The sequence below is a fragment of the Glycine soja genome, chromosome 13, assembly GCF_004193775.1.
Source record: "Glycine soja cultivar W05 chromosome 13, ASM419377v2, whole genome shotgun sequence".
Lineage (NCBI taxonomy): Eukaryota > Viridiplantae > Streptophyta > Magnoliopsida > Fabales > Fabaceae > Glycine > Glycine soja.
In genome coordinates, this window is record NC_041014.1 from 12546572 (window position 1) to 12618660 (window position 72089).

At 36.1% G+C, this 72089-nt stretch overlaps 1 protein-coding gene and 1 non-coding gene across 2 annotated transcripts; both read left to right on the forward strand.

Annotated features, from left to right (window-relative positions):
• The first annotated feature begins 34619 nt into the window (after positions 1-34619).
• Positions 34620-40222, forward strand: LOC114380886 (plastid division protein PDV1). The gene is made up of 2 exons (XM_028339999.1): positions 34620-35006; positions 39221-40222. Exons 1-2 carry the CDS (start codon positions 34665-34667, stop codon positions 39731-39733), a joined length of 855 nt encoding a protein of 284 aa, XP_028195800.1. The 5' UTR covers positions 34620-34664; the 3' UTR covers positions 39734-40222.
• Positions 40223-61102: 20880 nt separating this feature from the next.
• LOC114382864 lies at positions 61103-61209 on the forward strand. Its single transcript, XR_003660323.1, has one exon. It is a non-coding gene; the product is annotated as a small nucleolar RNA R71 (small nucleolar RNA).
• Positions 61210-72089: the final 10880 nt, after the last annotated feature.

Below are 72089 nucleotides of genomic sequence, written 5' to 3' on the forward strand. Positions count from 1 at the left end.
AAAGTTACTAGCATAGAACTAATAAAAATTACTGGATAAGTTCTAAATCCTAATAAATATAGAACGAATGTTAATTCAAAATTCAATAGTATATCATAACCGAGAAACTCTCATCCCAATATATATTGAAAATGTCACGATCTATTCTTGGACTATGACCGACACACAGACTATAATTTTCTTAGTCTAATTAGTCTAAAAATCCTCACTCAAAATCACAATTAAAAGATTAACCATAAAGGAATACCGAAAATTCAACAGAGTTCTCCCTAAAAACAGTACAAACCCCATATTGAATAAACTGTAAAAACATATCATATATCCAAACAAATCTATATATATAAATATATATCCAGATCCAACATTTAGATATCAAGGTCACAAATCACAACATAGGCCCTTGACATACTATCCAAAATATCAATTAATAGTGATGTTGGTCACACATACTAATCATCAAAGTGTCTCAAAACATCATAATTACACCATAAGCATATATATAAGATAAGATAATCTAAATTAAAAAAAATGATTTTCTATATATGTATTACTACCCTTATCCCTATATTTGCATTATACTGAAGTCACAAAGAATACTCTCCATCAAATGTATTGGAAGTCTACCAAAAAGATAAACAAATTTTTGGATAAGTCAACAAATCCTAGGAAATCAGCTACTTCACTTGATGTATCTCCATGTGGAGCTTGTAGACCTTGGATCTTCTTCATCAATGGAGTCTTTTTCTTCTTAAAGATGAATGACAGCGGAATGGAGAAAGTAGATGATTAGAGACGCCACTTCAAGGAGAAGATGAGTCAAGAAGAAGCTCACCACCATAGGAAGTCATGGATAAGAGCTTGAAGGTAGGAGAAGATGAGTGGAGGAAGAAGGAGAGAAGGGGCATGAAATTTTGTGCCTCAGAAGAGGTCTGAACTTTGAAGTATAATTCTCAAATGATCAAAGTTGAAAAAATGCACACACATGACCTCTATTTATAGTCTAAGTGTCACACAAAATTGGAGGGAAATTTGAATTTCTATTCAAATTTCACTTGAATTTGAAATTGAATTTGTGGAGCCAAAATTTCACTAATTATGATTAGTGAATTTTAGTTATGACTCAGCCCACTAATCCAAGATCAAGTCCAAGATTCTCCACTAAGTGTACTTAGGTGTCATGAGACATGTAAAGCATGAAGGACATGCACAAAGTGTGACTATATGATGCGGCAATTGGGTGTAACAAGCAAATGCTCACCTCCCCCTCTTAAATTTAATTGGATTGGGCTCTTCTAATTCAATTAAATTTATTTCCAACCACACACATCAAATATTCACTTAATGCATGTGAAATTACAAAACTACCCCTAATACAAAAAACTAGTCTAGGTGCCTTAAAATACAAGGGCTAAAAAATCCTACTTTTCTAGGATACCTTACCTATATTATGGAGCCCTAAATACAAGGCCCAAAAATAATGAAATCTTAATCTAATATGTACAAAGATAAGCGGGCTCATACTTAGTCCATGGGCCCGAAATCTACCCTAAGGCTCATGAGAACCCTAGGGCCTTCTCTTGCATCTCTGGCAAAATCTTTTTGGTGTCTTCTATCCAATGCCCTTACAGGGTAGGATTTCATCATTCCCTCCCCCTTGAAAAGGATTTGACTTCAAATCCCGAGGTTCTTGAAACTCTAGGTTTTTTTCCTCAACACCTATAAAAAGAACAAAATCATATGTATTAGTGGTGTTTGGTATGTTGAAGTAAGGTAAGGTCTGAAAACCCATTTCCTAGGCATCTTCGCATGAAGGAACATGGTTCCTCAACAACTCAATGAGTGGTGCTACAAGTATAAAAAAATATGGGATAAACCTTTTGTAAAAGTTTGTTAAGTCATGGAAGCCCCAAATTTTTCATATACTTGGTGGAGTGGGTCACTCAGGAATGACCTGTAGATGCAATTGCTTTTGATGTTTTGATGATGATCATGATGATATGATGCAATTGATGTAAATGGGCTTTTCAAGATTAAATTCAAGACAATACTTCAAGATTACAAGTCACAGCATCAAGATGATCACTAGTACATTAGGAAGGGAATTCCTAATTGAATTAGCAAAAGGTTTGGCCAAGTAATTTAAGTTAAAAAGTGTTTTACAAAGGTTTTACTCTCTGGTAATCGATTACCAGAGGATGTAATCGATTACCAGTGGCCAAATATATTTTATAACAGCTACTAAAATTTGAATTCAAAATTTTAGACTGTGTAATCGATTACACAATTTTGGTAATCGATTACCAGTAGTTAGTAAACGTTTTAATTCAAATTTTAAAAGTTGTAATCGATTACACAATTACTATAATCGATTACCAGACAGGATTTTCAGAAAAATAATTTTAAGAGTCACAACTTTTCAAAGGCTTTATTCATGACCACCAATGGTCTATATATATGTGACTTAAACACGAAATTGCTTAGAGTTTTTCAGAACAACAAGTGTTTATCCTCTCAAAGAGCAAAATCATTTTATCCTCTTAAGAATTCCTTGGCCAATTCAATTGCAATTCATTAAGGAATTATTTGAGTGTTCAATCTGTAAAATCCATCTCTTTCTAGAGAGATTCATTCTTCTTCTTCTCATTCTCTAAGGGATTAAGAGACCGTGGGTCTCTTGTTGTAAAGGAATTCTAAACACAAAGGAAGGATTGTCCTTGTGTGTTTAGAACTTGTAAAAGGAATTTAAAAGATAGTGGAACTCTCAAGCGGGTTGCTTGGGGACTGGACGTAGGCACAAGGGTGTGGCCGAACCAGTATAAATCTGAGTTTGCACTTTCTCTTCCCTTAATCTCCTTTATTTATTATTTCTTTATATTCATATTCAAATTGTTTTATTTGAATCAATATTTAAGAAGATTGTCATTAAGGGAATTCATAACTTGAATAAAAAGTGAAATAGTCTTTTTTAATTGGGGAAGTAGTTTGGAATATCTTAATTCAACCCCCCCTTCTTAAGATATCTGAGGCCACTTGTCTAACAAGTGGTATCAGAGCTTCATTCTTGTATAAAGTTTAGAAGCTTCAAGAAAAAGATGGCCTCAGCAAATTCCTTATTTCCAGAAGGGAATTCTATCAATAGACCTCCAATCTTTAATGGAGAGGGTTACCACTACTGGAAAACCCGAATGCAAATTTTTATTGAGGCAATAGATCTAAATATTTGGGAAGCCATAGAAATAGGGCCTTATATACCCACCACAGTAGAAAGAGTTTCAATAGATGGTAGTTCATCAAGTGAAAGCATAACCATAGAAAAACCTAGAGATAGATGGTCTGAAGAGGATAGAAAACGAGTACAATACAACTTAAAAGCCAAAAACATAATAACATCTGCCCTGGGAATGGATGAATATTTCAGGGTTTCAAATTGTAAGAGTGCTAAGGAAATGTGGGACACTCTTCGATTAACACATGAAGGAACTACAGATGTTAAAAGATCTAGAATAAATGCACTAACTCATGAGTATGAATTATTTAGAATGAATGCAAATGAAAATATTCAAAGCATGCAAAAGAGATTTACACATATAGTAAATCATCTAGCAGCCTTAGGCAAAGAATTTCAAAATGAGGATCTCATAAACAAGGTGTTAAGATGTTTAAGTAGAGAATGGCAACCCAAAGTAACGGCCATTTCTGAATCAAGAGATTTGTCTAATATGTCCCTTGCCACTTTATTTGGAAAGTTGCAGGAACACGAGATGGAGCTATTGAGATTACATCAACACGAAGAAAATGACAAGAAAAAGAAAGGAATTGTTCTTAAAGCATCATCCTCAATTCAAGAAGAAAGTGATCAGGATAATGATCCAGATGATGATGATGATCTAAGTTTGTTTGCAAGAAGATTCAACAAGTTTCTTAAAGTAAGAGGAAATCATAGGCGACCCAATTTTAAATCAAAGAGAAGGACTGAAAATTCATCATCTACTTTAAAATGCTTTGAATGCAATCAACCTGGACATCTGAGGGTTGATTGTCCCATCTTCAAGAAAAAGATGGAAAAATCTGAAAAGAAAAATCATAGTGAAAAGAAACTGAAGAAAGCATACATCACATGGGATGAAAATGATATGGAATCTTCTGAAGATTCTGAAAATGAAGAGATAAATCTCTGCCTTATGGCTAAAAGTTACGAAAGTGATGAAGAGGTAACATCTTCAAATAACTTATCTATTTCTTTTGATGAATTGCAAGATGCATTTGCTGATTTGCATAAAGAATCAATTAAACTTGCAAAATTAGTTTCATCATCAAAGAAAACAATTTCAAATTTAGAAAATGAAATTTCGAAATTAAACAAAGAATTAGATCTTCTTAGAAATGAAGTCTCAATTTCTAAAACAAATGAAAAAGTTAATATCTCCACTATTAATGACAAGAAAATAACAGATTCTTGTAGTTGTTGTGATAAATATGTAAAAGAAATTAAAGAGTTGAAAAATTCACTTGCAAAATTTTCATATAGTAAAAATAATTTAGATGTTATATTAAGTAAACAAAGATATGTGTCTAATAAAAATGGACTAGGGTATAAATCTGAAAAACAACAAAAGTTTCATAAAAACTTTTCCACTTCCACACAAAAATGTAATTCTAATTCTATCACTTGTTTTTACTGTGGAAGAAGAGGACATGGCATATCAACTTGCTACTTCAAGAAAAATTACAGTAACATTAAAATGATATGGGTCCCAAAAGGATCCTCAGTTTATACTAACATGCAAGGACCCAATAAAATTTGGGTACCTAAGTCAAAAACTTGATTATGCAGATATCTTTGAGAAAGAAGTGGTACATAGATAGCGGATGCTCAAAACATATGACTGGAGATGCATCAAATTTTACACATATCTCTCCAAAGAAAAGCGGGCATGTAACATATGGTGACAACAACAAAGGTAGAATCCTTGGAGTGGGTAAAATAGGTACAAATTCTTCAAACTCCATTGAAAATGTTCTACTTGTTGAAGGCCTTAAGCACAGCCTGCTTAGTGTTAGTCAATTATGCGACAAAGGCTATCTAGTATCATTTGATTCTTAGAAATGTCTTATAGAACATAAGCATGACATTAATATAAAGCATGTAGGACATAGAGTCAATAATGTTTACATGATAGACTTAAGCATAAAACAAGAAAACAATCATTGCTTTCTTAGTAAAGATGATGATCCATGGTTATGGCATAAAAGAATTGCTCACATAAACATGGATCACTTAAATAAATTAATTTCAAAAGATTTAGTAGTTGGTTTGCCTAAATTAAAATTTGAAAAAGATAAACTATGTGATGCATGTCAAAAGGGCAAACAAACAAGAGTCTCATTCAAACCTAAAAATGTTGTTTCAACCACTCAACCCTTACAGTTATTGCATATGGATCTATTTGGTCCATCTAGAACCATGAGTTTTGGAGGAAATTACTATGCTCTAGTTATAGTTGATGATTTCTCTAGATATATTTGGACATTATTTATTACACATAAAAGTGATTCATTCCAAGCATTTAGGAAACTTACTAAAGTCATACAAAACAAGAAAAATCTCAAGATTGCATCCATTAGAAGTGATCATGGGGGTGAATTTGAAAATAAAGATTTTGAATTATTTTGTGATGAACATGGTATTGAACATAATTTTTCTGCACCAAGAACCCCTCAACAAAATAGAGTTGTTGAGAGGAAAAATAGGTCATTGGAAGAAATTGCAAGAACTTTATTAAATGATACTTTTCTTCCAAAGTATTTTTGGGCTGAAGCGATCAATACTGCATGTTACATCATGAATAGGGCCTTAATAAGACCTATTTTAAAGAAAACCCCATATGAGTTATTTAATGGTAGAAAACCTAATATTTCTCATCTACATGTTTTTGGTTGCAAATGCTTTGTGCTCAATAATGGAAAAGATAATCTAGGAAAATTTGATGCAAAATCTGATGAAGGTATTTTTCTTGGATATTCATTACAAAGCAAAGCATATAGGATATATAATAAAAGAACTATGAATATCGAGGAATCCATTCATGTTACCTTTGATGAATCTAATGTTATCTTGTCAATAAAGAATATGCTAGATGACATTGCAGATTCTTTAGAACATATGAATATTGATGAACAAGATTCCAAAGGAAATGATAAAGGAAACAATGAAGATCCTCCAGAAGAAGTCAAATCCAATAATGAACTTCCAAGAGAATGGAAAGCTTCAAGAGATCATCCCCTCAACAACATTATTGGTGATATCTCAAAAGGGGTAACAACTAGACATTCTCTTAAAGATTTATGCAATAATATGGCTTTTGTATCTATGATTGAACCTAAAAATTTAAAAGAAGCCATAGTAGATGATAATTGGATCATTGCCATGCAAGAAGAACTAAACCAATTTGAAAGAAACAATGTGTGGAAATTAGTAGAAAAACCTGAAAATTATCCTGTCATAGGAACAAAATGGGTTTTTAGAAATAAATTAGATGAACATGGTATAATTATTAGAAATAAAGCCAGGTTAGTAGCAAAAGGGTATAATCAAGAAGAGGGAATAGACTATGAAGAAACATATGCTCCTGTTGCAAGATTGGAAGCCATTAGAATGCTTTTGGCATATGCATCCATAATGGATTTTAAACTTTATCAAATGGATGTTAAGAGTGCCTTTCTAAATGGTTTAATTCAAGAAGAGGTATATGTTGAACAACCCCCTGGTTTTGAAATTCCTGATAAACCAAACCATGTTTATAAATTACAAAAGGCTCTTTATGGTTTGAAACAAGCCCCTAGGGCATGGTATGAACGCTTAAGCAATTTTCTTCTAGAAAAAGAATTCTCTAGAGGTAAAGTGGATACCACATTGTTCATAAAGAGAAAGCATAATGATATTTTGTTGGTTCAAATATATGTTGATGATATAATTTTTGGATCCACTAATGATTCATTGTGCAAGGAGTTTTCCCTTGATATGCAAAGTGAATTTGAAATGTCAATGATGGGAGAACTAAAGTACTTTCTGGGATTACAAATCAAGCAAACTCAAGAAGGTATATTCATCAATCAATCCAAGTACTGCAAGGAATTGATCAAAAGATTTGGGATGGATAGTGCAAAACACATGTCTACACCGATGAGCACTAGTTATTACTTAGATAAAGATGAATCTGGTTAGTTTATAGACATAAAATAGTATCGAGGTATGATCGGATCTCTTCTTTATTTATCTGCTAGTAGACCTGATATTATGTTTAGTGTATGTATGTGTGCTAGGTTTCAATCCAATCCCAAACAATCACATTTAAGTGCAGTAAAGAGAATCATGAGATATCTATTAGGAACAATCAATTTAGGATTATGGTATCCTAAGAATTCAACATGTAACTTAATAGGATATTCTGATTCTGATTCTGCCGGATCTAAAACTGATAGAAAAAGTACAAGTGGAACTTGTCAATTCATTGGATCGGCTCTTGTCTCATGGCATAGTAAGAAACAAAACAGTGTTGCTTTATCTACTGCTGAAGCGGAGTATATCTCTGCCGGTAGTTGTTGTGCACAGATTTTATGGATGAAGCAACAATTATCTGACTATGGCATCATTCTTGATCGCATACCTATTAAGTGTGATAATACTAGTGCCATAAATCTATCCAAAAACCCAGTTCAACACTCTAGAACTAAACATATAGAGATTGGACACCACTTTCTTAGAGATCATGTCCTAAAGGGAGATTGTGTATTAGAATTTGTTGATACTAAGAATCAACTCGCTGATATTTTCACTAAACCTCTCCCCAAGGAAGTGTTCTTCTCTATTAGAAGAGAATTAGGTCTCTTAGATGTAAGAGATTTAGAAAAATAGGGATTGATTGGTTGATTGATTGGTTGATTTACTCTTACTTTTGATTGTAGATTATTTTGTTTGTTTGATCTTGTTTGAATTCTTGTTTTTATGATAGAATTTATGATTTCTTGTGTATATAATAATTGAATGATTGAATTTAGTGTATTAGTAGTGAAAATTAATCATATAGGATGTATTTGAGCATAAACATAGATATTCTCTTAAGAAACTAGCCTAGGATAGGCTCTGGTAATCGATTACCATCCAGTGTAATCGATTACACATGAGCAGGCAGCCTGTAATCGATTACAACATCCTGTAATCGATTACCAGTAGGCTTATTGGTCCTGTAATCGATTACAAATACCTGTAATCGATTACAATACGTCATCTTCTATAAATACTCACAAAATCAAAGCTGTTGTGCAGCCAAAGCCTCCTCCACTTTTTCCTCCATACCTAAAACTTCAAATCTTCGATTCTCACTCAATTCTTCACCAAATCACGTCCCGTAAAGCCCAATCTTCCTCTTTTTCACTCCTCTTTCACTTCCACCGATCAAAATCCACAAAAACTTCATCAAATGGCAGAGCCATCAAAGAAGAGAAAGGGATCATCCTCCACCGCTGCTGCTGCTGTCCATCGCAGCCACGGCCCATCCGGAGCACCCACAACACCTATTCCTCCTTCTTTGTCATCTCCAAGATCATCAACATTGTTTTCATCCGATGATCAACGTCTACGGTACCTTTCTCAGTTTTCTTCTAGAATAATCTTAGACCCTAAGTACCTAGACGTAGAATTCTTTAATGATGAAACGTTTGATTGCTATCAAGTGTTTCAAAATTCTGGTCTTGTTGATTTCATGTCATTAAAATTGTCATATTATCCTGAACTTGTAAAAGTCTTCTACTGCAATTTAAAACTTCAGGATGGTATTATTATGTCTGAGGTGCATGGTATTTCTATGGTCATTGATCAATCACTATTCTTTTCTTTGACTCATTTACCCAGTCAAGGTGCACCTTTTGAGGGCACCATTGTTGATGACTGGAAATTTGATTATTCAAGTCATGATGCTCGCTGTATGGTCTGCAATGATCAGGCTGAAATGACCGGTAGATTGCTGGCCGGGTCATTAACATTTGATAATCGCATCATGCATTATATCATTGTTAGAATTTTGCTTCCTCGGTCTTCAAATTTAGCACAAGCCTCTGAGGAGGATTTGATTCTTATGTGGGCTTTTCTTACCGGTCGTCAGATCGACTGGGCCCATTTGGTTCGGTACCAAATGCATAAGGCATTACGGGCTAATGCACCTCTTCCTTATCCACATTTGATTACTCTATTTTTGCGTCATTTTCAAAATCCGCTTGATAATGAACCCTTTGTTCAAGTCAAGCGTTCCTTTGCAATTGGTGCTGGTGCAGTGACCTCCTTTGGGTATCGTAAAGATCGGAATGGTCAATGGCTGAAGAAGGATGCACTCCCTCCTCAAGATGAACGTACTCCTTCACCTTCTCCTCAACGTGAAGATTCCGCACTCATAAATGAAGTCCTCTCCGAATTACGGGGTCTTCGTTCTTATGTTGGTGACCGCTTCGACTCGTTAGATACATGCTTTGCTGGTATGGACATTCGCCTCACACAGCTTGAAGAGGATGTCGGATACATTCGTCAAAGTTTCGATCTTCCACCACCACCTCCGTCTACTTAGTTTTTAGTTTTAATAAGCCGTGTATTTTGGTTGTTTAAGTTTCTTAGAGTTTCAATTATTGCGTTAAGTACTTTGCTTATTTATCTTGTGGTATTAAGATTTCAGACTTTTTCTGCTTTGACATTGTGTGTTTGTTGACATTTTAAGTTCTTTGGATTCTGATTTGATTATTTCTCGTTTGTGAGTTTGGATGGTTATGCTTTATACTCTGATCTTTATATCTTTCTACTCCTTTGTTCTATCTGTTAGTTCTTTGGTTTTTTGTTGTTGCCAAAGGGGGAGAAATGGTTGGTTGTAGAGAAAAGGTTGTTGGTTGTAGAGAAAAGGTTGGTTGTAGAAAAAGCTTAACAACCTTAGAAATCAAGTGATCATAAATTCCGAAATATAGGGGGAGTAAACGCACATTTTATCTATATACAATTGTTTGTTGCTTGCTTTAATCTTGATTTCAGGTATTGTATTGTCATCATCAAAAAGGGGGAGATTGTAGATGCAATTGCTTTTGATGTTTTGATGATGATCATGATGATATGATGCAATTGATGTAAATGGGCTTTTCAAGATTAAATTCAAGACAATACTTCAAGATTACAAGTCACAGCATCAAGATGATCACTAGTATATTAGGAAGGGAATTCCTAATTGAATTAGCAAAAGGTTTGGCCAAGTAATTTAAGTTAAAAAGTGTTTTACAAAGGTTTTACTCTCTGGTAATCGATTACCAGAGGATGTAATCGATTACCAGTGGCCAAATATATTTTATAACAGCTACTAAAATTTGAATTCGAAATTTTAGACTGTGTAATCGATTACACAATTTTGGTAATCGATTACCAGCAGTTAGTAAACGTTTTAATTCAAATTTTAAAAGCTGTAATTGATTACACAATTACTATAATCGATTACCAGACAGGATTTTCAGAAAAATAATTTTAAGAGTCACAACTTTTCAAAGGCTTTATTCATGACCACCAATGGTCTATATATATGTGACTTAAACACGAAATTGCTTAGAGTTTTTCAGAACAACAAGTGTTTATCCTCTCAAAGAGCAAAATCATTTTATCCTCTTAAGAATTCCTTGGCCAATTCAATTGCAATTCATTAAGGAATTATTTGAGTGTTCAATCTGTAAAATCCATCTCTTTCTAGAGAGATTCATTCTTCTTCTTCTCATTCTCTAAGGGAATAAGAGACCGTGGGTCTCTTGTTGTAAAGGAATTCTAAACACAAAGGAAGGATTGTCCTTGTGTGTTTAGAACTTGTAAAAGGAATTTAAAAGATAGTGGAACTCTCAAGCGGGTTGCTTGGGGACTGGACGTAGGCACAAGGGTGTGGCCGAACCAGTATAAATCTGAGTTTGCACTTTCTCTTCCCTTAATCTCCTTTATTTATTATTTCTTTATATTCATATTCAAATTGTTTTATTTGAATCAATATTTAAGAAGATTGTCATTAAGGGAATTCATAACTTGAATAAAAAGTGAAATAGTCTTTTTTAATTGGGGAAGTAGTTTGGAATATCTTAATTCAACCCCCCCTTCTTAAGATATCTGAGGCCACTTGTCTAACATGACCTTTATTCTCTTAGGGTTCATGGAAACCCCTTGATCACTATTTAAAAAATTAAGAAAAGTAATGCAATAAAACATACCTTTTTCTGTATTTTCATGTTGATTATTCCTACCAAAAAGTATGACAAACCTAAGGTATCCCATATGGGTACCTAAGTTTGTATTGAAACTAAAAATAAGAACAAACCTACCTAATGAGTCCCTATGTACATAAATCATGAAGATGTTGGGTGCACGAGTGATTTTACAAAAGAGTGTTGCACCACTCAAAACATTCAGCATACCACCTATTTTAGGGATTTGGTGCCTAACAATACCTATTTTGGGCACCAACAAAGCACAAGGATTTAAGCTCTTGTGAACCAAACCCTCATCCAACAATTCCTTGAGGAATAAACTCGAGCCTAAGAGGTGTGGCAATGCTAACAAGTGTCTTTTTACAAAGGAGAAAATGTGGAGGTTGTCTAAGAGGGGAAATTTCTTTAATATTTGTCTTTATTTCAAAATTCCTTTCCTTCTTAGTTAACCTCTTGGAGGAGACACTTACCTCCTTACATTACTCTTTAACCATTAAAGGTTGTCCTTCTTCTTGGGGGTAGATCTCTTCACTAGATTCTTCATCTTTTGCTTCTTCACTTTCACTAGAAGAAGGTGAAGTAGTAGCCTCATCTTGGCTACTATAAATGTCTTGACCCGTCATAATCATGGTTTTCTTAGTGGGGCATTGAGAAGTAGTGTGTCCTCTTCGAAGACATTTAAAGCACTTCATGGAGCTAGTCTTCTCTTGCATACTAGCCTTAAGGGGTTGTTTTTCTATTGTCTTCTTCTTATCATTTTTGGGCTTAGAAGGTGTCACCCCTAAGATGCCTGGACCTTGGTCTTTCTTTGGATAAGAGTGAGAGCCATAAGATTCTGAAGTAGACTTCCTTTTAAGTTGTTGCTCTACCCTTATTTCCCAATCTAAGTTAGCCTCTACATTGTCCTTCCCATGGAAGCATGGGAGGTTAATGTTAGCCTCTTGAGGCTTTCTTTCCTTTTCTCTCCTATAGGAGTGAGGTCTAAGATATGGCCTATGCCTTCCTTCATAATAGTCATGAAGTTCTTCACTTAGGCTCTTGCAAGAGTTATGACTACTATAGGAGACATGTTTTTCTTTTCTTAACTCTTTTAGTATTTTCCTTCTTTCTTCTTCCCTTATTCGTTCCCTCTCATCTTGATTTATTTTTACCCTCTCTTTTCCTTTTTCTTTTCTTTATAGTTTTTCTTTCCATAACTTGAGGGAACTCAACTCATCTAAGATTCTAGATAGAGAGTCCTTATGACTAGTACCCTCGCCATTAAGACTAGATGAATGATGACTCAGGTTGGTTCCTAAGTTGTGGTTCTTTCTTGTTGGAGGTTTGTAAAAAAGGTAAAAGCTAAGGTTCCAAAAGAACTCAAGATAAACGTGATAAAAAGAAGAAAATATTATGCAATAACAAGATAAACTAGGTGTGGTTAGTAAAGAAAATAAACTATGAAAGTAAGCAAGAAATTAAAGTGAAAGAAATGTAAACTAGGCGGATCCTAAGAGTGTTTGGATGACCTCATTTAAGGTTCCCAACAAAACACTCACTATCCTAAGGAAAAATTGCCTAAAATTATTACACACAAATGGAAGTAGGGTGACCTATTGGAGGCTCCCAACTTACATCCAATGAAAGGCCTCTTTGTTACAAAATTTGAAAGCAATGAAGATAAGTAAATTCTCAATTAAAAAAATTACAAAAAGGTCCTCAATTTTGGTGATTGTTCTCTCTTTGGTGATTCACTCAATTTTGAGTGCTTCTTAGTTCAATAGCTCTTAAGGTGGTTAGCCCCTTTCTTCTTGACTCAAATTCTTCAAGGGATGGCACCAATCCTCCTTTCCAATTCCCTATATGGCAAATTACAAATAAGGAAACAAAGAGACAAGCAATAACCAAAGACCAAAAAAATGAAATGAAAGTTAAACCAATAGAGTTTTAACAAGACAAATTTTCAAGGATTATTCAACAATTAAAGCAATGAAAAGCACACAAAAGCAAGCTAGGACTCAAAGAGAAACCTAGAATGGCTCTAGAGTAGAGTAGAAAAACTAAAAAAAAAAAAAAACTCAAGAAACCTCTAGTTTTGGCACTTGTTTTCACAATAATTTTCAATTAAAATTTCAGAACTAAGATTGGTATAAAATAGGCACCAATTATAGAACAAATTTCGAGCCAAAACAACAAGCACACTTCTCTTTCACTTTTTTTTTCCAGGACACTGATTTTTCTTCCAACTTGTGTGATTTTTATTATTTTTTACTTTTATCCAAATCACTTGGTTCTTTTTTTATAATTTTGGTACAGATGTCCAGAAAATTCAGTAAAAAGATTATGCTCAAACTTCGTAGTGACCAATTCCTACTAATTTATACAAGTTCGTAAGCTGCCAACACCAGCGATTTCAACCTAGAAATCAAGAGTAGTGTTTATGTTGCTTAAGGCTTGGATAGTTACAATTTGTGTTTGCTTATGCTCAATTATCTTGAATAACACAATTCAAGAAAGCTTAAGACTTATTTTGATTCACAAATCCAGCCACAACTCAGCACCACAACTCAACTTCATCATAGGCATCATGTATGAAACTTAGAAAACAAAAAAAAAGTTCAACAACAAGACTACTTCTAGGAATTGATTTAGAACATGTTATGAACTAAATAACATGAATGAATTAGACTCAAAATTCAAAAGATAAGCTAAGAATGACAAGAATACATGAACAAATATATCTAGAATTCAATCAACTAAATAAAAATTCAACACAAACATAGAACATAATGTGACAATTATTATGACTAAACATGACTCTAAGACAACATGGATTAAGTGATTTACACTTAGATTTTTGTGTTTTTTTTCTAATCAATATTTTGGAATAAAATTTAGATCTAAAGGTTCAGCACAAGAAGATTATGACTAAAAAATGATAGAACCTAAAATCAACACAAAAACATGATTCAAGAGTAGATCTATAAAATTTGAACCATAGAAATGCAAGAACAAGTGTAGATCTAAGATTTAATCGGTTTATTTTTTTGAATCTAGTCTAAATAGCACCAAACAACAAGACAATGGAGGATATACATGGAGAATAAGATGAAGAATAAGGAATTAAAGTTAATTGACTGAACAAAAAGATACCGGAAGCAAAAGAACATCACCTAGATGAAGATGCTCTTGATACCACGTGATGCAGTTCCATGTGGAGCTTGTAGGCCTTGGATCTTCTTCATCAATGAAGTCCTTTTCTTCTTGAAGATGAATGGTAGTGGAATGAAGAAAGAAGATGATTGGAGACGCCACTTCAAGGAGAAGATAAGTCAAGAAGAAGTTCACCACTATAGGAAGCCATGAATAAGAGCTTGAAGGTAGAAGAAGATGAGTGGAGGAAGAAGGAGAGAAGGGGCATGAAATTTTGTGCCTCAAAAGAGGTCTGAACTTTGAAGTGTAATTCTCAAATGATCAAAGTTGAAAAAATGCACACACATGACCTCTATTTATAGCCTAAGTGTCACACAAAATTAGAGGGAAATTTGAATTTCTATTCAAATTTCACTTGAATTTGAAATTGAATTTGTGGAGACAAAATTTCACTAATTATGATTAGTGAATTTTAGCAATGGTTCAGCCCACTAATCCAAGATCAAGTCCAAGATTCTCCACTAAGTATGCTTAGGTGTCATGAGGTAAGTAAAGCATGAAGGACATGCACAAAGTGTGACTATATGATGTGGCAATGGGGTGTAGCAAGCAAATGCTCACCTCCCCCTCTAAAATTTAATTGGATTGGGCTTCTCCCAATTCAATTAAATTTATTGCCAACCACACACATCAAATATTCACTTAATGCATGTGAAATTACAAAACTACCCCTAATACAAAAACTAGTCTAAGTGCCCTAAAATACAAGGGCTGAAAAATCCTACATTTCTAGGGTACCTTACCTATATTATGGAACCCTAAATACAAGGCCCAAAAATAATGAAACATTAATCTAATATGTACAAAGATAAGTCGGCTCATACTTAGTCCATGGGCCCAAAATCTACCATAAGGTTCATGAGAATCCTAGGGCCTTCTCTTGCATCTCTGACCCAATCTTCTTGGAGTCTTCTATCCAATGCCCTTACGGGGTAGGATTGCATCACCACTATTTGTGTATTTGAGAAAAAATAAAATAAAATAAAAGGGTAAGTCACGAAGACTTAGTGAGAGATAAAACACAAAGCAAACAAAAAGGAGAGAACAACATAGCACGAGTCTTTAAATCCAAAAAGAATTTAAATGACATTAAATAAAAGCGATATAAATACAAATTACTTTTAGAAACCATTGTATACTCCCTTCAAAACTTTTAGAACTACATATAAACTTGTACTCAAGAATAATAACTTTATAAACAAACTTTCATTCTACTATGTGCACATAGACTACATCATCTCTTCGTTGTGGTGAATGATAATTATATAACTACAACATTTAGCTCATAGGTTGCGCTATCTCTTCGATACAATGAACAGATCTTTAGAAACTATGGACATTCAACCCATAGGTCTCATTCTCTCTTCGTTGAAGCAAATGGAAAAAGAATATATATATATATATACTATGAGTGTTTGACTCAGGCTACATTATCTCTTCGTTGTAGCAAACAAAAAACATAAATACTATGAGTATTCGACTAATAGGCTACATTATCTCTTCGTTGTAGTAAACAACAAACATATATATACTATGAGTATTCAACTCATAAGCTACATTATATCTTTGTTGTAGCAAACGAAAGACATATATATACTATAAGTATTTGTCTCATGGGCTACATTATCTCTTTATTGTAACGAATGGAAATCAATCATAAATTCACAAAAAATAAAATAAAAATATAAACCAATATCCACTCTTAAATACGTTATCGAATATCTGAGAATAAAATCCAATCAAGTGAAAATAAACATTTTTACTTCATTTTCAAGTACTCCTGGAATTTCAAAGACCATATATATATATATATATATTGGAGTTTACTTGCTTCTCTTAAAAGAATTTGAAAATGTCGCTAAGTAGATTAGCTACTCACTCCAAGAAAAGACCACAATCAATGTCGTTGGGAGGATCAACCATCGTATTTTTCACAAGATCTAAGCATTTAAAATAAAAGAACAACAGATTAGGCAAAATTCCCGAATTTAGCATTTAAAATAATCCCTAATACTTAGTTTTCTAACCCTTCTCACACAATCCATAACTAAACTATGCTATAAAATACTCATCTAACACAATGGGTTATAAATTTACCTTAAAGAGATGAAATAAAAAATTTATGGAAATGAGTGGTGTTCCCTTTTACTCCAATCACCTTCCCATGGTTGAGGGTGACACAAGGATGCAATAAACTTGATGAATTTTGGAACAATGGAGGAAAATGAGTGGAAGGTTGAGAGATGAAAATGGGAAAGAAGATGAAGGGTTTGAGAGATGGGGGTGGGTTATTGAAAAAAAAAAGAATTAGGAAAGGGGGAGCGGGGGAGCGGGGGCTCTCGTGTTTAAAATTAAGGGGGGGGGGATAGTTCCTTTTTTTATAAAAGTGAAATGGTGCATTTTATTCTTCCCCTCTTTAAAAAAATTCCTCCTTGAATTTGATCTATGACTAACCTTGAGTCTCAAACAAGTGAGGGTACTTCTCATGCATAACGATTTCTGACTCCTAAGTCATCTCCTCTCCAGCTAGTCCTTTCCATGCCACTTTTACTAACACAACATCGTTAAAACATAAATGCTTCACATGTTTGTCCACTATAACCATTGGTTGTTATGTATAACTGAGATTCTCATCAAGTTGCTTTGACTGCAGTTGAATAATGTGAGAGGGATCATGAACATACTTTTGAAGCATCGACACATGGAAAACTAGGTGAACGCTCGATAGATCTGGTGGGAGGGCTAAACGATAAGCCACTTGCCCTACCTTTTCTAGAATCTCAAAAGGATCAATAAACTTGGGGCTAAGCTTACACTTCCGTCCAAAACGTAAGATACCTTTCATGGGAGACACACAAAAGTACATGTTCTCCTACATTGAACTCTAAAGGTTGACATCTATGATCTTAATAAGACTTTTTTCTACTTTGAGCCGTCAGCAAGTGATCTCGGATTATCTTGACCTTCTCAACAACCTCTTAAATTAGATTTGGGCCTACCAACCTAGGTTCTCCAACTTCAAACCACCCAATCAGTGATCTACAATGCCTCTCATACAAGGCCTCAAAAGTCATTTGAATACTAGACTAATAATTATTATTATAAGCAAACTCTGCCAAAGGCAAGTATTGATCCTAACTACCTCCAAAATCAAGCATGCAACATATCTTCTAGGATTTGAATTGTTCTTTCTGATTGACCATCAATATGAGGGTGAAAAGCACTACTCAAATCCAATCTAGTCCCTAAGGCCTACTGGAAAGATCTCCAAAATTGAGCTGTGAACTAAGGACCTCGATCTGATATTATAGACAATGGCACTCCATGCAAGGATACTATCCTCTCTAAATAAAGCTTGGCATATTGAGTTGTTGAGTAGGTAGTTTTCACTAGCAAAAAGTGTGCTAACTTAGTCAATCGATCTATAATCACCCAAACCGAGTCATAACTCTTTGGAGTTTTAGGTAACCCCATCACAAAACCCATAGTAATTCTCTCCTATTTCCATTCGGGAATATCAATTCTCTGAAATAAGCCTGCAGGATTTTGATGCTCTGCTTTAACTTGCTAACATACTAGACATTTAGATACAAATTCAGCTACATCCTTTTTCATCCCTTCCCACCAAAATAATTCCTTCAAGTCTTCATATATTTAAGTAGAACCCTGGATGAATAGTGTAAGAGGAATGATGAACTTCCTCCATAATCTTCTCCCTTAAGCCTCCTGAATTTGGAACACATAGGCAAGTGCCAAAGTGCAACACGCCTTCAGAATCAACTACAAAATCAGAAACTTTTCCTGCTTGTGTCTCCTCCACAATCTTCCTTAAATGAGGGTTTTCACCTTGAGTGACCTTAATGGTATCTGCAACACCTCATTTTTCGTAAAATAAATAAAAAGAGTTTTATTTAAATATTAATAGAGCTTTTAAAAATTAAATAAATGAGAGAAAATAGTTTTTGTTAATTAAAATAAGGGTTTCATAGTATTAGAAAATAAATAGAGTAAAGTGATGTTTTAGAAAATAAAGGGGTTTTTAATTGGTTATTTATTTAATGAAATAGAAAAATAGAGTTCATTTTTATAAAATAATAAAATAAAGAAAAATAGAGTAAATAATAGGCTTAGAGTACCCTAACTATAAATAGAGACATATTAAGTTAGCTTTTACATTTACGATATGTTTCTACGCTCTCTCTTTCTCCCAAATTCGTCCTCCATTCTTCCTCTCCCAAAACCCTCTCTTTTTCCCACATACACCCAAACCTATCCCAGTAAAACTACAATCCTGGACTTATTAACCATTGGATCGTCCTGAAATTTGGACACCCCCTTTAAAACTTATTTTTACACATTCCCACTGTTGGGATTTGCGAAATAATGCCAGTAAAGAGAGATAAATGCCCCTTGCAGGGACACAGTGAAATTAAGGCTTCAATTCCTTCTTCTTCTCTCTAACACTTGGAAACTCTAGCAGAGAACCCAAAGGAAAAGCTTGGGGGATCTTAGGGAACCTCTAGAGACGCTACTATCACTGCCAGACTACACATGTGAGCCCGCTTAGAGGTAAGGGATGAGTTTATCACAATTGGGGTTAGAGTGAACATGTGCAAGGATCCTTGGAGGATCAAATTAGGGTTAATTTTGGGGTGTTTTTATACATTTTAATTTTTTATGTACAATGATAATTGTTAATTTCTCATGTTTGATGGATCAATTGATGCCCTGATGCAAATTGGATGGTTTAATTGAGTGTTTGGCTTTGAATGTTAGAAACCTAGAAATTTGAGAATTCTTGATTCTTGCATGTTTTCTTGAAATTGATTGAGAGTTTTTGTTCCCCATGATGTGATCACATGATCTATGCTATTAACCGAATGAATAAGTGAATATTATATGCCTTAAATGTTGGAAGTGATAATGTGTTAGTGTGAAGGTGTGATGAGACATGTGTTGTGAACTAGTATGGGATTAATACGTTCCTCAATGTGATTATACATGTTATTGTGAAGTGTAAAGTGATGGCATTGAGTTATGAGCTAAGAATTGTACAATCACACAACTATAAAGTTGTGTGTATTATATAGTTCATAAGTAAAGTCTGTGTTTGTGCCATGTATATATTAGTACTGTGTGATGTGTATATGATTCATGAGATGTGATAACATATTGCTTTGGGATTATAACATTGTGATTGAGATTGAGTGTATGTGATAAGTTTAGTATGTGTTAAATTGTGAGATTTCACGTGTATTGAGATGTTGTGTGCATTGAGTTGTGAGCTATGAACCGTACAATCACATGATTGTAAGACCCTTTAAGGGTGATGAGTTAATGCGCGATGAGTATTGTGATGAGGTCCACTCTGGGAACCCAAAGAGTTGAATCACCTTGAGGCGCGACAAGTTAAAATTATTTTGAGAACAATTGAGGATTCATGTGTTTTGTATAGTTCATATATAAAGTCAATGGTTAAAATGTTTTCTAGGTTGGACCTGAATTCTAACCACCCATTTTCTTTGGTAAAAAAAATTAATTAAAAGGGGTTTTAATTAAAATAAATGAGTTTTTATTTAAATAAAAATAGAGGTTTGGAATAAATAATAAATACGAGTTTTTAGAAAATAAAAAAAGGTTTTAGAAAATAAGAGAGAGGTATATCTATCCATTTTTATTTATTTATTTAATAGAGAGAAAATGATATTTTTATAATTATAAAATAAACTAGAAAAATAGGAATAAGAATTAAGTCATCAGATTCCTTACTATATAAAAGACCTTTTAACCCCAGAGTAGTTTTATAAAACATTTTTTACATTTTCTATTCTTTTTTTCTCAAATGCTCCAAAACCCTAATAGAGTAACCGGAGGATGAGCTCTAGAGAGCACCGGAAACGCCATCGTTGCTAACGGAGAATTGTTGAGAGACTACATCCAGGTAAGGGATGAGTTTCTCACGCTTGGGGATTAGAATGAACATGTGTAGGGATCCCTAGAGGATCAATTTTGAGTTATTTTGGGTTGTTTTTTTCCCTTGAAATTCAATTATATTTTTCCTAAATCTTTTGCTTGTTATTTTGACTGATTTCACTCATGCAAATTTGATTACACAAGAGTGGAACAGAACCATGTAGATGTTGACGGAGTTGCAAGAAAGAAATACGTGTCTTGCGGTTTTACCTAAATTTGGGTCAAATAGTTTTAATTATGCATATATCGTGACTAAAGGGTTTAGTTAAAATCCTATTTCAATTAGCCAAATGGCTTTATGCATGCCTAGTTGCCTGTTGCTATTTCATCTGATATCCATATGTTCATTGAATTCCAATACATGCTTAAGGTTCCCTGATGCATATATGGTTTCGGTCTGATATACTTGTGCATATATAATCATCACATGAATTACTTACACATGTTTCAAGCTTTGATTTCAAATTAGTATTATCTTATAATGATCATATATGTAGCCAATCAAATTTCTTTTTTTTTTCAAGTACATACATATATGCCTACATATTAACGTGTATAGTTATCTTAATATATTATTATAGGATTAGTTATTATATACATACATATATATATATATATATATATATATATATATATATATATATATATATATATATATATATATATATATATATATACATATATATGTTTTTTATTATACATGTATATTGCATATTTATATTATAAATTGATATTTTGGACATCATATGTCATTATAGCATGATTTTGAAAATGCTTATTGTCATGGAATTGGAAACATTATGGTTTGATCGTTATATATGTGTATATGTATGTTGTGTCCTATGAACATTGTTATGAATGTTATGAAGATGTATAAATGAACATGAGGTGGATTAAGTGATAATTGAGATGTTGTATGCAATGAGTTGTGAGCTATGAACTGTGCAATCAACTCTGTAAGACCCTTTAAGGGCGATAAGTTAACGCATGACAAGTTTGTGATAGTGATGCAATCCTATCCCCCAAGGGCATTGGAAAGAAGACTCCAAGAAGATTGGACCAAAGATGCAAGAGAAGGCCCTAGGGTTCTCATGAGCCTTGGGGTAGATTTCAGGCCCATGGGCTAAGTATGAGCCTACTTATCTTTATACATATTAGATTAAGGTTTCATTATTTTTGGACCTTGTATTTTAGGGCTCCATAATGTAGGTAGGGTACCCTAGAAATGTAAGATTTTTCAGCCCTTGTATTTTAGGGCACCTAAACTAATTTTTATATTATGAGTAGTTTTGTAATTTCACATGCATTAAGTGAATATTTGATATGTGTTGGGAAATAAATTTAATTGAATTAGGAGAAACCCAATCCAATTAAATTTTAGAGTGGGAGGTGAGCATTTGCTTATTACATCCCATTGCCACATCATATAGTCACACTTTGTGCATGTCCTTCATGCTTTACATGTCTCATGACACCTAAGCACACTTAGTGGAGAATCTTGGACTTAATCTTGGATTAGTGGGCTGAACCATAACTGAAATTCACTAATCATAATTAGTGAAATTTTGCCTCCAAAATTTGGCTTCACAAATTCAATTTCAAATTCAAGTGAAATTTGAATAGAAATTCAAATTTCTCTCCAATTTTGTGTGACACTTAGGCTATAAATAGAGGTCATGTGTGTGCATTTTTTCAGCTTTGATCATTTGAGAATTACACTTCAAAGTTGAGACCTCTTTTGAGGCACAAAATTTCGTGCCCCTTCTCTCCCTCTCCCTCCACTCATCTTCTCCTACCTTCAAGCTCTTATCCATGACTTCCTATGGTGGTGAGCTTATTCTTGACTCATTTTCTCCTTGAAGTGGCATCTCCAATCATCTTTCTTCCTTCTTCATTCTGCTGTCATTAAACTTCAAGAAGCAAAGGATTTCATTGATGAAGAAGATCCAAGGCCTACAAGCTACATCAAAAGGAGTAAATTGTAACAGGTGTTACAAATTTTGAGTTAGAAGTTGTAACACTTGTTACGACTTCTTTTTTTTTTAACTGAAGTCATAAAATTATTTACGACTTCAGTTAAAACTTTTTTTTTGCGAATTTGATGTCGTAAAGAATTTTTTTTTTTTTTTTTGGTTTTACGACTTTAAAGTAGTAAAATCTTTTTTATTTTTTTTTAAGGTTTACGACTTTGAAGTCGTAAACCTCTTTTTTTTAATTTTTAAGTTTTTTAAAAAAAAATTACAATTTTTATGCTTTTTTAATTTAAAAAAATTATTTAAATGTATAATAAATAACATTAACTTGACTTATATATTAGTATATTTTTTATGATTTTATTTGATATGTTATTAATTTATTTTAATATTTTATTATTTAAAACATGTTTTATATTTTTAATATTGTTTTATTTAAATGTTTTTGTTTATTTAAAGTTTAAATAATCTATTAATAAAAATTAAAAACAACATAATTAATACATTAATATAAAACGCACAATACAAATGAAAGAAAAATATAAAAAGTACAAGTTATTTTAGTCAAGTACTTGTTTGTATGGACAATTAGTACGATTATGTCCTTCACTTCTACATAATGAGCATTTCTTAGGCCTATTTGGAATTGGTTTGTTCATCTCATTATGTATTCGAGTAGTGGTCTGCCTGTGCCTGATGTCTGTCGTCATTCCGAAGGATCAAGCATAAAATGTGGACCTAAATATTTAGGCCATGTGTCTTCACTTCCAAGGGAATGAAAGTGATGTTGATAAACTTTGAAAATGTTTTCCAACTTGTATACAGGGTCAACAAAGTCATCATAATTTAAATTGCAGAAAGCACACGCTGCAATTGCATGCAAGCAAGGTAGCCAAAGTGCTTGAAATTATCCATACCCACATGATCATTCATTCAATTTGACAATGCATGCCATTGCTCATTGACCAAGTAGCGTATTTTCAATTTCTTGAACCCCAAACTCTCTTGTTTCTCGAACATACATGCGAACATAATGCGAGGTAGCAATGTGTTGATTTTCTTGCATCATGACATATACGTCTTCAGAGTACTTATGTCCTGCCTTTATCATATTCATGATTTTGATGCCATTAGTAACAAATGAATCATCTATTTTATTAAATGTTTCATTGACTAAGGAAGTAATAGGTAATGCTCAGGCTCCTTTCAAAATAGAATTCATACATTCGGCAAGGTTGGTAGTCATATGACCATACTGTTTTCCTTCATCGTAGGCCTAAGTCCATTTACTCTTAGGAATTTAATCCAACCAATTTGTTGCTTGTGGAAACTTTGCTCACATAGCGAGCAACTTTGCCTCAAATTGTGGTTTTCTCATCTCATATCATATGCCAAAAGATAAAACAATGGGTAATAAATATAGTGAAGATGTAATAAAGGAGGAATATGATGCATGAAATAGGAAGAAGCATACCCATATTGATGACTTGTTTTTTTAAGTCAACATTTTTAAACTGTTTGTTGAAATTTGATGTAATGTGGTGAATGCAATACACAGACGAAACATTTGGTCCATTCCACCCAACGGGTTCCGATTGTAAAGCTGCTAGCAAACCAGTTTCACTGTCTAATATAATACATAAATTTGGTTGCAGTGTAACATATCTTTTCAAATAATGCAAGAACCATATCCAAACTTCTTTAGTCTCGCTCTCAACAATTGCAAAAGTAAGTGGAAAATTGTTCCTACTACCATCTTGTCTTATGGTAGTCAACAAAGTACCACGATATTTTCCAGTTAAAAATGTCTCATCTACTTGCACAAGTGGCTTGCAATATTTGAAGCCTTCAATGCATGGGTTAAACGCCCAAAATACACAATTAAGAATCACCCTAGGAGGGTCATCATCACCTTCCTCCATTGAAGATGAAGTTTTGTATTTTACTATGGTACCTGGTACAAAATGTTGAGCAGCTGTCAACCATACAGGCAGGTAACTGTATGATTATTCCCAACTTCCAAATGTCATTTCAAGGGCTTTCTGGTTAGTTGTTCATGCTTTTTTTTGTATGAAATAGTGTAACCAAACCGTTGATGCATGTCTGCAATCAAGGTTTTGATTTCGATACCCGGATTTGTTTTCACTAAATGAACAATATTATGGGCAAATACAGAAGAGTCTAACCTAACATGATTTGTGATATGAAAGAATTTGTGCAGGTGTGAATACCGTTTAATTTCTTCAACTCCCACCTCTTGCGTATTTTGCTGAACGATACTCTCACCCTCCAATAACATCCATTAACATATTGACTACACATGACAACGTACTTGCCACTCTTGTTCTTGACCACATCAAAATTAAATGAATGCATAAAATGAAATTGTTTAATGGCATTCACATCTACTTGTTTTGATTCAAATGTCAACCCTTCGTAAAGATCATTTGTACTAGCTCTCCCTCTCCTTTGATAAGGATTTGAGTACTCTTGATTTTCTAAAAGTTGGCTACTAATAGTTTCAAAATATAAAGATGACTCACTTTGATTGCTTGGTTCACCATGTTCATGAAAATCACGTTGTTGCTCGTCATCACTGAAGTCGCTAACATTATCTCTTATTATGGGTTCTTCAATAGCCATATGTATAAAAAGAGTAATTTATTAGTGAAATGTAATCATTGGAATGTATGTAACGTAAAAAAAAAAAACCTTTTTAAAAACCTTTTTGTGTATGTAACGCTAAAAAAATTATAACAATAACACTCTAAGTAACACGTCAAAATCAGAGAACCAACTAGTTGTTTAGATGCAACAGATGTAAGATTGTGTAAATGTGAATTATAAGTGACCACGAACCCTCCTTTTATAAGTTACATCGAAGTGAACAATGTTTTAGAACAATTCATGCTACATAATGTATCCACCATCAATAAAAATTATAATAGCTAAACACTAATACACTCAAACATAAAATAATAATTTAACAAAATTAATTTAACATGTATAATAATTTATCTAATTAAACCCTAAATGAATAATAAGTAAACACTAATATACTAAAACATAAAATAGTAATTTAACAAAATTAATTTAACACGTATAATAATTTATCTAACTAAACCCTAAATTAATAATAACTAAACACTAATATACTAAAACATAAAATAATAATTTAACAAAATTAATTTAACACGTATAATAATTTATCTAACTAAACCCTAAATTAATAATAACTAAATACTAATTTATGTTACATACACAATATATCGTGAAAGTATAATAATTATAAGAAATGTGTATACACCAAAAACAAAGTCATCAGGATATATATAAAATAATATGCATGAATAGTGAAGTCGTGTGATCTTCCACGACTTCAATAATTCAACATTGTTTCATGCTTCAATCCGCGCCATCCATTCTTTCATGATTCAATCTTGGCTGTTGACTCCAACAGTGAAATCATAGGAAGGAACACGACTTCAAAATCGTTTGTTTCTTCACGACTTCGTCAATCTGCAATTGTTGTTTTCATTCCATAATGTAGTGATATTTTGGGCGTTTAATGCAGGGATTAACATGTTGTTTTCCTTATGATAATGCAGTGATATTGTGTGCGTTGGTTGCAGGGATTAGCATGCAGTTAAAGTGCTGCAAAATACAGCCAAAAACTACACCATTTTTGTTTTACTTGGAGTTTGTTTAATGTAGTGTGTTGTTCAGTCAATGTGCAAGAATGAAAAAGCTGAAAACAACAGTGTTTTAATCTCATGAAGCTACCACATGGCTTCCATTTATGATTCGTGAAGCTAGCAATGAAAAAGCTAGGACTGAAAAAGCATACGAGCATGCAGTGTTTTAATGTTTGCACGTGGTAGCTTCAGAAGAGGAAGAGGATGCTGAAAACAAGCTTTGTACGCTTCAATAAATTGCACCCGTGAAGGTTTCACATGCATCAATAGTATAAAAGTAAATTTGTGTGTAAGAAGCATGCACATGCTACTCACAGCTGGTATATCGTGAAGCATGCTTATAGGCACATGAAATGATGTATGCGACCGTGGAATCTTGCCATTCACAGTTCCTATCTCGTGAAGGTATCTCATGAAGCATGCTTATAGGGTCTCTTACATGAAATGATGTATGATACCATGGAATCTTGCCAGAAATAAAGTAGTCAATAATAACTAATGTTGCCAACAATAATGCTACTCAATAATAACTTGAATCACAGACCAACATGCTTTAAGTTGTGTAATATTAGACTTTAGCAAGTGTGCAACAATATTATACAAGTTAATATATTAGAAGGTTTTACTTTTGCAAAAAAACATTGTGTCCATCAATACCTTACACCACCTTCCTTTCATTCTTCTCTATTCTTATTTTCATCCTTCTATCCATTTACCAATGACACATGCACAACCCTGGCCAGTTGATGGCTCCTTGTAGTGCTTATAAGACAACCATATTTCAAATCAAGTGTGGGAAGACCAAGAGAGAATGATTCGTCCAAGGTATACTTTTGTTTGGGCTTTTACCCACTTTGATCAAATAGATAATCGGGCAAAAAGTCTAATCACCTTAGCTGGTTTCGGTCATGTTATAAATGTCAGAAAAGTTGATATTAACCAATATTTGGTTAGTGCGTTGGTTGAACGTTGGAGAATGGAGACGCACACATTTCATTTTCCACATGGAGAGGCAACCATTACTTTACATGATGTGGCCCTACAGTTGGGTTTGAAGATTGATGGATTGCTGGTAACCGGTTTCATCACTAGTGATGTACGTGTTGTTTGTCAGGCATTACTAGGGGAAACTCCACCTGATAAGTATGTAAAGGATAAAATGATTTACCTAACTTGGTTGCAGCAAAATTTTTAGCAACTTCCCATTGATGTTGATGATGTTGTCATTGCACAGCATGCTAGAGCTCACATAATGATGCTCATAGGCAGCTGTTTGAGCCAGATACATCAGGTGCAAGAGTTTATTTTATGTATCTTCTTTTATTATCAAATTTAATTGAGGCAAGTCATTACAGTTAGGGTGCAGCAGTATTAGCATCCTTTTTCTGAGCTCTAGATCGGGCTGTGAAGTCGAACCAAACAGAAATTGGTGGATGTTTGTTGTTGCTACAACCATGGGCGTGAGACCGCATTAAATGTATTACCCCAAAGATAGATCACCTATCCATGGAAGAAGTACAAGAAGGACTCGAATTTCCTCTTGTACAAAGGTGGTCTCGTCGAAGGACCAAAACAAATATTCTCACCAATTCAGTGAGGTTGATACGCATCATATTTTATAGACTACATATAAATGAAGTTCATTTTTTAATTTTCATGACTTAACTATTTTTTCCAGTTTCTTATTCGATTATAAATATGTGACAATAATAATGTATGTGTTTCAGTTCTTGTGGACTCCTTATGACACACCAGAAATAAGACCATTAATTAATGATGTTGAGATATCAATGATTGTTTGAGGAAAAGTCCCTTTCATGACTTTATCATTCATTATTTTAAATTTTTTTTAAAAAAAATACATTTTAAGAATTCTCAATTTTTTTTTTTAAAAACATATTCTTATACAATTCTTTGAAAAATCATCTTAAAATATCTACATTTTAAGACAGTTTTTAGAATGCTCAATTTATTTTAATTTTTTAAAAAAATAACATTCTAATTCGATTCTTTGAGAAACTGTCTTAGATTGTAGACATTCTAAGATAGTTTTTATGAAAATCGTCTTAGAATTCTCATTTTTTTATTAAAAAAAGTCATTATAAGATAATTCTCTGAAAAATCGTCTTAGAACTGCATTCTAAAATAGTTTTTGGGAAAACTATCTTAAAATTCTCAATTTTTTATAACTATTTTAAGAAAAAAAAATTCAAAGATAGCTTTCAATGAAGACCATCTTAGAATGTCATCATTCTTATTTCTATGAGAATAATCTTAGAAAACGATTTCTTAGGAACCGTCATGGAAAGTCTTGATAGGAAGACTCTTTCTAATCGTGAATTTGGGTAATGAGGGACCTCTAGCTAAGGAAAATGAAGAAATAAGCTTGAAAATGAAGTGAGTGACCAGCTTGATCAATTAAAAGTTTTTTTTTTCTATTTAGTCTGAATATCTCGCTGCATCTAATTTGATGAGGGAGACAAACATAATATATGTGTCTTGTGAATGAATCACTACTAATATATGTGAATCCCAGTTTCTCTTTTTTGTTTTTATTTATTTATTAGTTTACTAGACTTTCTCAATACTGGTTGGTTGAAAAATATAAGGAATTAAGAATTGTATTTGACAGCGTTCCACTTGTGTATGTTTGTGTCGTGATGCATTAGCAGAAATATGATTTTTGAAGTTATAAAGAAAACAAGAATTCTTTGTTTATAGCAAAATCTTATTATATTCTTATTAAGTAGGAAAAACATCCTTTATTAGTTATGTGTATAATCTTAGTTTATTTAATCATGTATACTTATATTATCAAAACTATAAGTAAATAATATTGGATGTTGGATGTCGATAAAGAATATAAACAACAATAAATTTTACAAAACTAAAAGAAAAAAAAAACCATTTGAAGCACAACATAATTTTAAACCAACTTTTAATAATGGATTTTTAATTTTTATTTAAAAAGAGAAAATTATGATTTTAATTTGTATCCAAAATTTCAAATTGTTAATTTAGATTTTATTATTTATCTTATCGACAATTAATAACATTTCAAATTAATGATATTAAACCCTATTCGATTTTGTAAAAAGTTGATTGCGGGAGGTATGTGGATTTTGATATTTACTTCGAGTCAAATTGAACATATTACTGTTATAATTTTTTAATTCGGTAAATTTTTTAAAATAAAAAATGTTATCTCTTTGTTTTTAATTCAGCTATTTAAAAAAATGATAATTTTTTTTTTAATTCAGTTATTTTTAAAAAAACCTGAGCATTTTTTTTACAACAACCTGAACCGTTTTTATAATTATTTGATTTAAATTGAAATTAAAAACAAAGAAAACTGGACAGTTTAAACAAAATAAGCCCGTGTAATGGAGACAAAGATATAACTTATCAAGGGTAAAAGCCTTGCTTTATCTATTTACGTGCCATCCTTATTTGGTATTGAAATGCATTGCCTTCTCTAAAATTTTGTAATTTCCCTTGTCTCAGCCATTGTGTATATTTTCTTAAATGCATTGTTTTATCTATTTAATTTGTCTTCTGCATAAGTTGTTCCTATATATTATGAAAAAGTTAATTAGTTCTTGAATTGACCTTTTATTTTATTTGGAGTACATATTTTTTTTCTAATTTATCAGTCACTTCATTCTGTTACATGAGGGTTAATAATTACACAAGTTTGGATACCAATTTTATAACCGCTGATACGCACAACTTTCGGCAAATTTCCTTAGATGGGGCACTTTTAAAAACTATTTTCCCAAATGGGGTAGTTTTGAAAGAATTTACCTAAGGAGACTATTTTTTACGTGATCTGCATGGGGCTCTTAGCAAACCGCCATTGGCAATGGCGAGTTCGCTGCGCAACGCCCACGTAGCAGGGAAACCGCCATTCGTGTTGGCGAGTTGATGCCAGGTGGAACTCGCCACCTCTGCTGGCGAGTCAGCTAGTGGTTTCGAAAACCGCTGGTTTGACTAGCGGTTTTGCTTTGCAGGACGTGCAGACTTGCTTTGCAGTGCAGGTTTGCTTTTTCAGGCCGTAGACACGTTTTTCAGCAGTGAGACTTGCTTTTTCAGAGAAAGGGGAGTTGCAATTGCCATTGGCGAGTTAAGGGCAAGTTGCAACTGCCATTAGCGATTTAGGGCAGAAGGATTAGCCACTGCTAATGGCGATTTAAGGGCTTTATATACGCGAAATTCATCTCAACGTTGCCTGTGTACTCAGATTTCAGTTTTTAAAATTGTGAGTGTTTAGGAATTTCGCATAAGGTTTCGTATTTGCTTCTTTAGTCTTAAATATTTGAATCAGGTTTTTAGTTTCGAAATTAATAATTTGCGTTATAATTTTTTTTAAGTATGTTGTTGTTTGCTCAGATTTGTCCGCATAAGGTTATGGAATTTACTATAAATTGTGTTATAATTTTTTTTTTCAAAACTGTGAGTATTTAGGGATTTATCTGCATAAGGTTTCATATTTGAGGCTTAAATATTTGAATCTAGTTTCAAAATTAATAATTTGTGTTATAATTTTATGTAAGTAATTTTTTATAGTAGTTTGAATGTATAGTTTTTATTAATTTTATAATTAAATTAGTTTTATATTTTATTTCGTAGTTTCCAGTAAAATAATTTGTATGATAATCTTTTTAAGTAATTTTTAATTAAAACTAGATTTCAGCTTTCAAGTAATTTTTTTATTTCTTAGTTTTTTTAAGTAATTTATTTTATTTCATAGTTTCCAGTAAAATAATTTGTATTATAATTTTTTTAAAGTAATTTTTAATTAAAACTAGTTTCCAGTAAAATGATTTGTGTCATCAAATTTTTAATTAAATTACTTCAGTGTTGGTGTATATTAAAAACTAGATTTCAGCTTTCAAAAAGTGTGAGCGTTCTTGAGATTTAAATTTGTCCGCATAAGGTTTGAAATTTGCTTCTTGAGGCTTAAATTTGTGAATGAGGTTCGGAATTTTCAGTCAAATAATTTGTATTATAAAATAATTTTTAAGTCATTTTTAGAGCAGTTTGAATTTATAGTTTTTAATAATTTTTTAATTAAATTAGTTTTATATTTTATATGCTTGTTTGTGTGTATAAAATAGAAAAATTTTGTCATCATATTTATTTAAAGAAAATATTTGAGTCCTGAAAAAATTTGGTAAATATGAAATATTTAGTATATTTTTAATTAGATTAGGTTGGTGTTGATACTTTGTTAGTGTGTTAAAATTTGTAACATCATAATTATTTGAAGTAAATATTTTGAGTGTGGAAATTTATTTTAATATAAAGTTATAGTAATTTTTTAATTAGATAAGATTGATCTTCATCATTTGTTGGTGTGTGTTAAAAATTTATGAGCATTCAACTTGAACGGTATTTAATGACGAAATTATTTTGAGGTAGCTCATCTTCATTATCTAGTAAAATCCAGATGGTCAAAGCAGAGGAATAATTTCCTCTGGTATCTCTTCTTGACCTTGATAAATTGGGACAACTCGTCGAATGTGCAATTTGCAATTTTGTGTCTGGTTGTCCATCCCAAACATGTTCTGAAACATGTTTAGGTTGCATCCATAAAACGTGTCTTTCTATTGTACCAGACTTAATTTGTATACTTGATGAAGAAGACGACGACGAAGATGACATTCATACTGCAAAATAAAATATAATAAAAAAATTAACAACAAAAATTTAACATAAAAAAATTTAATTTGACTTACAACAAATTAATTAAAATCTCACTAAATAGCAAAATACATAAATTTGAACAACAAAATACTATACAAAATTAAAAATCTTTAAACTAAATAATATTAACATTCTAACAAAATTATAAATTAAATTACATAAAAAAACAAAAAATACTAACTAAAATACTATACAAATAACAAAATTAAAAATTTAAATACATACATAAATTTAAATAAATTACCAATTTATTTTCCGATAAATAAAATTTAAATTAAATTACATATATTACACAAATAAATTAAAATAAATCCAAAATATACTATGGAAAAAAAATTTAAACAATATATATATATATATATATATATATATATATATATATATATATATATATATAATTAAAAACGTATCAGATATTCCAATAAAAATTAAAAATAAATAAACTAAATAATATTAACATTCTAACAAAATTATAAATTAAATTACATAAAAAACATAAAATACTAACTAAAATACTATACAAGTAACAAAATTAAAAATTTAAATACATACATAAATTTAAATAAATTACCAATTTATTTTCCGATAAATAAAATTTAAATTAAATTACATATATTACACAAATAAATTAAAATAAATCCAAAAAATACTATGAAAACAAAAATTTAAACAATATATATATATATAATTAAAAACATATCATATATTCCAATAAAAATTAAAAATAAATAAACTAAATAATATTAACATTCTAACAAAATTATAAATTAAATTACATTAAAAACTTAAAATACTAACTAAAATACTATACAAATAACAAAATTAAAAATTTAAATACATACATAAATTTAAATAAATTACCAATTTATTTTCCGATAAATAAAATGTAAATTAAATTACATATATTACACAAATAAATTAAAATAAATCCAAAAAATACTATGGAAACAAAAAATTAAACAATATATATATATATATATATATATATATATATATATATATATATATATATATATTATTAAGAACGTATCATGTATTCGAATAAAAATAAAAATAAAATTATAACATATATATATAACACAAATAATTTTATTATTTTAGGATACTACTTAAAATTTAAAATTATCACCTAAACTAAACAAACGTAATATATATATATATATATATATATATATATAAATCTACACATATATAAAACAAATAATACCATACTAATTTATAAAATCTAAACAAAATAATATTATCAAAAACTAACCGAAAGCACAATTAATACTAACTTAACATATGTATATTAACCTAACTAATATTCTTAAAATAATATTTATAAATTAACTAAAATTAACCTAACATATATATATATATATATATATATATATATATATATATAACACAGCTAATAATTTACAACTTACAAAAATCTAACCTAAATAACATTAATATGTCTACTAAAATTAATTTAACATATATGTATATAACACAAAAGTATATAGCAAACAAGATAAAAATAAATTAACTTACCTCAAATACGTACTAAGAAAAGCAATTATACTTAACATATATATCACACAAAAAAAAATTATCAATTAATATTAATATATCAATTATACTTAACATATATATCACACAAAAAAAAAAAATTAAAAGTTTCAGTTAACAACATGCTTACCAATAACACAAACCCGTAGGAAGAGAACAAAATGGGTGCACTGGAAGCAAGCAGGAATAAGAGGAGAAGAAATGAATGCAGTGAAGAGTGAAGGGAAGGAATTAAAAAACGAATGCATGCATAAGGGAGCACCTTCTGGATTGCTTTATAGTCCAAAAATTTTTTGAACAAGCAAAACGCCAGTGATAGTGGCGATTTCCAACCCAGTCAAAGCCTGCTGCACCTTAGCTGCACCATATAGGTCTGCCTCTCTCCTGCACGTCCTGCAAAGCCAAACCGCCAATCAAACCAGCAGTTTTCAAAACCACTAGCTGACTCGTCAAGAGAGGTGGCGAGTTCCACCTGACATCAACTCGCCAACACGAATGGCGGTTTCCCTGCCACGTGGGCGTTGCACAGCGAATTCGCCATTGCCAATGGCGGTTTGCTAAGAGCCCCATGCAGATCACGTAAAAAACAACTCCCTTAGGTAAATTCTTTCAAAACTACTCAATTTGGGAAAATAATTTTTAAAAGTGCCCCATCTAGAGAAATTTGCCCACAACTTTCTCTCTTTTTTGGTCTCTCTTATGCTTAAAACCTCCTCTTCTTCTCCCAGGATCCTTCCGTATTCTTGCAGGTTTTCCTCCCAACTCATCTTTACAAATCTTTTAAATTTTTAGTTCCTTTATTTATTACTAGTTAAAAAAAAAATAAGTGAATTTTATAATTAAAAAATATAAGTGAATATTTTGATTTTCCTTTTCGGTGTCAAATTCACAATTAGGTACATAAAATAAATTAAAATTTCTTTAAAATTTTTTATACGAAAGAATTTTTTAATTTCTTTAAAATTTTAGATTGAGAATTCTAATTTTTCATGTTTAGTATTTATTTTAAAAAAATCACAAAAAAATTTTCATAGAAAGAAAAAAAATCCTATTTCTTAAGTTTAATTTTTTTTATTACAATAAAAAAATTCAAAATTATGGATTTGGAAAAAATAGAAGGAAGAAAATTCTATTTAAGCCTTTAAAAAAGAAAGCGTAACTGCCAGTCTCATAAACGACGTGTCGTTGCGCCACAAAATTGAAAATTCCTTTCGTGGCAGTGGAGGCACATAAAAAAAAAAAAATGCGGGGTGTTTAAATATGTTGTCTCTGTATTGTATTGTGTCACTTTCTTTGTTGTGTAGAAAACGAAAAGGAGAAGATGAAATGGGATATGCAGATGGAGGAAATCGAAGCGATTATGGAGAAAATTTGGGACCTCCACGATAAGCTCAGCGACGCCATTCACTCCGTCTCCAGATCCCACTTTCTCACTTCCGTCAAAACCCTCAAACTCAACAACTCTCCACCGCACCTTCCCAACGCCGCCGTCGCCGCTGCCGATGACCGCTCCTCCGGTTTCGTTTTCGTCAAGGACTTTAGACCGCTCGCCGTCGCCGATAACGACAACGATGACGATGACTCCGCCGTCCGCGAAGCCAAGAGCCTCAACGCCATCCGGACCGCCCTCGAGAACCTCGAAGACCAGCTCGAGTTCTTCCATGTGAGTTTTTTTTCTTTCTCTTTTCTCGAATTTCCTTTGTCCGTGTTGCTTTTCGATTTTTTGCTTATAATTTTCTTTGCGGTTTGCTGTTAATTAGGCTTGAGTCTGTTTTAATTGAATGCTTGTTGTGTTAAATGTTGTAAAATTTGGTGAAGTTTTGGATGTTAATTAGTGTTTCTTTTTTTCTTCCTCTTTTCTCGAATTTCCTTTGTCCGTGTTGCTTTTCGGTTTTTTGCTTACAATTTTCTTTGCGGTTTGCTGCTAATTAGGCTTGAGACTGTTTTAATTGAATGCTTGTTGTGTTAAACTTGTGAAATTTTGGATGTTAATTCGTGTTTCCGGTTCTTGACCTTTTGGTTCTCGCATTTTGTAACGATTAGGTATGTGCAATTTTTTTTTATTTTATGGAACTTAAGATTGAGTTTGAGTGTTTCCTTTGAGCCACAAAAAACACAGATGCACAAGATGAGTGTGTGATTATTACTAGTTTATAAATACAGATGCATGAGACGTGTCCCTTAAGCATATGTTAGAGTTCGATCTCAGGCTCATGTGTGTGTGCAAGAACAAGAACAAGAATGTATAAGAACGTATGTTGAGAGATGTCAATCCCTTAAATGAATTTTTTAGTACTATACTATGGGAGATTAGTCTCTGACACTCGGGCTAGATATACCTTGAGTTCACCCAAAAAATCGAGCGTGATTATTAATTTACTTGTATTTGGTATTCAGAAGCCAATTTTTGGAGTTCAACTGGTTCAAGTAAAGATGGTGATGGAGCTGAGCTCTCTGATCAGTTGTTTCCTTTTATTCGATGTTAAGGGAACTTAGCTCTTTATTGGGTTGTTAGTTAGGAGATAGTTGTGGGGGTGTGAATGTGTGCCGGACTGTTTCACCTTTTTAAATAAATTTATATCAATACATAGTACATACACCAATGATCTTTTGTTAAATAGCATTCATTGTATGGGGAATTAACTTTGTTAAACTGTATCTTTGAGCCTTTCCTTTGAATTGTGTGTCAGTTTTGATTTGGATTTTGAAATACACTGTTTGTGTATTATTGTACCTTTATTGAGTCAGTTTAGTTGTGAGTTGGACACTATGACTCATATGAACATGACCCCAAGGTGTAACCTGAGGAAACAACAGGAAGAATCATGTTTAGAATCAGATTTGATTAGTGAGGTTCCATTTGATGAAAATTGTGTCCTACTTTTATGTGTTTTAATGAAACTGTTTATGGACTTTTAGTTCTTCTGACTGCGATGATAGTGTTTATGGATATTTATCTTCAGAGCAGAAATCATTTTTAAGTTGACTGAAAGTCACTTCATTTTGTTGCAAGAAAGGAAGAGAACTCAAAAGTCATGTTTTCATTCAAATTTCAAGCGTTAGAACCTTGTAACAGATTGGGTCTTCTGTGAAACCTATTGTCATGGTTTCCCAGTTCTGACCATTTACTTCAGTGTTTCATCTGTTATTTGCCTCTTTACAATTTCTGTTAATGTTAACTACCAATCTTTCTTTTGGCCCATGAATTTTCTATACTCGTCCTTTTTTTCTGTCCTTACTTGCACATTATGTTTATGCTATCCAAGTGTTAGAAAATAGCATAAAATGAATTTGAATTTTGTTTCCGATAGGTCAAATGAGCTGCTAGAAAATTAAATTATGGGTAAGCTATCTTTTTAGTCCCTAAACTTTTTAGAATTTTTGTTTTTAGTCCCTGAAACTTTTACTTCTGTTTTTAGTCCCTTAACTTTTTTTCCGTCTTGACTTTTAGTCCCTTAACTTTATTTTCATCCTTACTTTTAGTTCCTTAAAAGGATTAAATGTAAGGACGAAAAAAAAGTTAAAGGACTAAAAATAAGGATGAAAAAAAAGATAATGGACTAAAAACAGAAATGAAAAGTTTAGGGACTAAAAATAGAAATTCTAAAAAGTTTAAGGACTAAAAAGATAGTTAACCCTTAAATTATACCACATGGTGGTTGAATTTTCATGTGTGTGTATCCACATGTTCAAATTTTTTTTTAATCTCCGGCCTTATTGCATCTTCATTTTCTCCCCAATCTAATGAGTTTTGGAAAAGTAAAAGATTTTCATTGTGAAAAATACTAATTAGTTGAGTGGTGGTTTTCATCTGGTTGTAGTCTTGGAGGATTAAGCCAAGATGAAGTCTGCCTTGTTTATTATTGTAATCATAAATTACATATTGTTACATAATTAAGGTTTGTTGCAGTATGGAATTTTTGCTTGAAGTAATTGTTACATGAATAATATAATATAATTGTTACATTAGTATGTTTGAATTATGCATCATAAGTATCATCATTTCACTGATGTTAATGTATTGAGGTTGAATAATGGACCTTGTATAATCTCTGTCATATCATACTTGTTAGACAAGGGCACTGCAGGATTAAGTCCTGAATTCAGATCCAATGGTATATGGAGCAAATTTATGGGTTATCTTCCATGTTATGAATTCATAGTGTCAAATTGTTGCTTCTGTGGCATTCAACAAATCAATTCAGGGTAATAGGGAAAATTAAGTTGGTTGTCTGATAAGGGATATATTAATAAGTGTTAAGTGATAATAGGAAAAGGGCAATGTTATAAATCACAAATGCTCCTATTTATATTACTAATCTTGGTCTAAGGAAAAAGCATAGCCCAGTAAGACAACTAACACCACATAACACTAATATTCTAACACTTCACATTAAGCTGAATGAATTGGCTTGTTACAAATGAACACCTCTAAAGAAAATAATATAATGTAGACTACGTAAACCATAGCTCGACATACAATTCTGAGAAATTAGGCATCCTAAAAGAAACAAATGATAATGTCATTATTGGAAAATTTAAGGTAACACAATGAGATGGATTAAATGGAAAACAGTCATACCCTAAAGAGCTAGTTAGGATGTTGTGTAGTGCAGTCAAGGTGAAACTGTGAAAAAAAGACATGATAGGATGAATGACAATCATCCACAAGGCCCAAACCTCTAACTGTATGTGTTTGTGTATGCGCATGTGTGTGCGCACACACGCATATGTGCAAGCACACACACACACACACACAAGCAAACGCAGCATCAATTTTGAATTTCACAAACCCAAAATCTTTGAAAACTTGCTGGGAATATATAAAGTTGAATTCAGCTAGAACATGTCCCCAATCGGCTCTAAAAGCAGCCTGTGGCTGTAAGGGAAGTAGAGAACTCAATCAAGCAAAGATAAACATCCAAAATAGATGGAAGCAGAGCCAAAATGAAGCAATCCACATGGAAAGCACCAAATAGATCTAATTTAACTGTAGCCAGAATACAGTATATCCCATTTAGGAATAAAACTCAAACAGTAGTAGGAGCAAGAATCCCACACCGCCAGGAGTAAAATCAAACATGGTGAAAACCAGAAAATGAAAACATCGGGATATACCTTGCAAAGGGTGGCTGCTTGGTTAAGGTTTTCACTAGTGAGTGTGGAGATGTGTGCTGCTTTTGGGGGTGGGGTCTTGGTAGTAATTATGTTTCACCTGTTAAGCTTAATAGGCGCCCTCTGAACCTGATGGCAATTTTCTTTTCCTTAAAAAGGGACTAGAAAATGGTGAAATGCAGGAAGACTATCTGGCTATGAAACTCGCAAGATTTTGGTGAGAAAATGAATCATTTTGGCCTGTTGAGATTTGGGAAGATCAAATAGGGATGATGTGGACAAAAAGGCCTGGCATAAACACTCCTAACATAACTAACTAACATGATATGACTTGAACCACTTGAATAACTGGCCCTAATACGATATCAGTCAAGATGAGATGGAACCCTCATATTCATAAAAGTTGACCCAAATGCAGGACAAGATAATAAAAAGAAATCATTGTTCCATGGAGAGGCAGGTTTGTATAACAGTTATAAGGTCGACTAATTAAAAGGCTTATGTTTTTTTTTTTTTTTTGGTAATGAAAGGGCTTATGGTTTGGTTAATGGGCAGAAATTTAATGCATAAAATAAACCAACAATACAGGAACATGCAATAGGCATTGTCTTTCCTCTTGTTTCTTCAGGAAATTAAGAAGTTTTATTAATCAGTTAATTGCAGGCTTATTTTTTTTCTAGCATTTTTTTTCTTGCTTTATATTACATGATATTTTAATGGGAGTCTGTTCTAATTTGGAACTTATTTTTTGTATGGCTGCAGACTATTCAAACCCAGCAGCGTGTTGAGAGAGATGCCGCAATTGCACGCTTAGAACAGAGCAGAATTGTTCTTGCAATGAGGCTGGCAGAACACCGTGGTAAAAAGTATAAAGTCATTGAAGAAGCTCTTGCTTTTATTGGAGATGTACATGATGCAGGCAGCCTTGTTGCGCCTGATGTTTTCTATGGACAACCAAACTGTTGTTCTGCTGAGAATTTAGCGACTGAGAAAGTGAAGAGATCTAATATTCTTATCAATATTTTTGTCTCAAGTTTCAATTTTGTGAAGAGATCTCTTGGATTGGATCATATGGGTGGAATAGTGGGCAATGCTGCATTGGTTGCAGTTAGCATGATAGCTTTGCTTCATTTACATCAGGTAACTAATCATGAGCAGCCATTTGGACAAGAAAATACTGTTCACAGAAACAGTACCGTGAGAAGAACGAGATTGGTTGGTTCTTCATCCGAAGCCCATTCCAGTAATTTGGATGTATTGTTAGCTAGAGGTTAGGATTAAACCTCTATCCCATAATGAAATGATGAGTGGGTTATGTTTTCAGTGTGTTCTTTTTTTCTCCTTTTTTGTGCTCTTGGTCCTTTTTTTTCCTCGGTTACAAAGAAGGCATGAAACCTGGTGTTGTGAAGGGAGGATAGGCTAAATCAGAGGCAAAGCTTGGTGTCACTTGTGCTAAGGCTCTTGAGCTCGTCTTCTTGGTTTTTTTGCCACCAAAAATTTTGAAAGTGGCATTATAGTTGATCTGAAAAGGTGCAAGATGTAGGTTGTGTTTGCTGGATTCCTTATTGAGGTGCAGATGCTTGAAGTTTTAGAGTTAGTTGAAAATTAACACAAATGTTTCTTCTTTCTCTGCTAGGTAGTGTCATCTGTGGTAGATTCCTGCGCAATTTTTGTCAACTTTTGTTGATGGAATGTGAATGTCTTGTACCTTCATTTTTCTTGTTACAATTTAGGCTAAAATATATGTTTGATTTCCTAACTTAATTTTTGGTTCTAAATTGGTCTCGTATGTTTTAAAAGTACTAAAATGATCCCCTAAAAAATTTTTTAGTAACACATTTGTCCTTCCGTTAGTTTTAACCCAAACGGCTGCATTAAACGTGTGTAATCGACAACTGTGGCTCCTCTAACTCCCGTGAAGATGCAGCTTTTAGCATCAGTTTAATCCTATGATTTTATGATAATGGAGAGATTGTAACCATGGACGAGGTTCACGTTGAAGAAATTCAATCTATCAGCATCGTACAGGGTGGACTCCAACAATGTTGTTGGCAGGATGACATTACCACTGTTCCATTCCACAGCAGAGGAGTCACAGGTGAAGCATGTTTGACGTCGTTAGTGATGCAAGATGTTACTAAAAATATTCTTTAAGGGATCATTTTAAAACTTTTAAAACATAAGAGATAAATTTAGAATCGAAAAACAAGTTTGGGGACCAAATATATATTTTAAATTACAATCTATTTATGTGGATACTTTTATGTTGCAATGTAGGAAAATTTTGGCGTTTTCCTTGGCATTTATCCAACAAATTGTTTTCTCTGGTCTTGACCGTGTTGATTGAGTAACAATTTCTATTGATATATATATATATATATATATATATATATATATATATATATATATATATATATATATATATATATATATATATATATAAGACAAACAATTCGAGGCAGAGGAAGACCCAAAAAGACTATAAGAGAGGTTATAAAAAAGGATCTCGAACTTAATGATTTGGATAGAAGTATGATACTTGATAGAACATTATGGCGGAAGTTGATCCATGTAGCCGACCCCACCTAGTGGGATAAGGCGTTGTTGTTGTTGTTGATATATATATATACACCCGTGAACAAGGTAACTTCCCTAACTTATGAATGGAATTGGACTTTGAAATTGAGCCTTAAAATTGAAATCGATTATAAAATATACGCTGCAATTGGAATTTAGAGTTCAAATCCATGGAGCATAAAACTAAGTAGTTTGTTATATTTTGTTTACAATTTAGACCTTAAAATTTATAATTTCAAGTTTATGAAGATGATCTATAATGCATGGTTACTTAAATTTGTATGGTCTATAGTGGCATATAGATTTAAGAATTCTATAAAAATTTAATCAATCAAATGTTGGTTGATAAAGTAAGTGTTTAACTTAATTTCATATATATTTTTTAATTTTTAACTTGGAAAGTATATTTTTTTATGTAAAAGCAATCGCCCCACTAATGCCATTAAAAATAATTTAATATAATTAAATTTGTTAAATCGAATTAGCACAAAGATATATTTGTTTATATGATTAAATTTGATAAATATAATAGGTCAACTAAATTTGATTATAGCGAATCAAAGTCAATAATAAAATTTTAAGTAGTCGTCAACTTAAAGTAGTTTAAGTCTATTTCACATAGATACTAAATGTTTCGTTTTTTATATCATTTTCTTTTTCAAAGTAATACATTAACCATAATTAATATTTTTATTTTTTCATGTAACCATTATTGTGGGCATAATCTAGCATTAGTTATCATTAGCCACGTCTTCATTATGCCGTATAACTATTTTTTTTAAAGGCAAACATCAAACTTATATTAATACAGCCACGAAATGTGGCCCAAAGAGAAAATACAATAATCAAGATCCAAGAAAAAAAGAAATAAAAAATAATCAAGAAAGCACTCCATAGGGTTTTGCTACGTGTCACGTTTTTATTGGATGATGACTGTCACATGTCATATTCTGATTGATCAATGACAACAACAATACATTTCATCTTCCATGTAGTTGACATACAATCAGAACATGACACGTGACAGTCATAATCCAATAAGAACGTGATACGTGGCCGTCAACATTCCTTTGTAATAGTCAACGTCCAATTTTGGACTGGGGGATCAAGATTGCGTGATTGAATAAAATAGGAGGACAAAATTCGTCAATAATTTTAAAGGGGGACCAAAATCGAAATTAAAAACAACTAGGGAGACCAAAAATGTAATTTTGCCTAAATTTTAAAAATTTGCGTCCCTCCCTCTTGTCCATACATGTTGGGTACTGCGTTTTGTCTCCTCCTTCGTTCTCTGGTTGTTGCTGCGCCGTTGCCGCTATCTCCCTCTGTTTGCACCGTTTAGCAAATTTTTGACACCGTCATCCCGCTCCCTGTCGCCGTAAGTGGCTTTGTTCCTTTTGTTCATTGAAAATGGGTGTGTGTGTCTGTTTATCTAGTTCGAAATCCGTATAACACATATGGATTGACAATCCATTGAGTTATACGAATTGTCAATCCGTAAAACTCATACGGACTGTCAATCCATATGTGTTTTACGGATTGTTAATCCGTATATTTATGTATTTTTTTTATTTTATTAATTAATAAAATAATAAAAGAATTAATGTTTTATAAATAAAAAGAAATAAATTATTTTGTTATAAATTTTCTTTTTAATAAAAAAATATTGTTGTATATTTTTTATGTGTTTATATTTAATTAATTATATTTGTTTTTTGAAGTTGTTTTTTTTAAATTAACATTTTTGTTTATTTAAAAATGAATGTATAAATATTATTGTTATTTCTTTATTTGTAAAATGTAAGTAGTTTATTTATATTTGCCATGTAAGTAAATTATTTTTTTATTCATATAGTGGTGTATATTTTAGTACACTCATAGTATTAAATATTTATATAAATAGTGGTAGGAAGTATAAAATAGAATTTTTTTTTTGTTTTAAAAAATAAAAAGTTGTGTTAGTGATTTGTTAAAAAATGAAAGTCATTTGTTACAAATAAAAACCAAAATTGTACTTACATTTTGGTCATTAATTTAAATTTACTTCATTAGTGTTGTCAAGTTTATATATTTGGAAAAAAGTTTTCCATATTCATTTAGAATTTATAAAAGTAACATAAAAGTAATTATAAGAATTATAAAATAGTAATTGATTATGGTATTGTTCAAATGATGACTTTAGTTGTTATGACTGTTAAAATATGCATATTATGGTTAGAACCAGAGGTTTGGGTTGGGCTTTAGACAAGGTTATAGGAAGAACCCTAGGGAGAGAAGTTAGTCGTGATTCGAATGAAGCCCCCCATTGGCGAAGGCCCACAGCATCTGCACATAGGCAACAGGAAGCTGCACCTGTTGGTAAGGATGTTCAACATGTGGATGATGCAGCTGACGAGGTCCATGAACAACCTGAAGAACTAGTTGCTGATGTAGTTACTGATGCCAAAGGTTTTTTAGACGCCCCATGACACATTAGTTATGAGTGGCTATGTTCATCATGTTGCAGTAACTACTTGCAATGGAGAGCTATTTATATTTTTAAATAAATAATATTTTCGTAAGTATTTGTTATTATTGTTGAAATGATTTAAATTTTGATTTTCAGGAACATCTAGAGTTGAAGTTATTATCCCATGGAAGAAAGGTTGAAAAATTTGGCAGGCCTACTCCAAAGATTGAAGGCTTAGTGGCTGCCATAGTGTCGCAACCTACCCTTCGGCGGGAGGGCGACGCGAGGGCTCAAAGGTGCGTCTTCCATGGGTGGAAAATGCGCGGAGTCGCCACCAACGTTTATTCGAGGAAAATGTTGGAAAAACTAAAAAGGTGTGGTCTATGAACTTTAAGTGTGAAAGATTCGGGAGTTGTTTTTACGCACGGGGAAGGTATTAGCACCCCACGCGTCCGTCACAAGGGACGACATCCTTTAATCAAATGTGCAATATCATGTCTTCAATTTGTTTTATTTTCCCTTTTCTACATTTTTATGTCTTTTTATGCCTTTTGTATTTTTTATCTTTTTGTGGTCGACAAGGGTGTTTCCCTCGCTCCTACGTATCTTTCAGAACTAAACGTTGGTTAAGTTGTTTTGATCTTTTTCCGCAAGATCGATTTTAACCGAACAAAAGTTGTTTAAGGCGTTGGACCATTACACTATCTTTTTATTTTTGGAAGGGAGAGAAATGTTAAGGCGTTTGACCATTAACGATCTCTTGTTTTTGAAAGGAGAGAAACGTTAAGGCGTTGGACCATTAACGATCTCTTGGGGTGGTCGACAAAAGCGAGGCTTTTGCTCTTACATATCCTCAATTGCGATGAGGAAATCAGACCTACGTAGTTCTTGCAAAAGTGGCAAAGTTACATGTTGATTTTATGTTTTTGAACAATCCATGTTAACCGATAAAAGCAAATAGGACTGTTTAAGGCGTTGGACCTTAAAACAGTTTTTAGTGATTTTTGTAGACAAAACATGACTTGTGAGTTGATTTTAGCCTTAGTTTCACTTTGGTTATTAGTCAATTCATTCAAGGAAACTTCCAAAGAAAAAACGTCTGCTTGCTTTTTTTGATTATTTTATTTAAAGATATTTTGATTATTTTATTATTATTTTTTCAAGATATTTTGATTATTTTATTATTATTTTGCCTTTTTTTTGTTTAACCGTGGTTATGGTATGAACGATCGGTTAGATTTTGCTTTAATAGTGATTAAACGAGATTACAATGCAAATGATCGGTTGAAATTCATTTTATCATTTATTAGGCGAGATAACGGCTTAAACGATCGGTTAAAGCTCGTTAAAAATGGAAGAAAAGAAAACCGAAAGTGAACGAAATAAAGATGAAAGCCAACAAAACAAGAAATGAATTGAAAGTCTCGGATTCAAAAATTTACCAGTTGAAGAACGAAGAACAGATGAAGAACGATGAAGAATGACAGAAAATCTTCACGAAATTGCTCACAGAAACGTCTCGGAAGCGTTACAGAAGCACCTCGGCTTGGATTTTCTTCATGGAAACACGTTTTTTCACCCAAAATAGCTGAAATGCATAGCCAAGGGGGTTAGGGAACATTTTGAAACAGCCCCCTCCCCTATTTATAGGGAAAAAGGGAGGTGCTTGCCGCCCAGACGCTTCTTGAGGAAGATTTCTAAGCGCACCCCAATTACTAAGTTCATCCTCCTTTTCGTACTTTACGGAAAAGTTACGGAAGCCTTACGGAAGTGTTTCAGATTTGATTTTCATCTTTTTTTCTCTTCCCTTTCACCAATGTTAAGTGAAATATGCTTACCTAAGGTTTTTGGAAATTTTACGAAAGCATTACTGAAGCCACGGAAGCCTCGTAAACCATTTTTCAACAACGGGGAGGAGCTTGCCGCCCTGTTGCTTTCTCCTTAAGCAACCCAACTTCCAAAATGTTTGGCCTAGATTCAAATTTCTATTTACACCCCTATCTTGATAAGTTCACCCCCCATTTTTGTGTTTTTGGCTATTTTCTTTCCAAAATCTCATGAAACTTTACGGATTCCACCATGATGAGTGTTAAGCCTTCCGTTGTGATCAATAATGGTCCTCAGATGAAATTAGAGTGTAACAGTTTATTTACACACACCCCACTTTGCTAAATACACTATCATTTTCGTGTTTTTGACCGGTTTCTTCTCGAAACATCTCAGAACTTTATGGATTCCACAACGATAGGTGTTAAACATTTTGAGGTGGTCAAACGAAGGTGACATGCCGATAAACAATGGTCCTCAGACGAAATTAGGGTATGACAGTTGCCCCTATTTACTTATCTTTTATTGGAGATAAAAGGGAAGTAAAGATAAGACACTAATTTCGTTCGAGCTGAATCTTTACCCGACCGGCCACTAGCGCAAATCCAAGCAGTAAAACCCGTGAAGGCATGAAGATATTGAAATTCCTACTTTTCTCGTTTAATTCATTTTCTCGTTCGAACTTTTTTTTAAAGCGTACAAACAAAGGACGTCGAGTCCTACAAAGCACAGGGAAAAAAGATATTGAAGTTTTTGAGGTGAAGACATTGTCGTCTTCAAAATGCAAACGAAGACATTGTCGCCTTTTGAAGACATGCAATGACTGAAGACATTCTTGTCTTCGAAAATGTGTGCGGATTACCGTATAGGGCATCTCCGCATGCTACCTGACTTCTCAAAGGTCGGGGTAGCATAAATGTGTGTATGGATAACCCTTGGGTGTCTTCGCATGTCACCAAATTCTCACAAGTTGGAGTAACAGATTTGTGTGTGTGTGCGGATAACCTTTGGGTATCTCCGCATGCTACCTGACTTCTCACAGGTCGGGGTAGCAGAACTGTGTGTGTAAGGATAACTGCTGGGCATCTTCGCATGTCATCAGACTTGCCGTCTCTGGATGAAAAAGGTGCAAATGACGATGTTTAGTCTCTGCATGTCAACGGGATCGCTTGCCTCTAGCTGACAAAAGGTGTGGATAACCATAAGGTATCTCCGCATTTCATCGGACTCGCCGTCTCTGGATGACAAAGGTGCAGATGACCACGTTAGTCTATGCGTGTCAACGGGCTCGCTTGCCTCTGGCTGACAAAAGGTGCGGATAACCATAAAGTATCTCCGCATGCCATCGGACTTACAGTCTCTGGATGATAAAGGTGCAGATGACGATGTTAGTCTCTGCGTGTCAACGGGCTCGCTTGCCTCTGGCTGACAAAAGGTGTGGATAACCATAAGGTGATGCAATCCTACCCCCTAAGGGTATTGGATAGAAGATTCCAAGAGGCTTGGGCTAGAGCTACTAAAGAAGGCCCTAGGGTTCTCATGAACCTTAGGGTAGATTTTTGAGACCACGGGTCAAGGTTGGATCCACTCTTCTTTGTAAATATTAGAATAGGTTTTTCCTTCTTTTGGGCATTGTATTTTGGCCATTCTAGTAGTATAGGGTTTTAGCCTTGTATTTCAGGGCATTTTGAGTAGTCTTTGTAGTAGGGACTTTTTTTTTGTATTTTCATGTATTTTTGGAATGAGGGTGAGCTTAGCTATTATAGGGGGTGTGTAGTTAAGCTCTAGCTTCTCATCTCAAGGAGGTGAGCTTAGCTATTAGAGAGGTGTGTGTAGCTAAGCTCTAGCTTTTTTAGGAATCTTCTCAAGGAAGCTTCTCAAGGAGGTGAGCTTAGTTATTAGAGGGGTGTATGTAGCTAAGCTTTAGCTTCTCAAGGAATTTTTCTCAAAGAAGCTTCTCAAGGAATTTTTCTCTAGAAAGCTTCTTAAGGAAGCTACCTAGTCTATAAATAGAAGCATGTGTAACACTTGTGGTAACTTTGATGAATGAGAGTCTTGTGAGACATACTTCAAAGTTCCACTTCTCTACCTCTTTTATTCCTTCAATTTCATGCTCCCCCCTCTTTCTTTTTCTCCCTCTTTCTTTTCCTCCATTGAAGCATCCTCTCCAAGCTTCTTATCCAAGGCTCATCTTGGTGGTGAAGCTCCTTCTTCCATGGCTTATTCCCTAGTGGATGACGCCTCATCTCACCTCTTCTTCTTTGTCTTCCGTTGCATCTCCATGGTGGAAAATCACCATTAAAGGACCTCATTGAAGCTCAAAGATCCAGCCTCCATAGAAGCCCCACAAGCAAGCTTCCATCATAAGGTATCTCCGCATGTCATCAGACTCGTCGTCTCTGGATGACAAAGGTGCAGAAGACAACGTTAGTCTCTGCGTGTCAACGGGCTCACTTGCCTTTGGTTGACAAAAGGTGCAGATGACGACGTTAGTCTCTGCGTGTCAACGGGCTCGCTTATCTCTGGTTGAAAAAAGGTGCGGACAACCATAAGGTACCCCCACATGTCATTGGACTCGTCGTCTCTGGATGACAAAGGTACAGAAGACGACGTTAGTCTCTAGGTGTCAACGGGCTCGCTTGCCTCTAGTTGACAAAAGGTGCAGATAACCATAAGGTACCCGCGCATGTCATCGGACTCGCCATCTCTGGATGACAAAGGTGCAGAAGACGACGTTAGTCTCTGTGTGTCAACGGGTTCGCTTGCCTCTGGTTGACAAAAGGTGCAGATGACGATGTTAGTCTCTGCGTGTCAATGGGCTCGCTTGCCTTTGGTTGACAAAAGGTGCGGATAACCATAAGGTACCCCCGCATGTCATCGGACTCGTCGACTATGGATGACAAAGGTGCAGAAGACGACGTTAGTCTCTGCGTGTCAACAGGCTCGCTTGCCTCTGGTTGACAAAAGATGCAGATGACAATGTTTGTCTCTGCGTGTCAACGGGCTCACTTGCCTCTGGTTGAAAAAATGTGCGGATAACCATAAGGTACCCCCACATGTCATTGGACTCGCCGTCTCTGGATGACAAAGGTACAGAAGACGACATTATTCTCTACGTGTCAATGGGCTCTCTTGCCTTTGGTTGAAAAAAGGTGCAGATAACGACGTTAGTCTCTGTGTGTCAACGGACTCACTTGCCTCTGGTTGATAAAAGGTGCGGATAACCATAAGGTACCCCCACATGTCATCGGACTTGCCGTCTCTGGATGACAAAGGTGCAGAAGACGACGTTAGTCTCTGCGTGTCAACGGGCTTGCTTGCCTCTGGTTGACAAAAGGTGCAGATGACGACGTTAGTCTCTGCGTGTCAACGGGCTCGCTTTCCTCTGGTTGACAAATGGTGTAGATGACGATGTTAGTCTCTGCGTATCAACGGGCTCGCTTGCCTCTGGTGGACAAAAGGTGCGGATAACCATAAGGTACCCCCACATGTGATTGGACTCGCCGTCTCTGGATGACAAAGGTGTAGAAGATGGCATCAGTCTCTGCGTGTCAATGGGCTTGATTGCCTTTGGTTGACAAAAGGTGCAGATAATGACGTTAGTCTCTGCGTATCAACGGTCTCGCTTGCCTCTGGTTGACAAAAGGTGTAGATGACGACATTAGTCTCTGCGTGTCAATGGGCTCGCTTGCCTCTGGTTGACAAAAGGTGCGGATAACCATAAGGTACTCCCGCATGTCATCGGACTCGCCGTCTCTGGATGACAAAGGTGTAGAAGACGATGTTAGTCTCTGCGTGTCAACGGGCTCGCTTGGCTCTGGTTGACAAAAGGTACGGATAACCATAAGGTACCCCCGAATGTCATTGGACTCGCCATCTTTGGATGATAATGGTACAGAAGTCGACGTTAGCCACTGCATGCTACCAGACTTTGAGTCTGACGGATAGTGAACGAGTGTGTGCGGGTTATCGTATATGGCATCTTCGCGTGCCAAAGGACTCACAAGTCACGATAGCAAAAGGTGGGGCGGTTAATAAAAGCGAGGTTTTTGCTCCTATGTATCCTCAATTTGTGATGAGGAACTCAGACCTACGTAGCTCTTGATTTTGTGATGTGTGAGACTAAAATAGTCTCGATGTTCTTTCACTAAAATGCGAACATGCTTTAGTAAAGAAACAAAACCTCCAACTGATCAGAGCAACATATAATTTTTGGTGAAAAACAATGTGTCTATTGGGGAAGGAGAGTATACTGATGAAATTTTCTCATAACCATAAATGAGATTTTGGATGTTAGTGTTTCATTTCTAAACGATCATTTAGAGGAAACACTGGGTCCAACAAAATAGAAGAAAATCAGTCAAAGTGTATCAATCTCACACAGGTAAGTGTTTTATCCTAATTCCAAACCATAGATATGACATGACTTGATTTTGCAAATCATTTCCTATCAAATCAAAGATTACATGTGTGATCATGGATCAATAGGACTTTTTCGGGAATGATGTTTTTTTTTTGGTAGGAAATTTGGCTTTGAGTGTTTCGGCCTTTTCCTTTTCTGTTTTTGTTTAGTGCGAGACAAAAAAGTCACCGACGCACAGGATTTTGGTTGGTAATCAAAGGGAGAGGACCACTTCAAGTCACGGTTTCCTTTCTTTTCTTATTTGCTTGTGACAATTCAAATATTGTCTGATCCGAAGACCTTTCTGTATATTTCTTTTGTTTTCTTTTGATCTTCGATTGGGAACTTTTCTTTTTCTTTTGTTTTCTTCCGATCTTTGATCGGGAATTTCTATTTTTCTTTTGTTTTCTTTCGATCTTTGATCGGGAACTTTCTTTGTTCTGGAAGCGTGTTAGCAGCTCAATAGTAAATGACTTTTTTTTTCTTGGGAGACCCCATTGTTCCTTCTTCCGAGGACAGGGATGAAAATTCTCATCCTGGGTCAAGGTTTATGATGGTTTGAGGTCTTGGGTCAAAAGGCTTGCAGAACGGCCGTACATGATGTATGTCAGGGTGTTGGTTTGGCAAGCGGTTCAGGGGTAAAGGGGATGTCTCACATTTATTTCCATGACACACATACAACAATGATGATTTGGAATTTTTATGCAAAACTGGTCATGCATGCACCCATGTGGACACTCAAGCATCAAGTTTTTATGTTCATGTGACACTAGGGCTCAGGATTCATTTTTCCTATTTAAGTCAACCCAGTGTTTCCAAAACATGTTCTTTCATCAATTCATGCATTCATCCGAGTCCATTTTGGGTGTTCGGGAAAATTTTCACAGCATTCATCCTTCAGGTGCATACACATTTTTCTTCAAAAACCTTGTGTTCTGAATGGCAAGTTCATTTCCTTTCAAAAGCATGTTGGCTTTTTAGCTAACCAATTTTATTTTTATTTTACTTTTTTTGTTTTTTTTTCATGAGGTATTTTGCTACCTAAACATATGTATATTTTTGTGAGTATATACATGCGTATCCAAGGTATCTTGCTACCTAAACATACATATATATATTTTGTGAGGTATTTTTTCTATATACATGCATATCCAAGGTATCTTGCTACCTAAACATACATATACATACATACATACATATATATATTTTGTGAGGTAATTTTTTTGCTACCTAAATTACATACATGCATATCTAAGGCATTTTCGCTACCTAAACACACATACATATATTTTGTGAGGTATGACTACCTTCCGAGCTTGTGCTTGTTTTATTTAAATTCCTAGGATCATGAGCAACTAGGTGTGTCCTACTATGACTTGAGAAACAAAGGTGATCAAATAACAAGCAGAGATTTAAAAGGTACTAGGTTGCCTCCTAGTAGCGCTTCTTTAACGTCTTGAGCTGCACGCGTGATGATTTGTCGGTCACGGACCTAGTACTTTTGCTTACCTTGGATTTGGACTTGGTCGCCTGCTGGTCGGCCACGGGCCGTAGGCAATGCTCCAGCCTTTGTAGATGAGCTGAGGGGCTCTGGAGGTGGCGACGGTGCGTCTATTGCTCGCTGTCAGCCGTCCCCAGGCTGCTGTGGTGTCTTGCCCTGTGCCTGCCTGGGGGTGCAGTACTTCTTGATGAAAGCTCGGTTAGTAAGGGGCCTGATGACCTTGTTGGGGGCGACGGGCACTCCGTAGAACTGACAGAGGCCCGTAATCAGAGCTGGAAACCCCAGGACCCTGTTGGACTTCTCCGGGTCCACTGGGTGTCTTGCGGGCACGATCCCTGCAAACAATAGATGACATCAGAAATCAGTTGAGCAATGTGCATACTTACCTATGTCACGATGGCATGACCTTGTTGGGGGGGACGGGCACCCTGTAGGACTGACAGAGGTCCGTAACCAAAGCTGGAAACCCCAGGGCCCTGTTGGACTCCTCCAGGTCCACTGGGTGTCTTGTGGGCGCGATCCCGGCAAATAGTGGATGGCATCATAAATTAGTTGAGCCACGTGCATACTTACCTATGTCACGATGGCATGACCTTGCTGGGGGCGACGAGCACTCCGTATAACTGACGGAGGCCCGTAATCAGAGCTGGAAACCCCAGGACCCTGTTGGACTTCTCCGGGTCCACTGGGTGTCTTGCGGGCGCGATCCCTGCAAACAATAGATGACATAAGAAATCAGTTGAGCCATGTGCATACTTACCTATGTCACGATGGCATGACCTTGTTGGGGGGGACGGACACCCTGTAGGACTGACAGAGGTCCGTAACCAAAGCTGGAAACCCCAGGGCCCTGTTGGACTCCTCCAGGTCCACTGGGTGTCTTGTGGGCGCGATCCCGGCAAATAGTGGATGGCATCATAAATTAGTTGAGCCACGTGCATACTTACCTATGTCACGATGGCATGACCTTGCTAGGGGGACGGGCACCCTGTAGGACTGACAGAGGCCCGTAACCAGAGCTGGAAACCCCAAGGCCCTGTTGGACTCCTCCGGGTCCACTGGGTGTCTTGTGGGCGCGATCCCAACTGATACTTCCGTAGGGGGAGATTAGCATTGTGGTCACTGGGTAGAATGTTGCAAAGTAGCAACGTCATCCATATCTGTGTAAGAGTGATCATGTTGGTGTGCATGATTCGTATGTCTCTTTGCAGCGGCACGGGTGAAATCTTGCCCCAGTATGCATAGAAGCTACGTGATAGCCTCCTTTTCTGGTTGTGCTCGCACAGTTGGCCCTCCTCCATGATCAGGGGGTGGCCCAGGAACTGATAAAAGGAAACTATTGGCCCCTTAACCAGGAGCGCAAGTCTCGGTTAAGCATTAAGGACAGAAGGTGAGAATTTGTAGTCCCCTGAAGGTGAGGACATGTAGTCCTCTGAAGGCGAGGGCGTGTAGTCCTCTGAAGGGGATGACGTGTAGACCTCTGAAGGTGAGGACGTGTAGTCCTCTGAAGGCGAGGGCGTGTCGCCCTCTAGAGGAGAGGATGTGTAGTCCTCTGATGGTGAGGACGTGAAGAACTCTGAAGGAGAGGGCATGTAGTCCTCTAAAGGCAAGGGCGTGTAGTCCTCTGAAGGGGAGGACGTGCAGTCCTCTAAAGGCGAGGGTGTGTAGCCCTCTGAAGGCGAGCGCGTGCAGTCCTCTGAAGGCGAGGACGTGTAGTCCTCTGAAGGTGAGGACGTGTAGTCCTCTGAAGGCGAGGGCGTGCAACCTTCTAAAGTTGAGGACGTGTAGTCCTGTGATGGCGAGGACGTGTAGTCCTCTGAAGGTGTGGGCATGTAGCCCTCTGAAGGCGAGGGCGTGTAGCTCTCTGAAGGCGAGGGCGTTTAGCCCACTAAAGGCAACGGCGTGTAGCCCTCTGAAGGCGAGAACATGTAGTCCTCTTAAGGCAAGGGCGTGTAGTCCTCTAAAGGCTAGGGCGTGTAGTCCTCTAAAGGCGAGGGCGTGTAGTCCTCTGAAGGCGAGGGCGTGTAGCCTTCTGAAGGCGAGGACATGTAATCCTCTGAAGGCGAAGACGTGTAGTCCTCTGAAGGCGAGGAAGTGTAGTCCTCTGAAGGTGAGGACGTGTAGTCCTCTTTTGGAGAGGACATGTAGTCCTCTGAAGGCGAGGACGTGTTGTCCTCTGAAGGCGAGGACGTGTTGTCCTTTGAAGGCGAGGATGTGTAGTCCTCTGAAGGCGAGGACGTGTAGTCCTCTGAAGGCGCGAACGTGTTGTCCTCTGAAGGTGTGGATGTGTAGTCCTCCGATGGTGAGGACGTGTAGTCCTCTAAAGATATGGACGTGTAGTCCTCTAAAGGCAAGGGCGTGCTGCCCTCTGAAGGTGAGGACGTGTAGTCCTCTGATGGCGAGGGCCTGTAGCCGTTTGAAGGTGAGGGTACTTGTACCCAAGGGTCCACCCTTATGAGAAAGCAAGAGATTGACTCATTGAGAGGGCCGGTCATCCGAAATTCATAAGTTTGGACATTAGATGTAGGAAATCTATGCAGTTAACATGATTTTGAGGGATGCAGATGCATGCAACCTTTGTCTTGAAATACGATAAATGCGGTCTTCATATGCAACAATGCAATATAATGGAAAGTTGTACAATGTTTATGACATTCTTTCCCTATTTTGTGATTTTGATTTGATTTTTGAAAGAGATGATAATTCATGCAACCTCATCCTATCTTTTGCAAATCTCTTCGGGAACTCCCTTAGAGTGTATGTTCTGTTTGATTTAGTCACTTGACCATTTTGGAGTGACGGCAATGGAGCCGTTTGACGTTTAATCAATCCATTGAAATCCCAGGGTTTGTCCCCCCTTTTTAAAAAAGCATTGACGGGTGAGAACTTTTGATCTGCCCCTAGGTTCGCTTGAGGGTCATGCACGGTGCCCTTCATTGCCCCAGTGTAAGGCTTTGAGGTACCAATCGTTGTCTTTCGTCATGACCTTGTAGCAGGGAACCTATTGGGTGAGAACTTCTAATCGGCCCCTAGGTTCGCTTGAGGTTTATGCATGGTGCCTTTTATTGCCCCAGTGTAAGGCTCTGAGGTATCCATCGTTGTTTTGTTTTCATAACCTTGTAGCAAGGAAGAATGAAAGAGGCGGTTGATTCTCGCAAAAAGAATTTTTCAAGGACGAGAAATAGTTGAAGGATTTTGACGGATTAAGTCAAATGACTCCTATTCTTGATAACTCACTTCTCTCTCAAAAAGACAAACTTTCAGGAATGATAAAATGAGGTCACATGAATGTCTATATTTTTACTTGAAAACATAGTCAATCAAATGCTTTTTTTTTTCTTTTTTCTTATTCTGAAACTTATTGTTTTGAACTTTACTCATCGTTTTACAGCACCCCCACCAACGTGCAGGACGAGTAATCTTTGATTGAATGGTCTCGGAAGTTAAAAAATTAGGAACACAGGTCGTTTGAGCAAACAAACCAATGGCTTACACTCACATTCCGGTGGAAAATGAATAAGCAAAGATGTAATTGTGAGAGGATGAGAAAGACAAGGATGTCAAATTTATCCATATTATTTAGCATTGTAACTGTGGTTTACAATAATGGCATAAACTTGAAAATCCTAATGAGTCATTAGAGACATCTAGCAACAACCTTCAAATTGCCCCATGTGTGGCATCTCTTGTCAATGTTAGGATTCACAAGCGATTCTCTTCAAATTTCAGCCAGTCCGCATCAATTAGACCTTGCACCTTACACTTTAGGGTCCTACAATGCTCAATGGAATGCCCTGGGGCCCCTCCATGATAAGCACATGTTGCGTTCGAGTCATATCCTCGGAAAAATGGAGGTTGAGGAACCTTGGATGGGGTTATGGCAACCTGATCGAGGCCGTACCTGAATCAAATAAATATTAAAATGCAGTAACTAGGAAGTGATCGTAGGTCGTCTCTCAACGAGCAATGATAAACCAAATGTTCATAACAGATAGTAGGAAAATTGTAACGAATTGGGGGGGGGGGTTGTTTGCTTTTGTAAATTAAACAACGAATAGATGTGAATTATAAAATATCAGAATTAAAACACGTTGCTTCCCCTTGATTCACAAGAAAGTCTCTTATCTTAGGTTACGAGAGTTCATCCTTTATCAGTTCAACCACTTAATCCAACCCTAAATTAAATTACTAAGCGAAATTTAACATAAGGCATTCATTATGTGATTAAGCAACACATACACCAATTAATCATAAAAGATCATTAAGCATGAACGTAAATTAAGCGCAGAGACAATTAATCAAGCACTAAGCATGCATGAATTAATAGCAACAAATTCAGAGTAATTAGTGAAGAGGAAAAACTGAACAAAATTTAATAGTAATAATAGAACCTCAAAGAGAACTGTGCTTGATCCTCAAGAGAAAACAACATTGGAGACTTAGCCTTCCATTAATCAATAGTGAACGAAATTATAGATTGAAGAACGAAATTTTATTGCTGAAATGAAAAGTAAAAACTCGAATTGCAAAACGAAAAAGTGTCTAAAAAAAGAAAAGCCTAAAACTAAAAATGAAAACAGGAGAGAGAGGAGAGAAGAGAGAAGAGAGGAGAGAGCCTAAACTAGAACCTTGGTGCTGTTATATAGTTTTCAGCCCCAAAGCTTAAAAATCTGTTTTAAGTCCAAGCCCATAAATAAAATAAAATCTAGACAAGATAAGATAAAATAAAATCTAGATGAAATAAAATCTAAATAAGATAAGATAAGATCTAGATGAAATAATATCTAGATTAGATAAAATCTAGATAAGATAAGATTTGATCTAGATAAGATAAGATTTGATAAAATTGTCTGCTCTCTTCAAGTCCAAGCCCAATTCTGGATTCAAGCCCAATTGCTTATAATTCTCCTGAAATTAAATTAAAAACACAAAATTAGTCCAATGAGCCCAAATGATAAAACTGCATAATTAATTTGACAATTAAGACTAATCAATAATTAAAATAGTGCAAAAAGGGTTATGAAATAGAAGAAAATAATGGCACATCAAAACCCCCCATACTTAGCCTTTTGCACTCCTGGGCAAAATGAACAAAATTGCCTAAATCATTTCCAAATATGCATGTAATTAGGAAGCATCAACAAGAATCAAGCGAAGACTATTGTGCAAGCAATCAATGGGGCAAAACACACCAAAAGATTATGATGATGGATGGCTCAAATTCTCACAAAGGTAAACTTATCACTTCCAAATTAAGTTTTCAAAACTATCATCACATGTAGAGGAAAAACAAGGATTTCAAATCACAAAATGTCAAGAGACTTTTATTTTCAGAACAATTACCCATTTCTTGAACATATCCTATAATTCAAAGAAAAATATGCAAAGTTGTACATGCAAACAAAATTGACCTAAAATATTAAACTAGAAACCCAACAAAACTAACAAAATTAAAAAATTTAACAAAACTAGCAAAACCAAAGAACACTCCCCCTATACTTAAACAACACATTGTCCTCAATGTAGCACAATTAAAAGATTAAAAGCAATTAAACCATCAAATAGAATCAGACAAATGTAATAAAAGTAAAGAAGGAGATAGGAAAAGAAAAACTCCCTATGTCATGGTGGAAAAGAAGTAAGCTGAAGTAAGGAGATCTTTTGAGCAAGGACAACCCCCAATGTGTAATTGGATGCATCGCGCATTAGCTCAAATGGGGCTGTCCAATCAGGTGCCTGAATGATAGGGGTGGTAGTCAGTGCTCTTTTGAGGCAATGAAAGGCCTATTTTCATTTATCATTAAAGTCAAACTCCACCTCCTTTTGGAACAAGTTGGATAGTGAAAGGGCTACCTTACTAAAATCTCTTATAAAGCGCCTGTAGAATCCTGCATGACCAAGAAAAGATCGCACCTCTCGCACGCAAGAGGGGTAAGGCAATTGTGAAATAACAAAATTTTTTGCAGGATCTACTTCAATGCCCTTATTGGAAATAATGTGGCCTAAAACTATACCTTGCTCAACCATAAAATGACATTTTTCAAAATTTAGAACAAGGTTAGTTTCAATGCATCTATTCAAAACCTTTTCCAGACTATCCAAACAAATATCAAAAGAGGATCCATATACAGTGAAATCATCCATAAACACCTCTATGCAATTTTCTAAAAAATCACTAAAAATACTAATCATGCACTGCTGGAAGGTACCAGGGGCATTGCATAGGCCAAAAGGCATTCTCCTATAGGAAAAAGTGCCGAAGGGGCAGGTGAATGTGGTCTTTTCCTGATCCTCAGGAGCAATAGTGATTTGCATATAACCAGAAAAACCATTAAGGAAACAGTAGTGAGATTTACTTGCCAAGCATTCAAGCATCTGGTCAATGAATGGCAGGGGAAAATGGTCCTTTTTGGTAACCTGGTTCAGCCTCCTATAGTGGATGCAGACTCTCCAACTGTTCTGCACCCGAGTAGGAATTAGCTCCTCCTTCTCATTTTTGATCATGGTGAGGCTGGTTTTCTTCGGGACTACCTGGACGGGACTCACCCATTGGCTGTCAGAGATAGGATAAATGATTCCAGCTTGCAAAAGCTTGGTAACCTCATTCTTCACTACATCAAGAATCACCGGGTTGAGTCTTCTCTATAACTGTCTTACTGGTTTAGCCCCATCTTCTAAATTTATCCGATGCATACATGTGGATGGGCTAATACCAGGAATTTCTGCCAGGGTCTAGCCTATAGCCTTCTTATGCTTCTTGAGAACTGATAACAACTTCTCCTCTAGCTCATCAGCAAGGGAGGCATATATAATTACTGGAAAACTTTTGCTATCATCCAAGTAAGCATATTTTAAATTTGATGGCAGAGGCTTCAATTCTGGTGTTGGCGGCTGGATAATGGTAGAAAGAGATGGTTTCTCAGCCTGTACCTCATAAAGAAAGTAAGAGGTATGTGTACTTCTTGAAACATGGTTAGTTCTATCGGACTTTATAAAATCAATCTCAAGAGGTAAAACATCACCAGACATGTAATCAATATAAATTTCAGATTCACTCTCAGCATCAAATTCAGACATATGATCAAGTACAAATTCGGATTCAATGCTTGAAGAGTGACATGCATGCAGATTAGAATGAAGATCAGTCATGTATTCATCAACAACATGGTCAATTATTTCAACATGAAATATAGAAAGATCTTCAGATGGGTGTTTCATAGCATCAAGAATATTAAAATGAACAGTTATATCACCAAACTCCATAGATAGTGTGCCTGCATATACATCTATCTTAGTTCTAGCAGTTTTCATAAAAGGTATGCCTAGAATGATGGGAACTGGTCCTTTAGAAAATCCCTCCTCCATATTCAAAATATGCAAATCAACAGGGAAAATCAGTTCACCAACTCTAACTAAGACATCCTTTATGAAACCAGTAGGATATGCAACTCTTCTATTGGATAAATGAATTACCACACCAGTTGACTGCAAGGGACCAAGAGATAGAGAATTAAAAATAGACAGAGGCATAACACTAACAGAAGCTCCTAAATCTAGCATGACATTGTCAAACTTACTGTTCCCTATAGTACAAGGTATGCTGAATGTACCAGGATCTTTACATTTTTCAGGGATTTGGGGAACATATTCACCAATCAATGCGGAGACATTTCTGCCCATGCTAATTCTTTCACTTCCTTTAAGCTTCCGCTTATGAGTGCACAACTCCTTCAAGAATTTAGCATATCTTGGAATTTGCTTTATTGCATCTAGCAGAGGTATGTTTACCTCTACTTTTCTAAATATTTCCAATATCTCCTTCTCCGCCTCTTCCATTTTTTTGTTGGAAATTGCTCTTGGAGGGAATGGAAGAAGGATATGCTGCTTCTGTAAATCAAAATTACCAGTGGAAGATTCACCTGCATAGAAATTGTTAGGTAACTTACTCTTTAAATTTTTGTCATCAGCTTTTTCTGGAGTAGAGTGAAGTTGGGCAGGTTCATTTGTGGATGAAGAAGATGTTGCTGGTTGAGGTTCTTAACACTGCTTTCCCGACCTCAATGCAATGGCACTCACATTTTTGGGATTTTGGACAGATTGAGAAGGTAATCTGTCAGAATTCTGGGACTGTTGTTGATTTAACTGTGTAGCCAATTGTCCCATCTGATTAGTTAAGCTCCGAATGGAGGCTCTGGTCTCTTGTTGAAACTGCATGTTTTGCATAGTCATTTGCCTCACAAGTTCTTCAAGGGAAGGTTGCGGAGGGGCCTCAAATGTTTGCTATTTCTGGGGTTATTGTTGTTGTTATTGTTGTTGCTGCTGGATTGGTGGAGGAACGTATGGTCTGCTTGGGACAGCAGCATTCTGGAAATAAGGTTGTTGTTTTTGCTGCTGTTGTGAAGGATTCGACCATCTAAGGTTGGGATGATTCCTCCACCCGGGATTGTACCTGTTGCTGGAGAGGTCATAATTGTTCTGTTGTGGCTGATTTTGCTGCTAAGGTTGAGGAGGTCTATTGTAGATGTTTGCAGCATAAGCTTCAGGCTGTTCAATTGCTTCAGATTGTTGCACAGAAGGGCAAAGGTCTGTGTGGTGGTCGGCAGAGGAGCATAAACCACAGAGTCTGGCGGCATGTGCAGATTTTTGATTCATGGCCAGTTGGGTTACCAGGTTAACCAAGGTGATGCAATCCTACCCCCCAAGGTCATTGGATAGAAGACTCCAAGAAGATTGGGCCAAAGATGCAAGAGAAAGCCCTAGGGTTCTCATGAGCCTTAGAGTAGATTTTGGGTCCATGGACTAAGTATGAGCCCACTTATCTTTGTACATATTAGATTAAGGTTTCATTAATTTTGGGTCTTGTATTTAGGGTTCCATAATGTAGGTAGGGTACCCTAGAAATATAGGATTTTCAGCACTTGTATTTTAGGGCACCTAGACTAGTTTTTGTATTAGGGGTAGTTTTGTAATTTCACATGCACTAAGTAAATATTTGATGTGTGTGGTTGGGAATAAATTTAATTGAATTGGTAGAAGCCCAATCCAATTAAATTTTAGATGGGGAGGTGAGCATTTGCTTACTACACCCCATTGCCACATCATATAGTCACACTTTGTGCATGTCCTTCATGCTTTTCATGCCTCATGACACCTAAGCACACTTAGTGGAGAATCTTGGAATTGATCTTGGATTAGTGGGCTGAACCATAACTAAAATTCACTAATCATAATTAGTGAAATTTTGGCTCCACAAATTCAATTTCAAATTCAAGTGAAATTTGAATTTCCCTCTAATTTTGTGTGACACTTAGGCTATAAATAGAGGTCATGTGTGTGAATTTTTTTGGAACTTTGATCATTTAAGTATTAACTTCAGATTTCAGAGCTCTTTTAGAGCACAAAATTTCGTGCTCTTCTCTCCCTCTCCCTTCATTCATCTCCTTCTTCCTCCAAGCTCTTATCCATGGCCTCCTATGGTGGTGAGCTTCTTCTAGACTCATCTTCTCCTTGAAGTAGCGTCTCCTCTCTCTCTTCCTTCTCCATTCCACTGCCATTTATCTTCCAAGAAGCAAAGAAATCCATTGATGAAGAAGATCCTAGGCCTACAAGCTCCAATGGAGCTTACATCACAAGGCATCTAGTTTACCTTCAAGCTTCTTAGTCTCAGCTGGTGAAGATGAATTCGTGGCTACTTCATGCACTCCTCTAATGACAATAGCATCACTTATGGCACTAAATTGATGGGAGTTGGAAGCCATCTTCTCAATTAAATTTCTGGCTTCAGCAGGGGTCATGTCTCCAAGGGCTCCACCACTGGCAGCATCTATCATACTTCTCTCCATTTTACTGAGTCCTTCATAAAAATATTGGAGAAGAAGCTGCTCAGAAATCTGGTGGTGAGGGCAAATGGCACATAGTTTCTTAAATCTCTCCCAGTATTCATATAAGCTCTCTCCACTGAGTTGCTTAATTCCTGAAATATCTTTTCTGATGGTCGTGGTCCTAGAAGCAGGGAAATTTTTTTCTAAGAATACTCTCTTGAGGTCATCCCAGCTCGTGATGGACCTTGGAGCAAGGTAATATAGCCAGTCCTTTGCCACTCCCTCTAAAGAATGAGGAAAAGCCTTCAGAAATATGTGATCCTCTTGGACATCTGGGGGTTTCATGGTGGAGCAGACAATATGGAATTATTTCAGATGTTTGTAGGGGTCTTCACCTGCAAGGCCATGAAACTTTGGAAGCAAATGGATCAGTCCAGTTTTAAGAACATATGGGACATCCTCATTAGGGTATTGGATGCACAAGCTTTCGTAGGTGAAATCAGGTGCAGCCATTTCCCTTAGAGTCCTCTCACGGGGTGGAGGTTGTGCCATGTTCTCAGAATGTTCAAAATCAAAATGCTCAAAATCAGGATGCTCAAAATCACTAATAACAGAATGCTCAGGATGCTCAAAAGGTACAAGATGATGCCTAACTAATTTATGAAATATCCTATCTATCTCAAGATCAAAGGGTTGTAAGTCAGATGGATTGCCTCTAGTCGTACACTATATTCAGCATGCACAGCTAGTTGCCTTCTTATGCAAGTAACAATGTAGGTTTGAACTACAGCTACCCTCAAATGATATCCAAATGACTTGAAATTTTGTGAGCAACACCCTAAAATCATGAAAAGATGGCACAAAAATTTCCAGGCAAAAATTCAAAGTCTAACTATGGAAACTACCTAAGGAAGGTTTAGAAAAATAAAACAATAAAACTTGAAAAAAAAAACTTGTAAACAGGAAATTTTGGCTAGCTAGAGACCTCAGCCAGCCTTTGGAAGGCTGCCACAATATGGAAAATTTTTCTCTACCCCAAATACATATATAATAATAGTCATTCTGATACCCAGAGCAAAGGTTATGACTGTTTGAAGTTTTGACAAAAATTAAATTCACTACTTTTTTGGAACTTTCAAATATGACCAAACTAAGGGCTCCAACTATTTTTCCCAAAAAATATGGATCAAAAGAACCTACCACACCAAAATTCAGCCAAAAATAACAACCCTAACTATCAAAACAAAAATCGCCAATTAAATTGTCAGCAGCAATCACTAATTCAGTCGCTAAGGGATTTGCACTACTACTCTGTTTTCCAGATCAGCAAAAGTGGTCGCTAAATCCGTCGCAAAGCACTATTCACAGCAAAACACAAAAACTGAAACAGGGAAAGTGCTGAATAGAAAAACTAAAACAAAACACCACACTTAACAAAATAACAAGACACTAAACAACACTAACACAACACGAAAACTTAAAACAACTAAACATAAAACACGAATCACTAGCTATTATGAACCTTTGGACACTGCTCCCCAGCAACGATGCCAAATTTGATCGATGTTGTACCTGAATCAAATAAACATTAAAATGCAATAACTAGGAAGTGATCCTAGGTCGTCTCCCAACGAACAATGATAAACCACGAATAGATGTGGGGAAATAGTAACGAATTGGGGGGGGGGGTTGTTTGCTTTTGTAAATTAAACAACGAATAAATGTGAATTATAAAATATCAGAATTAAAACACGTTGCTTCCCCTTGATTCACAAGCAAGTCTCTTATCCTAGGTTACGAGAGTTTATCCTTTAGCAGTTCAACCACTTAATCCAACCCTAAATTAAATTACTAAGTGAAATTTAACATAAGACATTCATTTTGTGATTAAGCAACACATACACCAATTAATCATAAACGATCATTAAGCATGAACGTAAATTAAGTGCAGAGACAATTAATCAAGCACTAAGCATGCATGCATTTATAGCAACAAATTCAGAGTAATTAGTGAAGAGGAAAAACTGAACAAAATTTAATAGTAATAATAAAACCTCAAAGAGAACTGTGTTTGATCCTCAAGAGAAAACAACGCTGGAGACTTAGCCTTCCATTAATCAATAGAGAACGAAATTATAGATTGAAGAATGAAATTTTATTGCTGAAACGAAAAGTAAAAACTCGAATTGTAAAACGAAAAAGTGTCTAAAAGAAGAAAAGCCTAAAACTAAAAACAAAAACAGGAGAGAGAGGAGAGAGCCTAAACTAGAACCTTGGTGCTGTTATATAGTTTTCAGCCCCAAAGCTTACAAATCTATTTTAAGTCCAAGCCCATAAATAAAATAAAATCCAGACAAGATAAGATAAGATAAAATAAAATCTAGATGAAATAAAATCTAAATAAGATAAGATAAGATCTAGATGAAATAATATCTAGATTAGATAAAATCTAGATAAGATAAGATTTGATCTAGATAAGATAAGATTTGATAAAATTGTCTGCTCTCTTCAAGTCCAAGCCCAATTCTGGATTCAAGCCCAATTGCTTATAATTCTCTTGAAATTAAATTAAAAACACAAAATTAGTCCAATAGGCCCAAATGATAAAACTGCATAATTAATTTGACAATTAAGACTAATCATTAATTAAAATGGTGCAAAAAGGGTTAAGAAATAGGAGAAAATAATGGCACATCACAACCATTGAATTATCGAGTAGATATGGGAGCAAATCAGCATAGGACACTGGAATTGGGGTGAATTCTACAGGCTTTTTCGCTGCAAAATTCATTTCTTGGTTGGTGTTTTGGTTTGTGCTAAAGGTGGTGTTTGGGCATTAGGCATGTGGTAAGCAGACATGCCTTGTTGCTTCTTTGGGGATGCCTTTGTCGATGATTGGGTGAGAGGGACAGTTATTGGCTGAGTAATGATATTGTTGGGCTGATGGGAAATTTGGTCGTGTAGGAATGGCAGTCACAGCAAGGGTTTCTCCCTCATCTTCTTCATTTGCCTCAGTTTTCGCATTTTGCCTCTTTTCAGACCCACTTCGATCCTTTCGTTGGTGAAGACCAAATCCACAAAGTTTGAAGGTGTGTAACCCACCATTTTTCCATTGCAAAACATTGGTAATGTGTCTACTATCATTGTGATCATCTCTTTCTCCGTCATTGGAGGTGCCACTTGAGCTACCTAGTCTATAAATAGAAGCATGTATAAGACTTGTTGTAACTTTGATGAATGAGAGTCTTGTGAGACACAACTCAAAGTTCAACTTCTCTCCCTTTTTCTTCCTTCAATTTCGTGCTCCCCCCTCTCTCTTTCTCTCCCTCTTTCTTTTCCTCCATTGAAGCATCCTCTCCAAGCTTCTTATCCAAGGCTCATCTTGGTGGTGAAGCTCCTTCTTCCATGGCTTATTCCCTAGTGGATGGCGCCTCCTCTCACCTCTTCTCCTTTGTCTTTAGCTACATCTCCATGGTGGAAAATCACCATTAAAGGACCTCATTGAAGCTCAAAGATCCAGCCTCCATAGAAGCTCCACAAGAAATGAGGTCCTTTAATGGTGATTTTCCACCATGGAGACGCAGCGGAAGACAAAGGAGAAGAAGTGAGAGGAGGCGCCATCCACTAGGTGAAAGGATAATGTACTTACTTGTATGGAGTGATCAAAGACACTAAAAATGGAAGCAAAAGCACAAAAATGGTGGCCTAGGGTCAAAAAACCGCAAATCCCGTGGGTGCTGCATCTTTGAATGAGGGAGGGGAGTTTTGGGTGGAGAAAAACTCACCCTCCCTTAGCTAACCCCCCCCCCCCTTTTTTGCGAAGAAAGTATGCGCTCTCTATGGGTCGGCCTTCACTTACTCGAAACCCCTAGGGTAAGTTAGGCATCCGATCATTATCTTAAAGAAACAACAATAATAATAGGTAGAAATTTAAAGGATACTAGGCTGCCTCCCAGTAGCGCTTCTCGCTTGTCCAGAGCTGGACGCGGGACATCGATATGTTGATCATGGGCCTAGCGTCCATTCGTGCCCGTCCCCAAGTACCTGAAAGTAGGAAATGACATTGTGCAACAAATCGTGGTCACGTTACCACTTACCTTGATTCATCCCTGTCTTGGATTTGGCACAGTATTTGACCATTGCTTAAAATGATCTTGTCCCTGTCACAAGATAACAAATATGCATGTACATGCCTATGCATGAGCGTTTTCAAATGCAATAAATCTTTAGCAAAAGCTTGTCGGGTTCAGTTTCAATTAAGCGCTTGGGGCATCCCCATGGACTGAGCGAAAAGGCTCGGGTCATTAAGGACTACGCATCTTTTAAGGCACAAAGCGAGGATCAAAACAAAGAAACCCCAATCCTACATTCTTTAAAAGACTGTGATGAGAAAATTACATAGGACAGGAATCCATGGGGGAAACCACAGAAAATAAAAACATGTAGCGACTTCCTTAATTGCCCCAAATCTTAAGCATAGTATCGCTTGACAACGTCGGAGTTCACGGGTAAAGGTAGTTCCTCGTCATCCATGTTGGCAAGTGTCGCAACCTACCCTTCGGCGGGAGGGCGACGCGAGACTCGCGGGATGCGTGTTCCACGAAAGGAATACGCGCGGAGTCGCCACCAACGTTTATTTGAGGAAAACGTCGGAAAAACCGGAAAAGACGCGATCTACGAACTTTTAAGTGAAAAGGTTCGGGAGTTGTATTTACGCACGGGGAAGGTATTAGCACCCCACACGTCCGTCCCAAGGGACGGCAGCCTTTAATCGAATGTGCAAACATGACTTTGATTTTTATGTTCCCTTTTATATTCTTATATCCTTTATACCCTTTTTATATTTTTTCTTTTTTTGTGGTCGACAAGGGTGTTTCCCTTTGCTCCTACGTATTCCTCAATTTGGGATGAGAAAATCAGACCTACGTAGTTCTTTTTTATCAAGTGATGCCTTTTTTACTTAAGTGGTGATCATTTTAAGGCGTTGGACCTTAAAAATGATCCATTTTACTTAGTGAGAAACTGAAATGACAAACTTCAAAAGCCTATTTTTGTGGACGAGCTTGACTAGGCGAGTTGATTTTAGCCTTAGTTTCACTTTAGTTATTAATCAATTCGATTAAGAATGAGAAATCCCAAAGAGAAAACGTCCGATTGATTTTCCACTTTATTTCACTAAAAAGATATTTTTTGATTATTATATTGTTTTTTTACCTCTTTTTGATTTCCAACGTGGTTACGGCACGACCGAACGGTCGGAATTGATTTTAACCGAAGTTAACGGATAATATAATTCAAACGTTCGGTGGAAATTTATTTTATTTTTAAGTTAAGCGAGAAATGACTTGAGCAAAATGGCTTAAGCATGTCAACAGGGGGTATAAAAAGTAAACAAAACGAGAATGAAAATGCACGAAACACAATGTGGACCACTACGGGTACATAGAATGAATCGAAAAGCTTGGTTCGAGGTACTTACCCGTTGAAGATCGAAGAACGATGAAGAACGAATGAAGAACGTCGAAGAACGGTTGAAACCTTTGCGAGATTCCTCACGGAAAACGTTACGGAAACGTTTCGGAAGCGCCTCGGCTTAGATTTTCTTCACGGAAACAATTTTTCCAAGCAAATTCGAAAGAGAGAGAAGTGCCTAAGGGGCTGGACCCCTTCCTTCTTGCTTTCCTCCCCTATTTATAGCAAAATAGGGGAGGTGGTTGCCGCCCAGCTCGCCCAGGCGAGCTCAGCTCGCCCAGGCGAGCAGGGTTGCTTCCTCCAGAAGCAACCGCCTTCTGGAGGAATCTTCTGGAGGGCCCAAGTGGGCCTGGGTGCTATTTGCACCCCCATTTTTACTAAGTACACCCCCCCTCTGCTGTTTTTTGGTGATTCTTTTTTCGTAAAGTTACGGAAACTTACGAATTTCGTAACGATACTTGTTTTCTTTCCGTAATGTTACGGAACCTTGCGGATTACATAATCATCCCCTTTTTGACTTACGGAATGTTACGGAACCTCACTTAATTATGCAACGATGCTTCCATTTGATTTCCGGTGTGTCACGGAAACTTACGGATTGTGCATCAATATTTTTTGGTTTTTCGGCATGTCCCGGAATTTCACAAATTGCCTAATGATGGGTGCCAAGCACCTCACGAGGACCAAAGAATGGTCGCACGTCATCGAGCAAAGGTCCCCGGACGAAATTAGGGTATGACAGTTGCCCCTCTTTACTTGTCTTTTATTGGAGATAAAAGGAAAGTAAAGATAAGACACTAATTTCGTTCCTCTCGATTTGGCGAGAGTCGCGGGTGACCATAAAATCTCCACATGCAAATGACTTGTTGTTCCCAAAATTTCACAAATTGCCTAATGATGGGTGCCAAGCACCTCACAAGGACCAAAGAATGGTCGCATGTCATCAAGCAAAGGTCCCCGAAAATCAGTGTATGACACTAATTTCGCTCCTCTCGGTTGACGAGAGTCGCGGGCGACCATGAAATTTCCGCATGTAAATGACTTGTTGTTCCCGGAGGAACAAAAGGTGCAGAAGACTATGTCCGTCTCTGCATGCTATCAAGCGTTCTGTCTTACAGATAGCAAAAGAATGTTTATACGGATAACCACTCGGGTATTTCCGCGTATCATCGGGCCCGCCGCCTCTGGATGATACAAGGGTGCAGAATGACCAAACTTGGTCTCTGCTTGTCATCGGGCCCGCCGCCTCTGGATGACAAAAGGGTGCGAATAACCATAAGGTATCTCCGCGTATCATGGGTGCAGAATGACCAAACTTGGTCTCTGCTTGTCATCGGGCCCGCCGCCTCTGGATGACAAAAGGGTGCGAATAACCATAAGGTATCTCCGCGTATCATGGGTGCAGAATGACCAAACTTGGTCTCTGCTTGTCATCGGGCCCGCCGCCTCTGGATGACAAAAGGGTGCGAATAACCATAAGGTATCTCCGCGTATCATGGGTGCAGAATGACCAAACTTGGTCTCTGCTTGTCATCGGGCCCGCCGCCTCTGGATGACAAAAGGGTGCGAATAACCATAAGGTATCTCCGCGTATCATGGGTGTAGAATGACCAAACTTGGTCTCTGCTTGTCATCGGGCCCGCCGCCTCTGGATGACAAAAGGGTGCGAATAACCATAAGGTATCTCCGCGTATCATGGGTGCAGAATGACCAAACTTGGTCTCTGCTTGTCATCGGGCCCGCCGCCTCTGGATGACAAAAGGGTGCGAATAACCATAAGGTATCTCCGCGTATCATGGGTGCAGAATGACCAAACTTGGTCTCTGCTTGTCATCGGGCCCGCCGCCTCTGGATGACAAAAGGGTGCGAATAACCATAAGGTATCTCCGCGTATCATGGGTGCAGAATGACCAAACTTGGTCTCTGCTTGTCATCGGGCCCGCCGCCTCTGGATGACAAAAGGGTGCGAATAACCATAAGGTATCTCCGCGTATCATGGGTGCAGAATGACCAAACTTGGTCTCTGCTTGTCATCGGGCCCGCCGCCTCTGGATGACAAAAGGGTGCGAATAACCATAAGGTATCTCCGCGTATCATGGGTGCAGAATGACCAAACTTGGTCTCTGCTTGTCATCGGGCCCGCCGCCTCTGGATGACAAAAGGGTGCGAATAACCATAAGGTATCTCCGCGTATCATGGGTGCAGAATGACCAAACTTGGTCTCTGCTTGTCATCGGGCCCGCCGCCTCTGGATGACAAAAGGGTGCGAATAACCATAAGGTATCTCCGCGTATCATGGGTGCAGAATGACCAAACTTGGTCTCTGCTTGTCATCGGGCCCGCCGCCTCTGGATGACAAAAGGGTGCGAATAACCATAAGGTATCTCCGCGTATCATGGGTGCAGAATGACCAAACTTGGTCTCTGCTTGTCATCGGGCCCGCCGCCTCTGGATGACAAAAGGGTGCGAATAACCATAAGGTATCTCCGCGTATCATGGGTGTAGAATGACCAAACTTGGTCTCTGCTTGTCATCGGGCCCGCCGCCTCTGGATGACAAAAGGGTGCGAATAACCATAAGGTATCTCCGCGTATCATGGGTGCAGAATGACCAAACTTGGTCTCTGCTTGTCATCGGGCCCGCCGCCTCTGGATGACAAAAGGGTGCGAATAACCATAAGGTATCTCCGCGTATCATGGGTGCAAAATGACCAAACTTGGTCTCTGCTTGTCATCGGGCCCGCCGCCTCTGGATGACAAAAGGGTGCGAATAACCATAAGGTATCTCCGCGTATCATGGGTGCAGAATGACCAAACTTGGTCTCTGCTTGTCATCGGGCCCGCCGCCTCTGGATGACAAAAGGGTGCGAATAACCATAAGGTATCTCCGCGTATCATGGGTGCAGAATGACCAAACTTGGTCTCTGCTTGTCATCGGGCCCGCCGCCTCTGGATGACAAAAAGGGTGCGGATAACCGTAAGGTATCTCCGCGGGCTACCAGCTCTTGAGTCATGACAACAAAAGGCGGTGTGGTCGACAAAAGCGAGGCTCTTGCTCCTACGTATCCTCCAATGAGGAATTCAGACCTACGTAGTTCTGGATAACTTGTGAGACTTGAAAAAGTCTCGTTGTTTTCTTCACTAAAATGCAAACATGCTTTAGCAAAGAGACAAATATTCCAACTGATTTAGAGCAGCATATGCTTTTTTGAGTGAAAAACAATGCGTCTACCGGGGAAGGAGAGTCTGCTGATGAAATCTCCCATAACCATAAATGAGATTTTGGATGTTAGCATTTCGTTTCTAAATGATCATTTAGAGGAAACACTGGGTTTGACAAAAATAGAAGAAATCTACTCAAAGTGTATCAATCTCGCACAGGTAAGTGTTTCATCCTAATTCCGAACCATAGATATGTCATGACTTGACTTTGCAAATTATTTCCTATCAAATCAAAAATTACACGCGTGATCATGGATCAAATAGGGCTTCCCTTGGGGATGGGTTCTTTTGGTGGTTTCTTCTTTCGGCTTTTGTGTGTTTTTGGCTTTTGATTTTTCTGGCTTTTTTCTTTTTCTGTTTTTGTTTAGTGCGGGGCGAGAAAAAAAAGTCGCTAGCGCACGGGATTCTGGTTGGTAATCAAAGGGAGAAGACTATTTTAGGTTGTGGTTCTCTTTCCTTCTTTTTTCGTTCATTTGGTGACAATTCTGTATTGTTCAGATATTGTCTGGTCAAAAGACCTTTCTGCACATTTCTTCTAGTTCTTTGATCAAGAACTTTCTTTCCTTCCTTTTTTACTTTCTCCTATTCTTTGGTTGGGAATTTTCTTTCTTTTCTTTTTGACTTTCTCTTTGATTGGAAATTTTCCTTCTTTTCTTTTTTTGCTTTCTCCCACTCTTTGATTGGGGAATTTTCCTTCTTTTCTTTTTTTGCTCCCGAGGGTAAGGATTGACATTCTCACCCTAGGTCAAGGTTCATGGTGAGTCAGGATTTTGGCTCAGGGTTTGTAGAATGGCTAGACATGATACATGTCGGGGTTTGGCTTGGTTCAAGGATAAAAAGGGATGCCCCACATTATTTCCATGACACAAATGCAAAAATGATGATTTAGAAACTTTATGCAAAACTGGTCATGCATGCACCTATGCGGACACTCAAGTGTCAAATCTTTATGGTCATGTGATGCTAGGGCTCAGGATTCATTTCCTCTATTTTAATCAACCCAATGTTTCCAAAATATGTTCTTTTATCAATTTGTGCATTCATCCGAGTCCATTTCGGGCGTCTGGGAAAATCTTCACAGCATTCACCCTTCAGGTGTATACACATTTTCCAAAAATTGGTTATGATCAATGAATTTTTTCAAAGAAAAGTTGGAAATCGTCTCTTTTCAAAAGCATGTTGGTTTTTCAGCTTAACAACTTATTTTCTTTTTTCTCCTTCTTTTTTTTTTTTTTTTTTTTATCATTATCATTTGTTTATTTCTTTTTCTTGTTTGTTTTCTTTTCTTCTCTCCTTTTTTTTTTTTTCATGAGGTATTTTGCTACCTAAACATGTGTATATTTTTGCGAGGTATTTTTGCTATATACATGCATATCCAAGGTATCTTGCTACCTAAACATACATATATATATTTTGTAAGGTATTTTTGTTGTATACATGCATATCCAAGGTATCTTGCTACCTAAACATACATATATATATTTTGTGAGGTAGCTTTTTGCTACATACATGCATATCTAAGGTATCTTGCTACCTAAACATACATATATATATTTTGTGAGGTATCTTTTTGTTTACATACATGCATGTCTAAGGTATCTTTCTACCTAAACATACATATATATATTTTGTGAGGTATGACTACCTTCCGAGCTTGTGCTCGTTTTATTTAAATTCCTAGGATCATGAGCAACTAGGTGTGTCTTACTATGAAAAGTGATCAAATAACAAGCATAGATTCAAAAGGTACTAGGTTGCCTCCTAGTAGCGCTTCTTTAACGTCTTTAGCTGGACGCCTTATGACTTGTCGGTCACTGACCTAGTACTTTGCTTACCTTTGGCTTTGGACTTGGTCGCCTATGGGTCGGCCATGTGTCGTAGGCAATACTCAAACCTTTTTGTGGATGAGCAGAGGTGAACTCAAAAGGTGGTGGCGGTGCGTCTATTGCCCGCTACCGACCATCCCCAGGCTGCTGTGGTGTTTTGCCCTGCGCCTGCCTGGAGACGCAGTACTTCTTGATGAAAGCTCGATTAGTAGGGGGCCTGATGCCCTTGCTGGAGGTGACAGGTACTCCGTAGAATTGACAGAGACCCGTAATTAGAGCTTGACAACTCCAAGACCCTGTTGGACTTCTTCGGGTCCACTAGGTGTCTTGCAGTCGCGATCCCTGCAAACAATTGATGAAATCAGAAATCAGTTGAGCGATGTGCATACTTACCTATGATGACATAACCTTGCCGGGGGGGTACGGGCACCCTGTAGGACTGATAGAGGCCCGTAACCAGAGCTGGAAACCCCAGGGCCCTGTTGGACTTTTCCGGGTCCACTGGGTGTCTTGTGGGTGCGATCCTTGCAAACAA

Excerpts from the sequence above, each read along its gene's own strand:
- LOC114380886 (XM_028339999.1), top strand. The coding sequence starts at position 34,665 with ATGAAATGGGATATGCAGATGGAGGAAATCGAAGCGATTATGGAGAAA. Across the intron at positions 35,007-39,220 it reads ACCAGCTCGAGTTCTTCCAT|ACTATTCAAACCCAGCAGCG; the intron begins GTGAGTTTTTTT and ends GTATGGCTGCAG.